Genomic DNA, 72,089 nt, shown 5'->3' with positions numbered 1-72,089 from the left:
TTTACAACTGTTTTCTTCGTACTTATTATCATGCTGGTAAAGTTCCTCCCAAAATATCGGAGCTTATGATAGAAGACAATATCCGTCCTGATGAAGAAACAGAGATTCTTCTCAAACAAACTGATGACACATGAGTGCTCGGATTTTGCAGGTATCTGCAGGCATGTGAACTATTAATGAACTGATAAGCTTCAGATATAAGTTGGTTCTTCTAACTTTCCGGGTTTTGCTGAAATAGTTGTGTATCCTGTAAATCACTAGGTGAAAGCAAAATGTGCTTTGGGAAAGCTTCACTTTCTATGCCTGTTTTAGAAGCATGCGTTTGAGTCTGAGCTTCAACCTAAGTTTACTTGCACCATAATTATGGTTGAACATGGAAAAAGTACGAAAAATCGGGTTGGAAAATTCTAACCCAGTTTGTGGAGACAGGAGTCAAATGACGCATTTGTAAGAAGGCCCTTTCAGTCACATCATTTAAGATCTGATGCAAGGAACAATTTATTTATGAGTGACCACTCATGATTTAGCCTTATGGACCTAGTAATTTATGCTAGGATATTATTGCCATTAGCAAATTGAAGTTTTCACTTTGTAAGTATCCTACTCAAGATGTGTAATGCCAAATGGAAGAGGATAAATATCAAAGTTGCATATTTTAAGTGAGAATGTTGAAATCTCGGTGTCACTCTACACCACAGCCATGTGGTTGTCACTCTACACAATAGCCATGTGGTAGTGTGGCAATGTTGACTGATGTGTCTGCCACTGTTATGCTACATAACACTTTGAAGTGAATCCAGACTGATGTATACAACATTAAAATTTTGGATAAAATGTGATGCCAAGTATAAATGTGAGAAATGCAAACATGGCAGCTCTATTCAATCGGAGTCAAATATTATATTTTTGGGTGGTATAATGGTAATGGAAGCAAATAGACAATCAAACCCAAATAAACGCGGAATACCAACCTTAGCAGAAAAATAGGGACAAATCGCTTATATTTATCTTCAGTTATGATTTGGAAGGTTCGCACTACAACTTTCACCTTTGTATTGGTCACAGAAAGTCTCAAATGAAAACTGATGAGTAGCTCTTTTACTATTTTCATGGCTTCAGTTGAAGAGCGCCCTTATTTTTGGGTTGATCTGTTTTCTCCTAGCTGAGTTTTATTTAATGTATTGAAAATCATTTAAAAATGGGAGAGTTCTGGTAGAGGTGTGAGGAGAAATACAGAGTTTTATTATACAGTTGACAGAGATTTAATTGAAAGTTTGCAGCTCTGTTTCATAAGATCCCTGTGGTAACAACTTAGCATTATGTTTTTCTCTGTTTTCATATGTTTCTTGTGATGTTTATTGTTTCATTCATAATCATTGCCTGTTGAATACTTTTAAGTGTGAAGGGAAAAATTCAGCGTGCTGCTCTGCCTTGGGAAAGTATTCGAGTTCTATGTTTTCCTCCGTCTGAAAAGGATTCATGAATCCATGCCCTCTTCAACATTCTCAAACATTCTTCACATTCCATATAAATTCAAATTGAATGTTTAAGCTTTTGCCTATCTTGCCTTATGTAATAATCTGCATCTTTCATTTAATTTCCCTGCTCACATTGTTCTTGATCCCATACAGTCCAGAAAACCCCGTCATCTATTAAAAACCTCATTCATATCTATTTACTAGCCTAAGTTCAACATTCACTCTAGGTCATCTCAGCCCCTTTGAAGACCTTTTGCCAAGATTGACTGGAGAGAGCCCTCTCCTATCCTCGTAGGGCTAGCTACGAGGCTGAGCGTGGTTTGATGTAGCCTTGAGTTTTACCTTATTTTAGCCTAAGGTAGATTCAAGCGCTAACATAGTGGTGACCATACTGGGGAAGATGGTTTGCTGTTGATGGGACATTTGACTTAAAGATTGTCTTGCCCCAATACATGAAATCAAGTTGCAGATATGATGCTGATGGTGTACAGCAGTCAGACACATATGAAGGCTGAAACATTCACCCGGCGACTCCAACTCGATCCAGACATTCCAGTGCTCACTGATCCACTCATGCAATGGTAGGGTATGTGGCAAACCCTGCACTGTGTGAAGCTGTAAAAGAAGTAAGAAATCAGTTCGCAGATTTTGAAATTAATGAAGATTTTTTCATTGCTATGTTTCAATGTTTGAAATCTCCAAAGTTCCCACTTGAAGCTAAAACTGGTTTCTGCGAGTTAGTTGTTGAAAAACTTGAGAAGGAGATTCAGTATTTGAATGAGCAGATCCAGTCATATGATTTCCGAGATCCCAACAAGTTCTTGGAAACTCTTCCTCCTTCAAAACAAGAAATAATAGAGTTGCCTACATATGTTTGCATTGACAGTGTGCAGCTGGAAGTATGTATTGTGGAGTTGGGGCAGCAAATAGAGTCTGGCTTTCGCGATCCTATTGCGATGTACATGGAAATGTTTTTCAGTTTGACTGACAAATCAAATTGTCTTTTACGTGATCAGGCTCATTACGTGCATGAAGGGCTGCCAGCAATTACATCTGTGTCCTGGTGGAAGCATTCTCAAGCGGCATCATTCTCAGGTTTACTTGAATGGTTGATCTGGCATTTCAGTATTACCTGATCTACTATTTTTACAGCAAAGTAGGGTAGATTTTGTAAATAAATAAGCAGCCAAAAGGCAGCATTTCGTTCTGAGTTTCATTACAGTTTTAGTGTGAAGTTTGCTGAGTCAGTTTTTCAGTCTTTTCAGTCAGTTTCAATTAATAAATGAGTCAAAATCTTGTGTGGTTGATTGAAATAATGACTCCATCGCCCAATGGACGGAGGTACTGTCTGCTCTCCCAAAGCTCTGCTGTTCTTGGCACGTCCAAAAAGCGGAAGCTACCATCCCCATTGGAGTCAATGTTAGACTCCGTCTTGTCAGCTCGCTGCAGTCAAATTCTCCAAAGTTCATTCCTTGTTATGTGCAGTCACTGATGTTACTGTGGTCCAGAAAAGAGTAATTTTAATTCTTGAGTCCAGGGATTTGTCTGCAGACTAGAGGAAGGCTCAGTAAGTTTTTATTTTTATGTCATTGTTAATAATGTGAAATTTATTCTTCTTCAAAACAATGTTTTGAAGAAGAAATCATCAGATATATCTTTTCACCATGTAGTTCCTCAGTTCTTGATGTTGGTTCTCCTTTCCAAAGTTCGATGTTAATTATCCCTGCAAGCAGACAACAAAGAAAACTCTTTTTCTTTAAAAACCAAGAGAAGTTGCAGAAACAGAAATTTGCCCTGTAATTGTAAAAGTACTGGGAATGAGCAGAATTTCCATTTGAGATTGTGCCAAAGCTCGCGAATATTAAAGTGGCTGGAGGCACCACTAAGGGATATGGCTGCCCTGGTCTATCTATTCTTGTGAGTGATCTTGCAATGACTGAACTTGCAAGGGTAGATGCTAGCTGTTCTACATTTATGATGGTGCATACTTGCTTGGCAACGCTCACAATTTCAATGTGTGGAAGGTAGTTGGAAGTTAGATGGCCAAAACCGATAGATCGGAAACAGTACCTTTGCAGACATACTTATAGTTTTTGCCAGGAATACAATCACAAATCAAAGGGTTTATTGTGAGAAAGAGTGCTCCTGAGCTGAGGGTAGCAAAAATGGAGAATAAAATTGGACTGAAGGTGCGCGCTACCCATACAGGAGGCGCGCTACCCGTATAAGGGGCGCTACGCATATAACGCCCACAGCCCGTGTTAAAAATCAAGTGTGCTACGCGTATGCCGTGCGCTACGCGTTGGGTAAACACGCTACGCACATAGTCTCAGAGCCCGAAAAATTTCTCTCATTCACCCAGAGCCGTGCCAGTTACAGTATCAGATTCAAGAGGTTACTTGCTCGATGAGGAAGGATTTGATTACGTGAAATTAAATCTTTTGAAGGAAATTAAAGTTCAACAACGAAGCTTAAGGGAGTATTTGACAACTTATATGAGAGCAAAGTACTTCGACGAGGTAAAGCCGTGGAGTGAGCGATGTGATGTTTCCATTCCCATGTGTTTCACAAAATAAATTGAACCATGCATATACTCGTGAATCAGTAGAGCTGTATTATTAGCCAAATGCAGCAGCTGATGGCAATACTTATGGAGTTTGTCATCAACAGAAGATGCCAGCACAACCAAAAAGTAATAAAACAACTCGGTGTCCTGAAATGGTTTCACAATTTACTGAATCCAATCAGAGATCTTTACCACCAGTTTATCCTGTTGCAGAAAGACCTTCTGATGATGTCTTTAAGTGGCGCAAGTATGGGCAGAAGCAAGGTGATGTTAAAAGTGCGGAGCAATTTTTCAAAATACTTAAGAGGGTTGAAATTTGTGAGCAAATAAATTTACAACTGTTTGCTTCGTACTTATGTGCATGCTGGTAAAGTTCCTCCCAAAATATCGGAGCTTATGATAGAAGACAATATTCGTCCTGATGAAGAAACAGAGATTCTTCTCAAACAAACTGATGACACATGAGTGCTCGGATTTTGCAGATATCTGCAGGCATGTGCACTATTAATGAACTGACAAGCTTCAGATATAAGTTGATTCTTCTAACTTTCCGGGTTTTGCTGAAATAGTTGTGTATCCTGTAAATCACTGGGTGAAAGGAAAATGTGCTTTGCGAAAGCTTCACTGTCTATGCCTGTTTTAGAAGCATGCATTTGAGTCTGAGCTTCAACCTAAGTTTACTTGCACCATAATTATGGTTGAACATGGAAAAAGTACGAAAATTCAGGTTGGCAAATTCTAACCCAGTTTGTGGAGACAGGAGTCAAATGACGCATTTGTAAGAAGGCCCTTTCAGTCACCACATTTAAGATCTGATGCAAGGAACAGTTTATTTATGAGTGACCACTCATGATTTAGCCTTATGGACCTGGTAATTTATGCTAGGATATTATTGCCATTAGCAAACTGGAGTTTTCACTTTGTAAGTATCCTACTCAAGATGTGTAACGCCAAATGGAAGAGGATAAATATCAAAGTTGCATATTTTAAGTGAGAATGTTGAAATCTCGGTGTCACTCTACACCACAGCCATGTGGTAGTGTAGCAATGTTGACCGATGTGTCTGCCACTGTTATGCTACATAACACTTTGAAGTGAATCCAGACCGATGTATACAACATTAAAATTTTGGATAAAATGTGATGTCAAGTATAAATGTGAGAAATGCAAACACAGCAGCTCTATTCAATCGGAGTCAAATATCATATTTTTGGGTGGTATAATGGTAATGGAAGTGAATAGACAGTCAAACCCAAATAAACGTGGAATACCAACCTTAGCAGAAAAATAGGGACAAATCGCTTATATTTGTCTTCAGTTATGATTTGGAAGGTTCGCACTACAACTTTCGCCTTTGTATTGGTCACAGAAAGTCTCAAATGAAAACTGATGAGTAGCTCTTTTACTATTTTCATGGCCTCAGTTGAAGAGCGCCCTTATTTTTGGGTTGATCTGTTTTCTCCTAGCTGAGTTTTATTTAATGTATTGAAAATCATTTAAAAATGGGAGAGTTCTGGTAGAGGTGTGAGGAGAAATACAGAGTTTTATTATACAGTTGACAGAGATTTAATTGAAAGTTTGCAGCTCTGTTTCATAAGATCCCTGTGGTAACAACTTAGCATTATGTTTTTCTCTGTTTTCATATGTTTCTTGTGATGTTTATTGTTTCATTCATAATCATTGCCTGTTGAATACTTTTAAGTGTGAAGGGCAAAATTCAGCGTGCTGCTCTGCCTTGGGAAAGTATTCGAGTTCTATGTTTTCCTCCGTCTGAAAAGGATTCATGAATCCATGCCCTCTTCAACATTCTCAAACATTCTTCACATTCCATATAAATTCAAATTGAATGTTTAAGCTTTTGCCTATCTTGCCTTATGTAATAATCTGCATCTTTCATTTAATTTCCCTGCTCACACTGTTCTTGATCCCATACAGTCCAGAAAACCCCGTCATCTATTAAAAACCTCATTCATATCTATTTACTAGCCTAAGTTCAACATTCACTCTAGGTCATCTCAGCCCCTTTGAAGACCTTTTGCCAAGATTGACTGGAGAGAGCCCTCTCCTATCCTCGTAGGGCTAGCTACGAGGCTGAGCGTGGTTTGATGTAGCCTTGAGTTTTACCTTATTTTAGCCTAAGGTAGATTCAAGCGCTAACATAGTGGCGACCATACTGGGGAAGATGGTTTGCTGTTGATGGGACATTCGACTTAAAGATTGTCTTGCCCCAATACATGAAATCAAGTTGCAGATATGATGCTAATGGTGGACAGCAGTCAGACACATATGAAGGCTGAAACATTCACCCGGTGACTCCAACTCGATCCAGACATTCCAGTGCTCACTGATCCACTCATGCAATGGTAGGGTATGTGGCAAACCCTGCACTGTGTGAAGCTGTAAAAGAAGTAAGAAATCAGTTCACAGATTTTGAAATTAATGAAGATTTTTTCATTGCTATGTTTCAATGTTTGAAATCTCCAAAGTTCCCTCTTGAAGCTAAAACTGGTTTCTGCGAGTTAGTTGTTGAAAAACTTGAGAAGGAGATTCAGTATTTGAATGAGCAGATCTAGTCATATGATTTCCGAGATCCCAACAAGTTCTTGGAAACTCTTCCTCCTTCAAAACAAGAAATAATAGAGTTGCCTACATATGTTTGCATTGACAGTGTGCAGCTGGAAGTATGTATTGTGGAGTTGGGGCAGCAAATAGAGTCTGGCTTTCGCGATCCTATTGCGATGTACATGGAAATGTTTTTCAGTTTGACTGACAAATCAAATTGTCTTTTACGTGACCAGGCTCATTACGGGCATGAAGGGCTGCCAGCAATTACATCTGTGTCCTGGTGGAAGCATTCTCAAGTGGCATCATTCTCAGGTTTACTTGAATGGTTGATCTAGCATTTCAGTATTACCTGATCTCCTGTTTTTACAGCAAAGTAGGGTAGATTTTGTAAATAAATAAGCAGCCAAAAGGCAGCATTTCGTTCTGAGTTTCATTACTGTTTTAGTGTGAAGTTTGCTGAGTTAGTTTTTCAGTCTTTTCAGTGAGTTTCAATTAATAAATGAGTCAAAATCTTGTGTGGTTGATTGAAATAATGACTCCATCGCCCAATGGACGGAGGTACTGTCTGCTCTCCCAAAGCTCTGCTGTTCTTGGCACGTCCAAAAAGCGGCAGCTACCATCCCCATTGGAGTCAATGTTAGACTCCGTCTTGTCAGCCCGCTGCAGTCAAATTCTCCAAAGTTCATTCCTTGTTATGCGCAGTCACTGATGTTACTGTGGTCCAGAAAAGAGTCATTTTAATTCTTGAGTCCAGGGTTTTGTCTGCAGACTAGAGGAAGGCTCAGTAAGTTTTTATTTTTATGTCATTGTTAATAATGTGAAATTTATTCTTCTTCAAAACAATGTTTTGAAGAAGAAATCATCAGATGTATCTTTTCACCATGTAGTTCCTCAGTTGTTGATGTTGGTTCTCCTTTCCAAAGTTTGATGTTAATTATCCCTGCAAGCAGACAACAAAGAAAACTCTTTTTCTTTAAAAACCAAGAGAAGTTGCAGAAACAGAAATTTCCCCTGTAATTGTAAAAGTACTGGGAATGAGCAGAATTTCCATTTGAGATTGTGCCAAAGCTCGCGAATATTAAAGTGGCTGGAGGCACCACTAAGGGATATGGCTGCCCTGGTCTATCTATTCTTGGGAGTGCTCTTGCAATGACTGAACTTGCAAGGGTAGATGCTAGTTGTTCTACATTTATGATGGTGCATACTTGCTTGGCAACGCTCAAAATTTCAATGTGTGGAAGGTAGTTGGAAGTTAGATGGCCAAAAACGATAGATCGGAAACAGTACCTTTGCAGACATACTTATAGTTTTTGCCAGGAATACAATCACAAATCAAAGGGTTTATTGTGAGAAAGAGTGCTCCTGAGCTGAGGGTAGCGAAAATGGAGAATAAAATTGGACTGAAGGTGCGCGCTACCCATACAGGAGGCGTGTTACCCGTATAAGGGGCGCTACGCATATAACGCCCACAGCCCGTGTTAAAAATCAAGTGCGCTACGCGTATGTCGTGCGCTACGCGTTGGGTAAACACGCTACGCACATAGTCTCAGAGCCCGAAAAATTTCTCTCATTCACCCAGAGCCGTGCCAGTTACAGTATCAGATTCAAGAGGTTACTTGCTCGATGAGGAAGGATTTGATTATGTGAAGTTAAATCTTTTGAAGGAAATTAAAGTTCAACAACGAAGCTTAAGGGAGTATTTGAAAACTTATACGAGAGCAAAGTACTTCGACGAGGTAAAGTCGTGGAGTGAGCGATGTGATGTTGCCATTCCCATGTGTTTCACAAAATAAATTGAACCATGCATATACTCGTGAATCAGTAGAGCTGTATTATCAGCCAAATGCAGGAGCTGATGGCAATACTTATGGAGTTTCTCGTCAACAGAAGATGCCAGCACAACCAGAAAGTAATAAAACAACTCGGTGTCCTGAAATGGTTTCACAATCTACTGAATCCAATCAGAGATCTTTACCACCGGTTTATCCTGTTGCAGAAAGACCTTCTGATGATGGCTTTAATTGGCGCAAGTATGGGCAGAAGCAAGGTGATGTTAAAAGTGCGGAGGAATTTTTCAAAATACTTAAGAGGGTTGAAATTTGTGAGCACAGAAATTTACAACTGTTTGCTTCGTACTTATGTGCATGCTGGTAAAGTTCCTCCCAAAATATCGGAGCTTATGATAGAAGACAATATCCGTCCTGATGAAGAAACAAAGATTCTTCTCAAACAAACTGATGACACATGAGTGCTCGGATTTTGCAGATATCTGCAGGCATGTGCACTATTAATGAACTGACAAGCTTTAGATATAAGTTGATTCTTCTAACTTTCCGGGTTTTGCTGAAATAGTTGTGTATCCTGTAAATCACCGGGTGAAAGGAAAATGTTCTTTGTGAAAGCTTCACTGTCTATGCCTGTTTTAGAAGCATGCGTTTGAGTCTGAGCTTCAACCTAAGTTTACTTGCACCATAATTATGGTTGAACATGGAAAAAGTACGAAAATTCGGGTTGGAAAATTCTAACCCAGTTTGTGGAGACAGGAGTCAAATGACGCATTTGTAAGAAGGCCCTTTCAGTCACCACATTTAAGATCTGATGCAAGGAACAGTTTATTTATGAGTGACCACTCATGAATTAGCCTTATGGACCTGGTAATTTATGCTAGGATATTATTGCCATTAGCAAATTGGAGTTTTCACTTTGTAAGTATCCTACTCAAGATGTGTAACGCCAAATGGAAGAGGATAAATATCAAAGTTGCATATTTTAAGTGAGAATGTTGAAATCTCGGTGTCACTCTACACCACAGCCATGTGGTAGTGTAGCAATGTTGACCGATGTGTCTGCCACTGTTATGCTACATAACACTTTGAAGTGAATCCAGACCGATGTATACAACATTAAAATTTTGGATAAAATGTGATGCCAAGTATAAATGTGAGAAATGCAAACACGGCAGCTCTATTCAATCGGAGTCAAATATCATATTTTTGGGTGGTATAATGGTAATGGAAGCGAATAGACAGTCAAACCCAAATTAAACGCGGAATACCAACCTTAGCAAAAAAATAGGGACAAATCACTTATATTTGTCTTCAGTTATGATTTGGAAGGTTCACACTACAGCTTCCGCCTTTGTATTGGTCACAGAAAGTCTCAAATGAAAACTGATGAGTAGCTCTTTTACTATTTTCATGGCTTCAGTTGAAACATTGCCCTTATTTTTGGGTCAATCTGTTTTCTCCTAGCTGAGCTTTATTTAATGTATTGAAAATCATTTGAAAAGGGGAGTGTTCTGGCAGAGGTGTGAGGAGAAATACTGAGTTTTATTGTACAGTTGACAGAGATTTAATTGAAAGTTTGCAGCTCTGTTTCATAAGATCCCTGTGGTAACAACTTAGCATTATTTTTTTCTCTGTTTTCATATGTTTCTTGTGATGTTTATTGTTTCATTCATAATCATTGCCTGTTGAATACTTTTAAGTGTGAAGGGCAGAAATCAGCGTGCTGCTCTGCCTTGGGAAAGTATTCGAGTTCTATGTTTTCCTCCGTCTGAAAAGGATTCATGAATCCATGCCCTTTTCAACATTCTCAAACATTCTTCACATTCCATATAAATTCAAATTAAATGTTTAAGCTTTTTCCTATCTTGCATTATGTAATAATATGCATCTTTCATTTAATTTTCCTGTTCACGCTGTTCTTGATCCCATACAGTCCAGAAAACCCTGTCATTTATTAAAAACCTCATTCATATCTATTTACTAGCCTAAGTTCAACATTCACTATAGGTCATCTCAGCCCCTTTGAAGACCTTTTGCTGAGATTGACTTGAGAGAGCCCTCTCCTGTCCTCGTAGGGCTAGCTATGAGGTTGAGCATGGTTTGATGTAGCCTTTAGTTTTACCTTATTTTAGCCTAAGGTAGATTCGAGCGCTAACATGCCCTAATCTGTCGGCTCAATGGTTTTTGGCCGCGGCTGACATCTCTCCACAATTGGATCTCAGAGGTATGGAAGCCTATCATTTCTGATGAAATTAATATCTACCCATGTGCTAAGGGTTTCTTTATAGTAGATTTTGAAAATCCTGAAAGCAGACAATGTATTCTAGATTCCGGCCCTTGGTTTTGGGAAAAATCAGGGCTATTCATGAAGCCATGGAACCCATCATTCGATCCCTCTGCAACAGTCATAACCTTAGCACCACTTTGGGTGAGATTGACAATCCTACCCTTGCATCTTTGGAATCTCTCCTCGCTAAAAGCCATTGGAAATGCAATTGGAAAATTTTACTGCAAGTTCCTAGAAACAGAGGAATATGCCAGAACCACCTATGCACGCATTTGTGCGGAAATGGACTTCAGTGCCAGATTCCCAGCAGAAATAAACCTAACAAGTAAAGACTATGTGTGGAACCAGAAACTTGATCATGAAAGTGTCCTCTTCGAATATCGATCTTGCTTTGAGACAGGCCATTTAGCCAAAAATTGCCCAAAAGCCTCCCAGAAAAATTTTGCTAGAAAAAACCACCACAGATCTACATGGTGGGAAGGAGTACAAAAAGAACACTACATTGTCATCAAAGAATAATACTCTAGAGAAAACTCTGAATCATAAGAATTTGGGCAAGAAAGAAACAACTCTCAAGACAAGCAGGGAGAAAGCCCCGCCCAACAAATCAACAGCTATGAGGATTCGAATACCGCACAAAATAAATTTTCATTTAATAGCAAAGCAGATCTCATAGACCAAACTTCTTCTCCAACTATCTTCAAAAGGTCGAACACAATAGATCGTGAAGCTAAGACACCAGTGTCCCAAGAACAAGAAGAGAAGAAGGAGATGCAAGATAAAGGAAGTTGGAAGACCGTAGAGAAAAAAAATAAAGCTACAACAACAATCTCGCCAAGAAAGATGAGGAGCCAGATAATTAAAAACTAAGAAAATTGTAGGTCTGATAGACCAATTTGGTCTCAGTGGACGTTAACCACCACCATCATCATCATCAAAAATAAATTTATCAAGGGTATTAGAAACTCCCTCATAGTTCTTGTACATGAGCATTTAGGGACTATTTAATCAATGTGATTCTTAAAAAAGAAAGGGTTGATAAGATCTGGATAGGACTCAGATAATAAGTAATCAAAGAGAGGAGAATATACCTATGATCATGAAAAAATAGTATGCACCTATAAGAAGTAGCTAAAAGACTCTCCTTGAATAATTGTAGTTAGTAAGTATCCAATTAATCATTAATATAATTGATTTAGAGATAAATACTTATATAAAAGGGAATTCCTTCCTTCTGCATCAAATAGAAGAGGTGTCTCCTTACATGTCTTTCTTCAATTTCAGGATTCAACTTTCCCTCAAGTGGACTCCTTGATACATTCAATCCAATTTACTACGATAAATTAGAGCATGTATTTTACTTATCAATCTGGGTTGGTAGACTTAGAATCAAACTGAATTTTATGGAATCTCAGATTAAAAAAGTGTAGGAAGTAGTTGTTTAGATGAAAATAATGGAAATGCATATTAAAAATATAAAATCTAATTGTAAAAAAAGCATAAAAACTTGATTTACAAGCATATATAAGAAAATAATGATTTTAACTAAATTATAATCAACTCAAAAGAGGCTCTAAATCTAGAGAACTTCGTTTTCCTTCGCTGATTTCTTTTTCAACTAAAACCAAACAGACCATAAAGCATAATGCTTGATTTAAGAAAGAAAGAAAAGATGAGTGCAGAGAAAGAGATTTCAGTCCAATTCTTAGTTCACAAGGAAGAGGATCCAACTTAGAGACCTGGGTTGTCCTTGCTTACTCAAACTAGTCACTGAAAAGAGATCGATTCCAAAATCTAAATGGCATTAAAATATTTCCAAGAGATTATACAAAAAACTAAAATGCTAACTATCAATTATACACATGAATTCACAAAATAGTATACTTATCTTAGCATGGGGACCCTCCACCTTTGCTTTGTACACCTCTAAAACAATTAGCTACAATAATCCACCATTCAAATCCCATAACAATAAAGCATAAGAAAAACAAAGCAGGTCTTCAAATGTATTCCAAAAGAGAGTAATCACAATGATAATAACATATGTTCATAATTTTTTAGTTGTTGTGCTTAAATAGGCTAAACGTATAACTAAATTGGCTATAATGGTTGTAGCCACCAATGAGATTCCTATTACACCTACTAGGGTCAAATCCATCCCTTTGTTTCACAAGATATGGGAAGTTTCCACAAAATCACAAAACTGCCCCTAAATAAGGGGATTTCTTGAATGATTAGTCAAGTTTGACCAACTTTGACCAGACTTGTTCTAACTCATTTGGAGTGTTGCAATAGGGGTTTTTTCATCCTTGGTTCCTTTACCTATCAAATCTATCTTCGGTTTTTTCCCAGGTGTCCTACACATACAACTTCAATGGAGCTATTATGAGAAATTTTGTTTCTGCCATAAATAATTTTTAATAACCAATTTTTACTAAAAATTGTAAAAATTAAAAGACATAATTATTTTACCTTAATGTGTAGAAATAGGCCAAAATATGAAAAATATGATCACGATATGAAGGTGAATGGTGGAATGTGCACGGTGAAAAAGGTAAAAATTAGGGGCCAACATCTCCCCCTTGCGAACCTACAAAGCATGTTCTCATGCTTGTCTTTGCCTTTTGGATCTCCTGCCTTTGCATCGTGATCTCCCTGATGTTCTGCCTGTAGACCTACCTTCTGATGTAGATGCATGTAAGAGGAATTCAATGCCTTCTTTCTCCCTTTCCTTTGTTTTGTAGATTACACTCTTCACCTTCTTCTTTTCACATTTGTAGTGCCATTGTTTTTATTTCTTTTAGCCACCTGTATGCTTGTTTTGAAATTAGAATATTTTTTGTTTCCAATTTATTTATTGTCTTCTTCAACCTCTTGTTTTCTTTTACAACCTTATTTTCGTTCTCTTTATACATTTCATTTTCCTTTTTGAGATTTATTTCCATAATTTCATTTACTTAGAGCTTTGTAGTTAATTCGTTTATCTTTTTGGCATGTTCTTCATCATGATTCTTTTCGGAAACCCCATTGATTTCTTTTGCATAAGAGTGAGATGATGATACTCCAATCCATGTGTCTTCATAGCAAGAATCTCTTTCCAGTTCTCTAAGATTTTTTTGCTTTTCTTGTGCCTCCCTCTCTAGTTTTTCAATGATTTCATGATGTGATTGTTGATTTTTACTAAGAGGCATTCCTTCTAGGATATCCACATCAATGTCTTGGTCTTTTTTTCATAAGTTTCTTATATTACCTTCTTCCTTGGCTTCCTTGGGATATATATGAAGGGTCTCTCATTCTCAATAACTATGCCCTCTTGCTTCTTATTGAATCTAGTTCTTGGATATAATGGTGATTGCATAATATCTATAAAAAGATGCAATTGTCCAAGTGCTTCCTTGTTTCCAACTGGTTCTTCCTCCCTTTGAAATTCTGTAAAATGATTCTTGTCCAAGAAGTTTTCTCATGTGTCTCCTCTACTTTTCAATTCAAATTCAATCAGAATCTTGATTAACTCTTGGTGATAGTAGCTGGCCTCTTTGTTTTATGTTTTTCTTTTCACTCGTTTAGTCATCTTCATTAAACTATTGGAAAGGAAATACGGAAGGTAAAATATAGGTGTACTATACTATACCTTCCATCAAAGGTAAAGTATTTCTAAAAAATGAAAGCTAGTTTTTCCCATGGCTCTCTAATCCAATCCCTTGGAATCCTCTTAGATTGGTTAAAATGTACCCTTCCTTGGATTCTCTAGAAAATAATTCCATCCCTTTTCTTTGAAGTGTTTTCCCTTATGGTATTTTTCTCTTATCATTGGAAAGTTTGTAGCTTGAGAAAAATGCTCCTATGTGATAGGGATCGTAATATCTCCTACAATTATCCTTTCATTATCAAAATTCAATACAAACATTTCTGAAAATTTATTATTGTAACCACTAAATTGCATAACAAAATCTAAAAACCCTATTTGATAAAGTTTCTCTATGGTTTCTTTGTTCCATTTCTCAATTTGGAATCCCTTAGGCTCTATTCTTCGTTCCATTTCCAAGTTTCGGTGACTCTGTTTGTGTTATTTCTATGTTCTATAACATGGCAAGTATCCTTCAACAGTAAATAATCACATGGATAAATAATCACTATGTTCATGAAAATAATTGCTTGCAGACTATGTCCATATAACGGAAATTATATTGGTGATATGAATATGAGAGAAGAGAAAACAGATCGCACATGTTTATTTCTTACCAGGAGTTTGCAATGTATATCCAAAATTTCCGAACGAGACTATTTGATTTGAACCATTGGTTGATACCCAAAAGAATCAAGGAGAAATTTCTGAATTGAAATGTCAAATTCTGGACTGATATGCAAAATAAGGAGCAATTCTTGAACTTGTAATGTCAAATTTCTGGGCTGAGATACTACCTCTATTTCTACTAATTAAGATGGGGAAAAGGCACTATCTTTACACCTCAGAAATCGATTTTCTAGAAAATGAGAGGCAACCTACAGCCTTTAGATTCTTCTTGTGCAATCACAACTCTGTTTTTGGAATATTACCTACAATTCATGGACTCATCAATTACTTGTGCCCTATCTTTATGATCACTTAACACCACCATGCACAATCTTTGTTCTGGAGGTTTGTGTAAATAGTTATGTAACTCGGGTCTTCGACTTAAATTTTTTGATGCCAGTCTTACACATAGAGCTTGGACTTGTGCCTACACTGCCACTAAATAGTTGTTAACTTATACATGAACTAAGTTCCCACCAAACATATGTTAACTCAGACTTGAAATACATTGTCAATCTTATATCCGGAGTTCATAGCTAAGCCTACGCTGCCATCGTTTAAATGCTAACTCAGACTTAGGATCTCACCAATAAAAATGGATTGTCTATCTTTAATTCCTAACCAAACTCAAACTTGTAATCTCCAGGCAATTCACAGGATCTGTTTGGAGACTTCAACATTTAGTTTACAAATTTTTGTTTGTGAAAACTCAGCGTTTTCTCTGGCTTTTGTTGAGATCTTCTCACCATTCGAATCCATGCATACCTTATACTTTCAACAACTCATTTCTTAATCAATTTTATCTCTGTCTCCATTTCAAAATCAATTTCTAACTTTCTGGATTGTGTTTCCTACCTGAATTCTCAGTTGGGGTCTTGTGCTTCATTCTCCAGTTTTGAGCCTCCGTTCCTCTTTGAGCTTCTACATTGGGTGTTGTAGTTTTTGAACTGAGTTATGTTTTCTTTTGAACTGATATGTTTGCTTTGTTTTCGTGTAGGTGCGTTTTCAAGCCCTTTTTGCCAAGTATTTAAAAAAAATATGACCTCACTTTCCTTACTTCTTCAACAGCTGTAGTGGAATCCTTTGACAAGCATTTTCTTGATGAGTTTTTGTTTATACCGCCCTCTTTGTAATTGCATATGTCCTCGATGAATTTTTCATGCCATTTGTATGATTTCTTTTTTTTTAACAAGATTCATTATGATTGCATATACCATCTATATTTAATGATTTTTTGCATGCTAAAATGAGTGTTTTATCATGTATCATTCTTATTGTATTTCTAGTGATTTCAATGATCCTTTCAAAGTCCTTTTGGAATGATATATCATATCTCCATGTCTTCTACTTCTTCATGATGTAATCCATATGCTATTTTTAATTATTATTTTTTAAGTGGCTTTTGAAAAGACCACTTCAAGGTCATTTCAAAACCAAAAGAAATAGAATAATGCACCCAGATTTCATAGTCTTTCATAGAATTATAGGTTCTTATCTTAATCGTATCTTGGTCCATTTTCTGTGACTCTAATCCATGGTTTTTAATGTGACCTGTTTTGCATAAAAGACTTTATTTTATAGGGAAAGAGACCTTGATTTGAATAAATGGTAGGGTAAAGATCCATCTTAACCCGAGGGAACAGGAGGAAAAAAAGGTATAGCTAGGTTTTTTGAGAGTTTCAGTGCTTGCTCCCAATGGAGGGACGGAAAAGAGGGAGCTCCACTCCCTCCTACAAGGAGGCCATAGCCAGCAGGGGCAAGTCCCCACTGGGTAATATTAGAGGTTCTGTGGAAAAGGAAAAAATAATAATGAAAAGGAGACAGATGGGGTTAGGCCCAAGGAAAATGTCAGCACTAAAGATAAGGAGGAATAAGGAAAAAGCCAGAGAACAAGGGACAATATACAAAAGGGACCATGCAGACCCAGAACGGAGACTACTCCTAGAGTAGTGCTAAATGATCCTGCACTGCAAGCACACAAGGAACATATGGGGACTTACGCTATAATCTGCAAATTCATGGGACTATGGCCCACGGAAAAAGCTTTATAGATATGGATCAAGTACCACTGGAAACCCAAAGGAAGCATTGATCTGCATCTTGGGTCAAAGGAATTCAACAAGCGTCGAAGACAAAGACACAATATTCGAAGGAGGACCCTACTTTTATGCAACAGCTAGCCTCTATATGTGGCCTTGGGTGATGAACTTTGTTCTAGAGCGAGAAACTTTCACTTTGGTACCTATCTGGGTAAGGCTCTATTCTCTACCTCTTGATTACTGGTAAACTTAATCGCTTGCTACCATTGGCAATAAACTAGGTCTTTTTGTCAAAACTTAGGAAGCCACAAGAAGGGGCAAATACACTTTCTATGCAAGAATCTATGTAGAAATGGATCTATCAGGAGCCCTTCCAGATCAAGTCATCCTGGAAGTTTTTGATGAGGATTGGGTGTAAAAAGTGGACTATGAGCATATCCCGTTCAGATGTCATAATTGCCACGAACATGGGCACTTGTTCAGAGAATGCCCTCTTAGTAGAGAAGACAACAGGAGCAAACAAAATGCAATGAAGGACACAGAAAGCTTTCAGAAAGTGGCAAGTAGAGGAAAAGGAGGTAAAAAGGGACCAAAGAATCTTCGTAATGAGGATCATAAGGCCAGTCAAAATAGGTGTCAAGCACTGGAAGAGAATCAAGAAATGGAAAATGAAGACCAATCTATGGAGGAAGGTCCTAATGAAAAGGAAAAGGAAGAAAACTGCAACCCAACACAGGATATTGGTAATAAGAAGGAAACTATGCTGAGTGAAACAAAACTAGAGATGGATCAGGAAATGACCCAGAGTGAAACAGATTTGGAGGATCATGAACTTCAAGGAATTTTAGATAAGGAACACCTAGATCTGGAAGGGTTCTTGATGCATGGAACCTCGGGAGTGATAGATTCACTACCCCAAGAAGATTGCAACAGAATTCAATAGTTGTTTTTATGGAAAACAATTAAATCAACTCCAAGATTAGCTACCAGAAATGCAAGAAAGAAAAGGGGTAGGAAAAAGCAGAAGGACCTCTTGATAGAGTGTGGAAAGTTAATGATAGACTCAGGTAAGATGAAAGACCTAAGTAGTTACTCCTTTACAAATCTTGAATTATGAAGTTCACATCCTAGAATATTAGAGGTCTAGGTAGTAAAAGAAAACAAAGAATGCTAAGTTATAGAATGAAACAAGAAATGTTGGATATGATCTTCATCTAGGGAACCAAATGTTCCATTCAAAAAATAAACCAAATTCATAGCAAATGGCTCAATAGATTTGAATTTCTAGAGATTAAAAATGAAAGCACAGTAGGGGGCATTCTAACTCTTTGGAATCCCTAGAAAATCAACATAATACATCCTAAAGCATCTAGAAATTACTTATTAGTGGTCATGCAACTAGTGGGAATTTATGAAACCTTCCTGGTCACAGATGATTATGGTCCTCAAAAAATAGATGAAAAACTCAAATTGCTAGAATCCCTAACAGATCTCAGGAACAAACAGGCTGGGATTCCTTGGATCATGGGAGGTGATTTCAATATGATCAAGTTTCTTTTGGAAAAAAAAAGACAAAGCAGAGTGCTAACCAAAGACTCTTTAGCATTCCAATCATTTACAGATGATATGAAATTGGTTGATTCAGAATTAAGCAATGGCATTTTTACATGGAACAACAAAAGAGGAGGTGAGGCATAGGTAGCCTCTAAATTAGATAGGTTCATGATTTTAGAGGAGCTGATGATTATAGATAAAGAAATAACAGCAAGGGTCCTTCACTTTGGAGGGTCCGATCACTGGTCGGTTCAATTGGAAATCAAGGCTATGGTTTCTCCCAGAAATACGCCCTTCAGATTCGAGAATATTTGGCTCTCCCACCCGGATTTCATCAATAACATTGAAAAATGGTGGTGAGAAGACTTGCAATTACAAGGATCACAAATGTACCTCCTTCATAAAAGACTAAAGCATGTCAAGTTTAGGCTCAAAGAATGGAACAAGAAGGATTTTGGAAACATTTTCGTGAACAAAAAAACATTGGAAATCAAAATTCAGGAACTCAACCAAGCATTGATCCAAGACGGCTTTGACAAAGTCAAAAGTGAGCAGGCTGACAAACATCATCAAGAATGGGAAAATTTATGCAAACAAGAGGAAATATTTTGGAGGAAAAAGTCTAGAGTTCAACGGCTCAAGGAAGGAGAGAGGAATACAAGATTTTTCCATAGATCCACCATAAATAATAGAGCATACAACAAAATCTCTATGATAAAGAATGATAATGGAGAGCTTCAGATCACTCATAAGAATATTGAAGCTATGCTTGTTAAGCATTTCCGAAACATCACTCAGGAAAACAATCCAGATAGGGAACAATCCATCAGGGAAATTATAAGGCATATCCCTAAGTTGGTGTCTAGAGAGGACAATTTTAACCTTGATAGCCTTGTTACTGAAGAGGAAGTAAGCGAGGTTCTCAAAGACATGCAGAATTGCAAAGCACCAGGCCTAGATAGTTTTAACGTGGATTTTTTTAAAGCTTGTTGGCACATTGTCAAATAGGATATTCTGAATGTGGTGGAGGATTCCAGGTGTAGAAAAACCATCCTGAAGGCCCTCAACACCTCTTTCATCTCCATGATCCCCAAATGGGATTCAGCTCAAATTGTAGATAAGTTTAGACCCATAGCTTTGTGTAATGTAGTATACAAGATAATATCCAAGGTTGTTGCTAATAGACTAAGACCTCTCCTTCCTCACTTAGTGTCAGAGGAACAGGCAGGTTATGTGGAGGGCAGACAAATTTTAAATAACATTATTCAAGCACATGAAGTGGTTCAGACGCTCACTAGTAAAAATCAGGCAGGGATGATCATGCAATTGGATATTGCCAAAGCTTATGACAAGGTGAATTGCACTGCTTTTGGTTTCGATCACAATTGGGTCAGATGGGTCATGGCCCTGGTGACTTCATCCAGCTTTTCAATTTTGGTGAATGGCTCTCCCTCAGAGATTTTCATTCCTTCTAGTGGCCTCAAGCAGGGAGACCCACTCTCTCCCTTTCTTTTTATTCTCATGATGGAAGGACTTGGCAGATCCATTAAGCATGCCAAGGATACGGGTAAAATCAAAGGTCTTAAATTATCTGAGAATGGTCAAGCTTTGACTCACCAACAATTTGTTGATGACACCATGCTGCAAGGAATCCCCACAGTCAAAGAAGCTTCAACCTACAATCAAATCCTGAAGGAATTTTCCATGGCTACAGGTATTGAAGTCAATCTCTCTAAGCCAAAAATCTTCTTCTTAAACACTAACATTGCTATTCAGAGAAATATTTCAAGAATTCTTGGCTTCCAAAGGGATTCCCTCTCCACAAAGTATTTGGGAATTCCTCTCACAGCCAAACCTATGCACAAGAGTATCTGGGAACCGGAGATTAACAAGTTGTAGGACAGAGTAAAAAATTGGACCTTTAGAGTCTTGAACCTGGCAGGCAGGTTGGTTCTGACAAAGGCGATTTTGCAATCTATCCCGGTTTTTATGTTATCAGCCCTCCCAGCTCCCAAAGGGGTTTTAGAGCAATTCAGGAATATACAAAGAGATTTCCTCTGGGGTAAGGAATAAACAAAGAAGAAATGGGCCTTGTTCTCTTGGGATAAAATCTGTAAACCCAAGAGTCATGGGGGTCTAGGCTTGGATGATCAGGAGATTCTTAGTAAAGTGCTAGGAGCCAAGCTTTTGTGGCGATGGGTTCAAGAGCCAATAGCCCATTGGGCAAGGATCTTGAAAGAGAAATATGCCATCTCTTGGCACACTAATGATCTCATAAGAATGTCTGGAAATTTAAAAGGATCTCACATTTGGAATAGAGCCTGGGAAAATAGAAGCCTAGTTCAAAAAAACAGTTTTTGGGAAATCAGAGTAGGAGATCTTCCACTCTTTTGGGAGGACAAATGGCAACAAGAACCAACGCTATTAATAGAGGATTTTTTAAGCCTCAAGCAGGAAACTGATTCCCAAGGGTTAAACAAAATCAAGGATTTCTGGGATCCTACTCAGAACTCAGGAAAGTGGATAAGCTGGAGAAAAATTGACTGCAGAGATGATAGTCCCATTAAAATCAAAGTAGAGGCTCTTGGGTGCTTTCTTAAACAAAGAATGATCTTAGTTACATAGGGGCAGGATTAGTTAAGATGGGGCAATAACAATAAAGGCACCTTTAATATTAAGGAAGCTAAAGGTATTCTCCTTGAGCTTGATTCCAGTGTTCCAGAAAATACGTGGCAAAACCTCTGGAAGCACCAAGGTTAGATGAAGATCAAGATTTTCATGTGGCTGTTTCATCATAAGAAAATTTTAACTTGGGACAACATTAGGAAAAGGGTGGCTATGGGGCCTTCCAGATGCCAGCGCTATGAAGAGCAGGAGGTGACCATGGAGCACATTCTTAACAGCTTCTCTTACACCACCTGGTTGTGGGATTCTTTCTCTACCATTTTCCAAAAGTCAGAAAGGGATAGAAGTAGTATCATAAATACCCTAAACAATTAAATAGGAAACTACTCAGAGAATGAGTTCCTTAATTTGGCTTGGGCCTTCACACTAGGCTTCATTATCTGGAATGTTTGGAAAGAAATAAATAAAAGAATTTTTAAGACTAAAAAGGTTATTCCTCGTAAACTATTTGATCTGATCCTAAAACAGCTCACGGAGACAGTTAGTATCACAGTTAGAAATCTCCCTAAAAATCTCCCCTCTGAGACTGAGCTGAGAATTCTTAGACAATTGGGAATGAAAGGGATTATTCCCCAAGGACTGATCAGGAAGGACATAACTATGGATACAAAGAAGGATTTCTGGCAACCACCACCGAAAGGCTATCTGAAATACAACATTGATGGGGCTTTAAAAGGCAACCCAAGAACAACTAGTTTTGGAGGAGTTTTAAGAGATGAAAATGGCAGTATTATCTTTATCTTCCACTGCCATTTGGGAAGAGCCACAAATAATAAGGCATAATTAATGGCTTTGGAACAATGTCTAGAGTTTATGATCCAGAACCATGGCTCAAATGTCATTGTAGAAGCGGACTCAAAGATTACCATTAACTCTGTGAAAAGAATTAACTGCGGTACTCGGCCGGAGAAAGTCTCTACTCACTAGAAACTAATCCAGGTCTACCAAAGAATCCATGTTCACCTCCAGGAGCTTCGAACGGTTACTTTCAACCATGTTTGACGATCTACCAATAAACTAGCGGACCTTCTGGCCAACGAAGGGGTGAACAATGTTGATGGCGAAATGGCAAAAAAGTGGTAGGAGATACCACAGAACAGTTTAAAGGTTCTCTGTGAAGATCAAGCCGCAGAACACAGAGAAGTGTTTAAATATCGAGCTAGGTTGACAAGAAAGAATTGATTTTTCCGGCAAGAACTTTGACAACCTATCAGTATGTACTTGGTGGAAAGGTAACCTAAAGCATGTCTTATTTTATCCCGGAGTCAATTGAACGAGGTTCTCAGTTCATCGAAAGACAAGTTGTTGGGTCTTTTCCCAAACAAGCACAGTATTGGATTCCGGTTCCGTAGCAGGAATAAACAGAACGCGTGGTTAGTTTTTCCGGCAGCCAGAATTTTCCCCCTTTCTGCTTTCGGGCTTGAAAACCATGGCATGGTCGGTTTTCCGGTGATCACGTGATTCATGAACGGTTTATGGTTTTGCAGTTTCGGGAGCGATCCCATAGAGATTGTAACATGTGGCAGGTTGGTTGACTTTGAAACCACCTTCGATCACACACTATCTCTCAGTCATGTTAGGTTATTCGATATGATTTCTGACCATTGGATCTAGCAGCCAGGATCAACGGTTGGGATAGAACGTGTTGTTTTTGTGGGGCCAAGTGGGCTCTATCCATTCATCTGGTTTGGTGCATTTTTTCCCTCTTTCATGGTGTGTGGTTTTTGCACAGTCGGGGGTGTCTATGGTCGTATGTTTGCTCTAGGAAGTGTGTTTTATCCAGAACTTCCCTAGTGGGTGGGGGCTCTTGTAGCCTTTCCATGTTTATTTCTCATAAGTTTGGTGATCAATGTAGTAGCTTGGGGGGTCTTGGTCATGGGCAGGGATTCCTTTTTCCTGATTTCCTGTAAAGGATCGAGTTTTATGTACAATATGTATTTTTTCTTTTGAATTAATGAATTAGAAGGACCAGTGCTTTCTTCAGCAAAAAGAATAGATGGTAGGGTAAAAGTTTTATGAATAAAGAGAGATTTTAGTATGTATAGGGGATGAAGGTCTTACACTTTTATGCACCAAGGTTTAATTAGTCTCATAATTTAAGAATTCCTTTCAAAACCCAAAGGCATTAAAAATATATTTGTAACTTAAAGTACTTCCTTTGGTTGATGCTTTTAAAAACATTAGCTCCCTTAGTTCATTGATGAACTTGATTAGTGAACTGATTTTTCTTTGATTGAATTTTATTTATATAGAGGTCCCTTCTGACAAATTTTACATGTTGATTGTCAAGTACCTTTAAGAAATAGTCTTTGACTCAAATATGTTTAGGTCCCTCTGTGATGTTGATGCGTATCATGTTCAAGTCCATTTTTGATGTGATGTTGCTCATGTTTAGGTCCCTTTTCAATGTGACACTACTCTTGTTCATGTCCCTTTCATTCTGAGTTTCTTCCATATCGATTTGAACAATATGTTGAGATTCTTCAACTATTAAAAACAAATGCACTTTTTTTATTCTATCTTCCCCCTTGCTTATTTTGAGAATTGTCCTAAAGTCTAGAATTTGGAGAAGATATTCTACAAAAAGTTAATGAAATCACTTTGAAAATATAAAAGAAAGTAGACTTCATATTAGTCAAATAAATTGGCTTTCTATTATGAATTAAGGTTTGTACTGTGCCAGGAATTTGGATTTTCATAGCCAAACATTTTTTTTTCTTATTTTTTTATTTATTTATTTTCTCAAAGTAATGAAGGCATATGTTTTTTCTCTTTCAAAACTTCCATGTCTTATTTTGCTGATATTTTCTTCAGAAAATCTTCTTTATTCACAACCTTTTTGTATATTTTCAATTTGTGTCCATTGAAGATAAATGATGTCGCTCCTTCATCTATTGTCTTGATTTTCACTCATCCATTATTGATTTTCTTGTTTCTCTTTATTTTCCTATAGAATATGTTTCTTCTTTTGTTTGATTTCTATTTACTTCATAGGGAAACAAAGTTTATCGTTCAACAAGAATTAAGCTTTTCCCTGAATGTTGTTTTTCATATAACTCTTCCAAAGTTGGTTTTCTAGAAATTGGTGTAGTTAGTTCAAACGTAGATGTTCATTTTCCCATGAATGGTTTAGTAGTTGGGGGGTTTTGTTTTGTATATATACCCTTTTAATCTCTTTTTCTAGGCATAAATTACCAAAATGAGAAATCCTAAAACATTTTTATCTTTTTGATGTTTTTGTTTTTGTTTTTATGTTTTCTAAACAATCTTCCTAATTAGTTATATCTAACTATGCTTCCCCGAAAACAACGCCAAAAATGTCACTCTAATTTACTAAGATAAATTAGATCATATATTTTACTTATCAATCTGGGTTGATAGACTTAGATGCAAACCAAATTTTATGGAATCTTATATTAAATTAGTGTAGAAAGTAGTTGTCTAGATGAAAATAATGGACATGCATATTACAAATATAAAATCTAACTGTAAAGAAAGCATAAAAACTTGATCTACAAGCATGAATAAGAAAATAATGATTTTAACTTAATACGAACCAACATAGAAGAGGCTCTAATTATAGAGATCCTAGTTGTCCTTCATTTGATTTCTTTTTCAACTAAAACCAAACACACCATAAAGCATAACACTTGATTTAAGAAAGAAAGAAAAAATGAATGCATAGAAAGAGATTTCAATCCAATTCTTAGTTCACAAGGAAGAGGCTCCAACTTGGAGACGTGTGTTCTCTTTCCTTACTCAAACTAGTCACTGAAAAGATATCAATTGCAAAATCTAAATGGGCATGAAATTATTAACAAGAGATTATACAGAAAACTAAAATGATAACTATTCACAATTATGCACATTAATTCAAAAAATAGTTTACTTAGCTTAGCATGGGGGCCTTTCACCTTTTCTTGGTACACCTCTAAAACAATTAGCTACAACAATTCACCATTCAAATCCCATAACAATGAAGCATAAGAAAAATAGAGGAAGTCTTCAAATGTATTCCCAAAGAGAGTAATCACAATGATAATAATATATGTTCATAATTGTTTAGTTGTTGTGCTTAAATATGCTAAAAGTATAACTAAATTGGCTATAATAGTTGTAACCCCCAATGAAAGTCATTCCACCTACTAGAGTCGAATCCATCTTTTTGTTGCACAAATTATGGGAATTTTCCACAAAATCACACCACTGTCTCTAAATCACGAGATTTTCGGAATGAGTTGTCGAGTTTGACTAGGCCTGTTCTGATTGATTTGGAGTGTACCAATAGGAGTCTCTTCATCCTTGGTTCTTGTACTTATCTAATATATCTTCAGTTTTTTCCCAAGTGTCCTACACATACGACTTCAATGGAGCCATTACGGGAAATTTTGTTTTTGTCAAAAATAATTTTTAGTACCCAATTTTTACTAAAAATTCTATAAATTAAAAGACATAATTATTTTACCTTAATGTTCGAAAGGAGGCCAAAATATGACAAATATGCTCATTGTATGAAGGTAAGTGATGATAGAATGGTGGAATGTGCATGGTGAAAAAGGTCAAAATTAGGGGCCAATAGATACTACATGGTTGGGAGCTATTCAATCAATGAAAGATTAAAGAGAAGGAAGCGTTAAGAAGATCTTTATAAAACTCAAAAAATAAGTAAGCCAAGTTGATACCAATGGTAAGGAGACCAATTATTGGTAGACATATATAATGTGAAGTATCAAGAATGTACAGTGTCATTCTCATTTGGTTTGCCTAGAATAGAACTTAACTATGTGTAGTATTAATCTCAATTGAATGAATTGCAATAGAACATAACTACTAACATGACTAGTGTCTAAATTTGAGAACTTGTTAATAAAATTGCTAATTACAATTTTTTTTTAAATTAGCTTGTTAAATTAAACAAATTGGTAAATTAAATAATAAAGTAAAATAACATAAATCTAAAACAATCAGAAATCAAATTTACAAAACTTATTAAATAAAAAATAAAATTTGAAAATAAATCCAATTGAACTGGAATTTCATTTCACTTTTGGATATCACTACAAATTTGGAAAGTAGTATTATAGAGAATAAATAATATAAAAATCAACATACATGGACTATGTGATTAAAATATAACAATTTGGATGGAATGGACGCATAATTCAAAATGAAAGCATATCCACTAATACCTAACAAATTGACACTCATGATACAATAGCTCAATTAATACTTAGTATGTTAATTTAATCGTGGGAATCACAAATATATCAAGCTTTGAGACATGTAGTTGTGAAAGGTTTTCCATTCTAATTATCATTTATGTTTGATAACGATGGACACATAAAACTAAAACGAGATCCAACATGTCTCGCTATGATAGGGTTTTCCATGTTTAAGTCACATAAGTTAATGCCTAAGGCTGATCAACTAAAAGATGGTGAGACAAATAATGAGCTCATGGAGGAGATGGTTATTTCTCTACTAGCTAGTGGATTATTATATCAATAATTGGATATATATTTGGATTCGCCGGGAGATTCCAAATTGAATAGTTGTAATATTTTCAATCATCACCGCCTATTTTATTCTCGATTATCTAATATTAGATTCACATGAGGATTAAAGGCTTGTCAATTTCTATGTCAAAATAACTTTGTATTACAACAATTTCTCATTTTATCCATTACATATTGGTCAAATCCTAAAGAATTGACCTCTTAGTTAAATTCCAATAATAAATCATTTGAGTCCTCTACGAAGCAAATGCTTGATTGCGTACCAATTGAATTTTTTTTGGGATAACTGTCAGATCTCATCATCATGGAATGATTGGATTCTATGTTGATGAAAGTGACAACATTTTTAGAAGAAAGTCTCTCACTCAGTTGTATTAACGAGGTTATGTGACCTTGAACTAAATATGGAATAACCAAAACATAGGGAATCATAGTTAACAATATATAACAATCATCTCTTGGATTGTGAAATTAGAATAGAGGATGTTGCATTCACCACTCTCTTTGATGATATTTTGAAAAAAATATTTTAAAAAGGACTAGAGAAAAAGTCTCTCACAAAATATTGGATGATTTAGAAAGAATACATATCGACAATGTTGTTCTATACTGCAAGTTTTTCCTAGTTTGTAATTTCATAACATTATTCAAATGAATAGCAAAAGCATGATTTAGCATGCTTTTAGTAATGGAATGATATATGGCATTCATAAGTGTTTTCATATATTTTTTCTTCTTGTCGAGGTATCATGTCTTCTTGTAATGGAATGATATATGGAAACACTTATGAAGAGCTTAATTATATAAATATATATAGAAAATTGTATTTTGTAAAGAGTCATTGGTTTATGAGAAAATTTGGATAGGTGTATTTATAAATATGTAATAGAATAATATATGGGAACACTTATGAAGAGCTTAATTATATAGATATATATAGAAAATTGTATTTTGTAAAGAGACATTGTTTTATGAAAAAATTTTAATAGGTGTATCTATAAATATTTATAGATATTTATTCTATATGGTTATATTTCTAAATTTTTGTAAAAAATAATATTTACTTTTATTAAAAAGAGACAAATGGAGTACAGAAGGAAATAAGAAATGTTTTTGCTAATGTGTAGCTGTACGCCAAGGATGCCATAGCCATCTATGCCTCTTATCATAATAAGATGTATATCAGTTTTCTTTCTCAATAATGTGATGTAGAATAATTTTTTTTTCCAATAATACGACAAAATAAAATTGGCAATTTCAAATAAATAAATAAATAAAAATATTGAAATTTCTATGGATAATACTTCGTCAATATATTCTTCTTCTTTCTCAAGAATACTAAAGCACGTTGAACATTCAAGCCAAAAAGATAAAGGGACCACTGAAATTTCCATGGATAATACTTCGTGAAGAAACATGGCATATTGATTTCTTAATTTTAATAACCCATACACGCATGGTTAGTTTTGCATTAATATATTCAATTGCATCAAATCATATCACAACTTAGTCCCCTTGTAACTTAGTCCCTTTATCGTATTTCTTCTACCAGGAATCTTTTACCAGTTCTGCCCGACTGCTTTGTTTTCCACTAGCAGTTGTTTGTTTTCCACGCGATATTTAGTGATATTGGCTCGTGCGGTTAATTGCAGTAGTTCTTCGTTGGTAGAACGGAAAATCTTCATCGGTAGGAAAGGTTAATAGCAGAGGTTCTACCTTTGTACAACACAAACTCTTCATCGGTAGCAAAGCTTAATTGCAATGGTTCTTCGTTGGTACAACGCAAAATCTTCATCGGTAGCAAAGTACATCCTCAGCTCATCCCTACGCACTTCATTGCAGGCCCTTGGCACTAGCCAACAGCTCTGGCGATCCTTTTCTCTTTTATTTCAACTGAATAATTGTTTTCACAACCGCCTGCATGACCTAAACGCAGATTAAATCTTCGCAGGAGGAAGAAATGGAGGAGGAACGAAGGGCCTCTTCCCAGAAACCTTTCAGATAGCCGCCCATCAGGAAGCGGAACAAATGACGGACGAGTAAAACAAGGGCATGTACAATCCCCCATTCAAAGGAATATATACGCGCAGGTTGATTTGAAGTATGATGAGGCCGAGGAAGACGTTTATGAACCAGGTAGGCAAATATGAGATCGGAAGAAATATTGGTGAAGGTACTTTTGTGAAGGTTAAATTTGTTGAAAATATATAAACTGGAGAGAGCTTGGCTATGAAGGTTTTCCACAAGTCGGGGTTTTCAAGCATAAAATGGTAGACCACTACATAAAAGCTCGAGAGGAGGGTTTGGTGGAAACAAATTAGTTGGGTGAAGTAAAAATTGCTTAAACATAGAAAGTAGGAAAGTGGATTTGGGTAATGGTAAAGTAGCATCAAGACATTTTAAGGTGTAGGCTTGCTTACCTTAAATGGGAAAAAAGAAGAAGAAAACTGTTCCAGAGAAGGAAAAAAAATAAGAGCAGCAAAAATAAAGAAGAATCAATCATTTATAGTCCCACATCTACACCTCTTATTTGGTCATTGGATCTCTATGTCCAAGCACTGATGAAGGCCAAGACAAGGCTCGAGATTTTAGAAGCCAAAGCACACGAAAGGGGCTGAAAAATTTTAGAGATCACAGTTGCAAATAGGTGTTTAATGGAAGGTAATAGAATTTTAAAAGAAGAACAATATTACAAGGGGCTCTAAAGACCAGAAAACAAGAATGGAAAGTCATGAAAACAAAGTAGAAAACCATGAAACAATCAATAGTAGCAAACAAGGATGTGAGGTGTTTAATGGAAGGTAATAGAATTTTAAAAGAAGAAGTAACAATATTACAAGGGGCTTTAAAGACCGGAAAACAAGAATGGAAATTCATGAAAACAAAGTGGAAAACCATGAAACAATCAATAGTAGCAAACAACAATGTGAAAATTGCTAAAGCAACTCAGGTGGATACACAAGTATCTCAGTAAACAGAGCTTCCAAAAGGCAAGGAAAAAAAACAATAGGAACTATGGTGCAACAAAAATAAAAGTTAGAGATGAAGACATTAATGGTTACATAAGGACAAAGGAAGAAGAAGATGCAAGCACTCGTAGATCACATGACAGAGAACACAAAGAAAGAAAGGAGAGGGAAACAAATATTATTATCAAGGGAATAAGATATAATAGGAAGAATGAAAGTACTCTCAATTTGACAAGAGACTTTCTGAAAGAGAAACTACATTGGAGGAGGAAAATTTGCCAAGAAGGGAGGGTGGGGAAGATATGTGAAGAGAGGCCTTGACCCATAAAGTCACCATGAAAAGCATGCAAGATAGACACCAACTCTTGGGCAATAAGAAACTCTTGAAAGGCTCACACTTCTTTCTAGATGAAGATTTAACCAGCAAACAACAAGAGGAGAGAAGGGAAGAAGTGGATAAAATAGAAGTAGCAAGAAATGAAGGGAAAAATGCATGGTTGTTGATCCGGATTTAAATAGGAACACAACAAATTACAGAGATAACCATATACACAAAGATGCAGCGGAAATAATACTTCATTTCATTAATGGAAAATACTGAAATATGCTTACAACCAGAAATGGAAATAAACCAGCTAGGTCGATGGTAGCTTATCTCTGAGAAGAGATGTGGTGGCTACATGCCTCTGAACTATCTTACAATGAGGCTCGAAGGCCTATTTATTGTTGAGAAACAATGGAAAACCCTTAGCATTCCAAAACCTAACCCTAGGAGATGAAACGCCAAACTGTGGGCCCCGTTTGGGTAAATTGGTACATCAACTTCCCGAGGTCGTAACTTTGGCATACGATCTCCATTTGACGCGTACAATAGCTCGTTAGAAAGATCTATCTGAGCACTACCACTTTGGGAAGGGAAACATTGGTCCATTGACCATGTTGCCCCCAGATTTCCCTAAAAACGTCGTTTAGGGCCCCAAAACGGCTCCAGAAGTTAAGGACCCGAAAAACTGCTAAAAATAGTAAGTTGTGCTACAATTAAAGAAACTGAAACTGCTGAGAGAAACAATGGTGGGGGTCCAGGTGGACTTGGCAGGTGGCCACCAATATCCACCTGGATCAGTTGTACAACGGTAAAGAAGTTATTACAGTTTTTGGGCCTCTAGGCAAAACATGGCAGCAAGCTAGGAGTAAAGAAAAATCAGAGAATTCGATGATACGGAGGAAAACAACAAGATCAACATGGATGAAAAGGGGTGAAGCCTCAAATTTGAGTCTTATGAGCCAAACTCCATAGCAGTCAAATCCTACCTAGGTCTGCCTAAGTTTAGATTTTTGGAATTGTTGAGGTTACCCTTGGAGGAGGGGACTTGGGTTAGGGCCTATTGCAGAAGGTAGAGACATAATTTGTCTCATGGAAACTCATGAACATGATGGTTGCAAAACTCTTATTTTGATAGTTATTTGAAGTTAGTAGTTTGGAACAAGGTAGCATAAAATGGCAAAGGGTATGGGGGAATACTATTTTTAGTGAAATAAAAAGAGGGTCGTCAAGTTCATTTAATTAAAGAAGATGCAGATAAGCAATATTTATGGCTCAAAATATAAGAGAATGAGAATCACATAAGAATTGCAGCGTGTTATTTTACTCCTCAAGTATCGAAAACTTACAAAAATAAGGGGCTAGACAACAAGGATCTGTATGCAGTGTTAAAGAAAGATATTTTCATGTACTCTCAGCAGGGAGAAGTTCTTTTAGTGGGAGATTTCAATGCTAGAACATCAAATCATCAAGCTTGTATTCTTTGTTGTAAAGAGGAACACAATCCTATTTGGCTCACTAAAGAGGAGAATCCCCAATGGGAGAGGTGTTCAGTAGAGGAAAAAGTTAGCAATGATTTTGAAGAGGAGTTGCTTACACTATGTTGGGCTTTCAACATAATTATTTGCAATGGTCTAGATATATGGAAAAGGTCTTGGAACTTCACTTGCAACACATACAATGGGGCAAGTGTCGTTGACTATGTGATGTGTTCACAAAGCTTGGTAGAAAATATATATGAAGTTGTGATTGGAGAGCATACTTGGGACATAAAATCACACCATAATCCAATTTATTTAAAGTTATGACGGTTAGAAGAAAGATAGAATGGGAGAAAAACACAATGCTCCCTGTAATCATTATCAAGGGGCAAAATTTTTCCAACACAAGAAAATTGTACTAGCTTCATGAAAATGTTAGAGAGATTAATTCAGAAGGCGAAAATTGGTTTCAAAAGTTTAGACAGTAATGAGTTAACAAATATAATCCAAAGTGCACTTGAGAAGTGAAAAAGAGAAAAAAAATAGGAAATCAGAATTAAATTGTTTTCTTGTAAATGCTTGGTTTGATGAGGAATTAAAAATGACAAGGAGAAGCTTAAAAAAGGTAGGAAAGGAGAAGAAGAATGTAAATTTATATAAGCAGATACTAAAAAGGAAAAAGGATGAGTTCATGCAAACAAGGCCAAAACAGTTAATATATCTAAGGAAGAATAACCCAAAGATTTTCTGGCAGGAACTTCAACCAAGGAAGAAGCAAATTGAAAATAATATTGCAACCCAACAATTATTTGAACATGAAAAGAAACTCTATGAGAAAGAATCAGAGGCAGAGCCTCCCTCCAGGATTAAGACAATTACAAAGCTCTTCACCTTACAGGAGGTGGAGAGTGGAATTAAGAAGTTGAAAACAGGAAAGGCAAAGGACTTGGTTGAGCCTCAAGCAGAGTATTTAAAATGGGGAATGAACACTCTTGCACCACACATCTTGGAAATATTTAACAACATCATTAAGCAAGGATTCTCAAGGGAATCAATAACTAGGCTAGCAATACTACTTTTTAAAAGTGGAGACATTAATAATCCTTCGAATTATAGAACCATTATGATCAATCCTTTTTTTTCAAGGCTTTTCAACAACATGGTAAAAAATAGAATAATTATGTGGGACGAATTAAAATAAAAGAGGGAAAGAGGACAAGTGGGTTTTAGGCCGAAGCATTCTACAGTGGATCATGGTATCACATTGAGACACATTGTTAAAATGGTTTGGGAGGACAAAGAAAAAGCATTCTATGGCTTTGTTGACTTCAAAAAGGCATTTGACACAATCCCTAGCGATAAGTTGTCACATAGAATGGAAGAACTTGAAATTCCCTTGTATTATAGAGCTATTGTCCATAGGCTTTATGACGAAGTGAAAATAAAAAATAGAACCTCAGCAGGTATTTTAGAAAGCTTTAAAAGTGACATTGGAAACAAGCAGAGTTTCCCTCTATCTCCTACTCTTTTTGGCTTATATATATAAATTGTAAAAGTGGATAAATATGCAAGGTGGAGATGGTGTCTAGTTGGGGGAGTTTGTGATAAATATTATTTTATATGTGGATGATCTTGTATCGATTTCTAAATCGGCCCATGGATTGCAAATGCACCTATATTCCCTTGAGAATTTTTGTAGAGAAGTGGAGATGCAAGTCAATACTAAGAAGACCAAAATAATGAATTTCTCTAATAAAAGGAAGCGGATATAACATACGTTCTTCTTTGAAGGAAAAATTATTGAACAAGTAAATGAGTAGAAGTACATTGGGATTGATTTCAACAACAAACTTAATTGGGAGGACTACAGAAAGAAGATAATTTAGGAGGGTGGAAAGCAATATATGTTATTCAAAAAAGATGTAGATAGGCAGAGTTATGGTATTGGAAAATGACTAAAACACTTTTTGGACTCCTAGTTTGTCGAGCGATGCTATATGGGTGTGAATTGTGGGCTAGCAGCACTGCTGTCTCAAAATGGAAACAAATTGAGAAAATCCAAAAACGCTTGATCATGAGCAAGTTCAAAATAAAAAATTTGATATCTTATGAGATAATGTTGAGTGAAACAAGAGCAACTCCCATCGAAGAAATTGTTATGGTGTGGCTCATAAGTTATCTAAAAAGAATTGAGAAAATCGGAGTAGGTAGATGACCTAATGTTATCTTCAATGAAGGCATGGGTGAAATAAAGAAAACATGGATGAAACAAAACTACATATGGATGCAAAAATGGAACATATACCTCATTTCCTGTCCCACAAATAGCAAGGAGATAAAGTATTTGTTATGGAGAAGTTTCATAAATGGGTATGGGGAAAAGATTTTGGTAGAAGGAAGAAGTACTACATTGAGGAATTCAATCCTACATTTGATCTACAACATAAAGAGTTCATTGGAGCTAGCATTCCATGGAGGGCAAAGGTTCTTATTTCTCAGTTAAAAACCAACTCGCATCAACTTTGATGTGAAACAGGATGGTGGAAAAGGCCTAAAGAAGCTTGGGAAGAATGGGTATGTGCATTTTGCACGTGTGGGGCAGTGGAATCGGAAAAAAATTTCATTTTGGAATGTGATGCATTTAAAGACATCAGAGAAAGTTATGGGAATATGCTAGCATCAGTTTCTTGGCATTGTCTTTTCATTGAGAGGATTGTTGGAAAGTTAGACTAGCTCATAATCAATTTTAACAAGAAAAGGATTGAATTGCAAAAGACGAAAATCATGGAGCTAATAGTCCCATAGACTATTTTTAGTCTTGTCAACATTAAAATATCTTTTCGTTCCATTTCAGTGTCTTTCTCTCTATCCTCCAAATATCTTACCCACAATCCCATTCTTGAAGGACACACCTTTTTTTCCATGTAAAGGTATGACCATCGACTGTGCATATCGAAAATACGGCTTACACAATTGGTATTATAAATATTATTATTTATATCTATGCCGAGTTGTCTCCGACCTACATACAGTCAATCAAAGTATCCTCAGTTCACATGTGTACATCTCCATCCCATTTTAAAGTGTAGAGGACACAAATACACCGAGTAGAAATAAAAATTTATTGGTGACATACGGGGTATTAGTAGCAAAATTTGTAATTTTATATCTTAATTTGTTCATGCTTGAATTTGTAATTTCAGACCGAGGTGATAAATATAGGAAGAAAATTGTAGAAGATGATGTTTTTTCTTTATCCTATTTCTTTTCCGCATGGAAAATGCCAAGAGCTCGCCAACAAATGTGAATTCTGAGCATGTCATACAATGCATATTTGTTATAATTATGTAAAGGAAAAATGTTTATCAAATCAAACCCATCCCAATGTAATGAATTCATGAGAACACTTTTTCTACGACCTTGCACTTGCATTGTGCAATAATGGATAGTGCATTGCACAACTTATGTCAATAGTCAATGCGCTCTTTTCATTCATAGTCTCCCTCACCTTGGTTGCAATTGTACTTGTATTTTAGTCGATTTTCCCAATATGTCTCTTTCACCAGTGTTAGTGTCGGTATCCTCATTCCTCCATCAAAGATCAAATTCTCTTGTTGCATTGCATATTAGGTGTCTCACTCAGTCAGGTGCATTCCATTAGGAGCATGGATCTTCTAACGGTAGTGGCTTGTTGTACATTTTCCCTCATGTCCTTTACCTCCTGGCCCATTTCCGTTCATCAAGATCATCTGCAGTCACTTTTTGTCTTTAAATTTGCAAGAGTCATTTCTAAGGTTTTAGTTTCATTAGGTCTACGGTTTCATAAAAAAGGTCTTCAAAATCTCCAATAACAATTAGCAGGCACATGAGGAGGCTGAATAAAGTTCCAGTGTCAATAAATTTCACTCGGAAATGTATTTTTCCTGAAAACTCTGTTTTGAGGAAAAACAGAGTATTTTAGGTTTTATTTGTATAAATTCATGTATTTTCAGTTCTTTCATATGTACATCACTTCAGTGGCAGCCCTGGTCACCTTGCCAAACTTTAGTAGCTCCGTCCCCTGCAAGGCAAACAAAAATCAGGAAAAATCAAGTCATTCAGTTCATCAAAGGGCTCAAATAAAAAAGAAAACAAAGTTGAAAAGTAAAGTCACAATGAAAACATTATTAAAGTGGGTCTTATGAAACAAAAATTAAAATCTCTTGTGTATAAATCATTCTTCTCAATTCAAAAGCTCATTTTCATTCAAAGAACAAAGTGTGAGCAAAGTGAAGGTCGTGTTGAGCAAAGGGAGTGAACTTGGAGAAAAACTATGTAAAATTGTGGGTGCAGCGCACTGGGTGAGAAGTGCGGCACATACAAGAGGCGTGATGCATAGGGCCACGATCTTCAGTGTTATTTTGTACTGACGTGGCACACACAGGAGGTGCGGTGCGTTGGGTTTGAGGCACATCACATAGAGCTGCCAAGCCCGTTTCTCTCAAAAACTCCCTCAAATTTGCTAAAATCGCTCAAAACGTCCAGTGTGCAAGTAAGTTAAGCCCTCTTCCTTGTTAGTGAAGGAGTTTTTCATACAATTTATGGTGGTTGTGTAAAAGAAAAATCAAACCCTACCTCCTTGTCATTTCTCAAAAGCCATTGCCTAGGGTTTATACTTGTCATTTTGCTCCCAAGTTTATTCTTCCACTCCTTCATTTTTTTCACTTCTCGAGTCATTTTCTCAGCTTATCCACCCATTCCCTAACTCCCATATTTAGTCATCCCTATCCCCAATTCCAATTTTCCCAAATCCTAACTATAAATCCCCAAACCCTAATTGTTGTCCCTAAAGCTTACATATCACTCCCTAATCCCCTGTTTCCCAAACAAAACCCTGTCTTAACAGTCCCAAAATCCCTCATATTCTCTCCCTCCATAGTCCCTCATATAGTTTTCCCTTGGTGGTAGAAAATGAAAAACACCATAAATCTCCTACTACTCATCAAGTAAACACACCCACTAGCGAAAATGGAGTCTGATCCTTCATATGACCATGAGGAAGAGACACACAGTGACTCTCCAATAGAAATACATGCACCAAGGAGACCTCATAAGGGTGGCAAACATATACGAGAGGAACCTAAAACACTTGTTGAGCTACAGGCCTACCCTCTCGCTATCACAATCTTCCAACACTAATCCTACTATGATTTCTGTGAGATGGTTGCTAGAGTCCAATATCATCATGCGTTGGCCCGGTTGTTTGTGCTTCATTTACATAATGGCCAAGCCACTCTAGCTAGTGTAACATTCACTTTAACACTAGAGTCTATTTCTCTAGCAACCAGCATTCCTAATATTGGAGAGCAATTGAATAAGAGGCAGCAAATTGACAAGGAACATTATGAACCATACATCAAGCCCAGTTATTTGAGACAACTCAGCAGAGTTTTTCCCTTTCGGTACCTGAAAGATTCATATGCTCCTTTAATGAAACTGATAATGAAGTATTTCAGCTGCGAGGGCCGGTTTTCTCGCCTATATGCCTATCATATCAGGTTGTTGATGCACTTTACTAGGGTGAGGATGATGAATATCCCCTACTTCATGTGCCGAAACATTGAGAAGATGACCACCCTAGTACAACAAAAGACTCCTCATCAGCAGTTCAATAGTACATATCGTTTTTCTCTCTTTAAGATTGTGGTCATGCATCAGCTTGGTTTGCAAGGCATCACATGGGAAGATTTCATTTCTCATGAGTTTTTCTCAGCTCCTCAGGTACCTCCAAAGACTTTTCATGAGACAGGTGGACCTTCTCATCAGCAAGAAGGTCATGAGACACGGACCACTAGTGTGCTAGTATTTGTCACCTATCAGAAGGGCACTAGACAGTTGTTTGCAGCAGCAAAGCAAGTATTATCTCCACCCGGGGTGGAAGAGGTCTCGCTTCCTTCATTAGCATAGCAAGTTCAAGACAAGGGAAAGATGCCATTACATGATGAGGGGCCTTCAAGTGAGCAAGAGACTAATTTTATTCTCATTCGGGACGATGACACGAATTTGGGCCCACAAAGCTCAAAGCTCAAGGAAGTCATCCAAGAGCAACAGGCGGACATCAATGCTTTGTCCCTCAACTTGGAAAGAGCCAAGTGGATAATAATGTACCTGAAACAAAGAAACAAGCAACTAGAGGATCAGCAAACCATAATGGAGCTTAGAAACATACGAGAAAACTGGCAAGCTACCAAACAGAGGAGAGTTAAGTTCACAACACTTGAGCAAGAAATCAATGCTGATTGTGAGTCTTGGTTGCAGAGGACTAATATGCACTTGGAGATGAGGTTAGAGAAAGCCATTAATGAGAATAATATGTTGAAAAACATGGCATATCATTATTTGTCAAGGAATATGGTGTGCCAAGCTGGAATTAGGAGCTTGAAGGCAAAATTGAAGAAGAGATCGAGGAGGCAAAAAGCGCAAGATAAACTTCAATTCTTGGCTAAGGCTTCCCTGGCCCAACACAACACTTGATGGAGAGCACTCAGCCCAAATTTCAAAAAATTTGGGACACTTTTTTCATTTTTGAAAATTTTGGGCTAAAACACAGAATTTTCTGCCCTATGTGTCGCGCCACCTGGTGCTTGCTTTTGATGGGAGCCTCCAAATGACAAAAACTTAGAATTTATGGATTTGGAATGAAAACATATGCTTGCCTACCAATGGCCAAGAAATTTTGACAGGTTTTTAGCCCTCAAAAAGGTCAAAAACACTCAAAAAATGACCTTACTGCCCCTATTTTGACACACAAGAAAAAGTGTTGGGAGAACTCAATTTCAGAGGGGCAAATGGAGGCCAAATTCAAAAATTCCACTTGGGTTGGAAAGTAGACAGGTAGACCTTTCCAAAACGCACACTTGGAGAAAATTTTGACATCGGGAAGGCCTCCAAAAGTGGCTGCAAACAGGCACTACGCATAGGGAAATCAACGCAGCACATAGGGGAAATTTTGCTCAGTTTGACCAAGTATACTCTATTTTTCGCCTAGTTCCTTGACAATTTGACTTTTCTCTTTCTTAATGTCAAAATTATGATGTAAGTCAATGTAATTTGATGGATCTTGATGTAATTATGTCAAATTTTCACCCATGGAGGTAGATTCATCCATGAAAAGTTAGTTTGCAACTAAATGAATCAGTTTCCTAGTTTTTAGAGGCATGTTGTTCCACTGCCTAATTTGTAGTTCTCAGTTTAGAATTAGTTGGAAAAGCTCCTAAAATCATGAGCTCGACCCCTAGAGGCTAGGAAGAGTTGTTTTTTGCCTATATCTTATGTTTTTCTCATTCATTCCCATAGTTGGACTTTTGAGAAAGCTTGGAGCTTATTGTATATTCATTTCAGCAGTTTTAGCTAAGGAATAGACTAGTGGTTTGCAGCACTCTATGGGATTCATGTGGCATGTCTCTTTGATATTGTGTTTCCTTCTATAAATGTAAGTTTATATGTGTTTTATGTATGCCATTATCTCTCTTGCTTCTTCTTAACTAAAACAAACAAGGATAAAGGTAGAATCCATTGAAATTGCAGTGCTCTACCTAGGTTTTGCTTAGTTATTGATGTTTTCAACTGTTTGAAGAGGATCCTTGAGGTTTTCTTGCCCTCTTCAACTCCTCACCTATATAAATCTTTACATTTGATTCAATTTGAAGTATAAAATCACTTGCCTACCTTGCCCCATTGAGACCTCTGCAAAACTGAGCCTCATTCCCAAGACCCGAAAACCGCCTTTCCATTTGAGCCAACAAAACATCATCAAATTAAATTAGAATCTTTTTGCATAGATACCTAGCCTAAAATTATTCATTACATCAGTCATCACAAGATTTTATTGGCTATCTTTGCTAATATTGACAGGAGAGAGCCCCCTCTCGACCTGGTAGGGCTAGCTACCAGGTTAAGCATGGTTTAATGTTAGCTTAGATCCTACCTTTCTCAGCCTAAGGTAGATTTAGGCCCTAACAACTAGTGTCACTTTCATGTTAGCGAGTATCATTTTTTCTTAATTTCACTTTAATAAGTGTTTGTTTCATGTTATCTTTTCTCTCGCATGTGTTTCTTTCAATTTCTTTCGCATTTGCAAGTGTCATTTTCATGTTTTCTTCTTGTTACAGGTGTCCCTTTTGTTATCTCCACTTTTGTATGTGTCACACCTTCGCACATCATTAGAGTTAGTTCTAGTGTACTCATCTACATTATGTGGTCGTACAATTTAGCACACCTTTTGGTCACATTGGTCACTTCTGTCACAACTTGTTTTCAAAGTGTCGTAATGTGTTGCTTCAACTGTCGCACTTAGAAATAATTGTTTCTTTGTTGTTGTTTCAAGGTGAGACTATTGTTCATGTGTCTTGTGTGTTCTCCTAACTTATATTGATGACAATGATGTCTGTGATCCATGTTTGAGTCATGTTCGGATGAATTTCCCTCTCTTACTTATTGATCCCACACTTTTCCATTTTTGAGCTCTTCTTGATCCTCCTGCTCAATGCAAGTTGTGAAAGCATTATCCCTCTTACTAGGTGACGAGCTTAACCTTTTCATAAGTCTCAATGATCCAACCTTTCTCATCAAGTCTTGTGAATTAAGTTCTTCCCAAGGTCATATGAAATCAATGCACATTAAGAATCTTCCAGGGATGGTCTCCTAACTGTTATGGCTCCTACTTACTCACAATACTGAGTTGTGATCACCTCTTCCTTACGTAGAACATAAAGCACTCCAAGATGATAGCAAGGACCCTTTCCATTCCATTACAAAATAAAACTATGCAATCCAAAGGCCCTCCTCTCATAGTTCAGTGAAATTCCTCATAGGCTAATTGACTTACTCCCTATGGCTTCCCTCAGTGAAAATCACACTCGAGATAAACAATGAACTACTGTTGGGACAAGCTATGCTAGTATAGAAGGAAAAGTGAAATTTGAATGAATAATGAACCCTTATTGAAGAAAAACGCATTTTCATAAACGCCACCCCTTAAGCTCAATCCATGGCGTAGTAACAAGGCTAAATCTTGCTTCTCTTGATCATTGTTGTCCCTATCCATGGTCAAGCCTTTTCCTATGAAGCCCCCCTCAGTGCATTGCATAGTCTCAAGAGATAGTGAACCCTTGTTGAGAAAAAATGTGCTTTTCTTAAGGCCTCCTCTTCCTTCTAGCCCATACTGCAATCTCAAGCAAAAATCCTTCATCCTTTTCCTTTCTCTTCCCCTCTATGCTAAACATTTTCTCAAGCCTCTATTGCTCAAAACTCAACATAGTAAAAAGGATTTGTTAGGCCTCCTCTTAGTCCTTACCCAGTCAAACAACGATTTCCTACTATTCCTTTGTTTCTTTCTTTGTGCATGGCGCAACATTAAAAAACAAGCTCATAAATCTTGTCCCTTATGCCTCACTGCGCTAGATGAAGGATAGCTCCTTCCTCATAGCATATGGCATAGTAACAATGAAAAATGGTGCTCCCCTCAACCACTATTGAGTTCAATTGCTCCTTCCTGATCAAGCGTTGCTCTTTCAACCCTCACACATGTAGAAGTTCCTTGTAGATTCAAAATGCTAATTGTAATTTATTAAAACAATAGACTTGAATCTACTCTACTCATCAACAAAAATAATTAAATGATCATGAAAACACAAAGCATACAAGAGAAAGAATTCAATCAACACATTATACAATTATTTCCTGGGGAAAGCCGCAACTAAAAACCCATTCTATCTGTATATTCCATTAGTTAGAAAATATGAGAAGATTACAATTCTTTGCTCAATCTCGAGAAACCTTTGCACTATCTCTATTTGTATCACTTCTTCCTAGACAAGCCTTGGAAAACATTTAGCCAATTGCCTAGCCTTCCAAGCTTCTACTTCTTTGCAATGTTTCCTTGGGAGTTAGCCCCCTATTAATTAGGAAAATTCCTCAATATGAATTTCACAATCCTCATAGGCCTTCCTCTGACTTCATGCACCATCTCTACAATTTAGATTATTATACAACTAAGAGTACATTGTCCCTAAACTCCAATATCAACTGTGTAACTCTTATATCTCACATGCATGAGTATTTATGGTTGAATAATTAGTTAATTGGTTGAACATACGAAGAAACACCCCACTATTAGACCTCCTACTAGTTCATCCAATAGTTGGAACTAGTTTAACTCACTTTAACTTAGTAATTAATTACAACTCAAAATAAACTCAACTAGGGGTGCTCTAATTTAGGAAACACTCTACATGACTCTAGTTAGATCCTTAACTTGAATTAACTAAGCTAACTAAGTCAATTTAACTTAGCGGACTCGTACAAGTTGTATTGTGATGTGGAATTAGAATTTTATTCCTAATTTAGTTCAAGGACAAATTAAATTAGAATATTTCTTGGTGCCATTTTCAACATCTCTTGTTGCCATTTACAACACTCCCTCTAACCAATAAATGGATTCACTTCTATCCCAATGCATTACCTTTGGAATGTTTTGCATGAAACACTTCTCACTATTGTTATCTCTATTGTAACATATGTCGTTGAAAGGAATCCAAAAAAATAAAATAAGTTGAATCAACTATGTCTGCAACGATCTACTAGGAAAATTGTGTTGTTGTTGACTTTGATACAAAGCCTCCAGCTTTGTTTTCAACTCTTCTCTACACTCCTTAGTATCTAACTAGCGTTGAACCTCCTTATACTGAATACTATGGGCCCCTGTAGAAAGGTAATGATCCCTGAGATAAAAACACCTCAATGGACCCTGCCCAATTTTTGGCAACTTTTCGGACGATTACTTCACATCACCCCACCTCTCATCTAGAGTATGGATGTATTTGCTCATTTAGAGGTATGTATGTATTTTCTCCCCATTACATAGAATTTTGTCACTGTCCCTATACTCCCCATTCCTTGATCCTAGAGGACCTATATAGTGAACCCCGCATGCTTTGCCTTCATGAAGAAACTCCCACTGTGTCCCTCTTCATGAGCATATCATTTTCCTTTTGCACCATTTCCCCTAAAACTTGTGTTTTACACAGTTTACAAGACTGGCACTAACGGACTTTATCTTCCCTGTGCTAACATGCATAGATTAGCACTACTCCTTGCACCAACCGGAGTTTCTTAGCTGTGTTTTAGTTGCGCCGGTCCTGTTATGGATTTTTTTTTAAATTAGAGCTGAAGCTTCCAGCTCTAGAAGCTCCATAATGGAAGTCTGGTAAATGGTTTGGCCGGATGGGGTCGAGGATGACAATTTGGGCTTCTTTCCCCTATAATGATGGAACTACCTCAAGGGATAACTCCTTCTCCCATGAGAAGAGGATCCATATCCCATCCATATTTTCTATATAAACCTCCCTTCATCCCAAGCACAAGCTAGTGTGAGTGTTATAGTTTCATATTTTTGGTTGAGTGTTGATGCTATTTTGGTTTGGAGTTGACAACCAATCTATTACTAGTTGAGGCTATCTAGTTGTGTGAGGAAGAAGTATGTTTTGGTTTGGAGAGAAGCCTAAAGGGAAGAGCTTTAAAACTATTGTTATTTGAAGCCATCATGGAATGCTAGCAGAAGTGCATGGGAACCTGGTCTTGTCAGAGGAAGACTACAATGTCAGGATGAACGATTGTAATCTCTCTTTGATATTAATATATTCAACTACCGATTGATTTCCTACATGTTTTGTAATATTACATATTCATGGATTAATGTTTCTTGACTTGTTAAGTAGGTTGAATTGCAATTTGTCTATTATTATGTTTGTTGTCTGTTGTTGTTTACTTGTTTCAAGAGCAAGAGATAGCTCGAGTGAGCAAGAGAGGACATCATCAAACAAGATAAGTGACCAAGAGGTAGGCCCTCTTGATTGATTCTAACCTAAGGAAATCTTGCATAGAATGTATCTGTTGTTGCTAGATGAATTATCGGGCTAGAGGAATTTTTTCATGTTCGCACTTATAATTTTACTTCACCACAAATTTGCAACTCCACTGAGGATCCAAATCCTTTTTTTGGTCTTGATTTCATGATTTTGTGAGAACTTTTCTAATTTCATGTTTTTCATTTGGTTTTGTTTCTTTTCTCCTATTTACTAGTCTGAGTCTAAAATTCCTAGTAGCAGATTTGATCTCTGTTTTCAATTTATTTTTATTTTTCCTTAGCTACCTCGATCATCACACTTAATTCACTGACAATCACGCTGACCAGTGCAAGTTGCTGAGAAACAATCATGTTGACCAGCCTTTGGCACTTGTTGTCAGTTAGGTAGTTGCGCCGATGCCTATAAGTGAAGATTAGGGCTTGACCCCAATCTTGGCCAGTGTGTTCTGCTCTTGTGTTTTTCACCCTGTAAGATTTTTAGACTGTTTTATCCCTGATCAGAAAGCTAATTTTCAATTGGTTTTGTTTGCTTGTTGGCTTGTCATCTTTATGTTTGATTGATTGAGTCATTGAGTGGCCACTGTGTTTAAGGGAAAATTAGTGTCAATTTGAACTGCTAGTCCCACTAAGGTGGGTAGCTATCTTAGAAACAAACAATGAAAGATTTTCAAGGGTTCCTTTAAGTGTGATAGATGGAAGAGAAGAAAAGAGGACCAACTTGGATCTTCCGCTTTGATCCTAGCTTGATTTCTCTTTTCCTTGATAGAATTTTCCACTCCTCTCCTACTTGTCCTGCTTCAAAGAGTACCTGTAGATTCAAAGTAAGAGAAAACTATCAAAGCATCTCTATCTAAAACATCATAAACAATGCAGAATTAGAAACACATTGTCCATACGATTGCATTTATAAACAATAAGATTCACAAATACGAGATCATATGGAGGAAAAATCAAAGAAATTTATTAATAGTAATGTAAGAGAGGATTAAAACCCAATTGTCTGATCCAGCATCACCCTCCCAGTTGTAGAAGCCCTCTTCACCTCATGAACAAGAAAATCACCCAACAATGCAATTTCTCTTCTCACCAACAAACTAACAACACTTCCTTACAAAATACCAAATTCCAGCCTCTAGATGTGTCAGATGAGGGATCCATTTATAAATTTCTTGCAAGGGTATGAGTCAGCTCTTGGTTTTTGATTAGTGTCATTCCACTGATAGTTCTTGGTTCCACTTGGAGATTTCATGATCTCTTACTCATCCCTAGGCGAATTCAGAGAGGCAAGTGTCACAGGAGAAGTTTTTAGAAGATTCCATGATCATCCATCTTGAAAAATGTCTCTGCCATTTGTCTATTCTCACTTATCGCACCTGGGCTGTTAGGAAGTTAGTATGCATCACACCTTGCCCATGGAGCAGTCTGTATTGTCCAGTTTTGGCCAGTTCTGAGTAGTTTTTTCAGGTGGAATTTCTGGGAAATGATATAATCAGTTGAACATGATCCTTTAGCGTGTGAGACAACACTTTTAGGGACTTAAGGAGCCCTTAGTTTATGGACATATGAGTTTGGGGTTGCAGTGCCCAAATATGTCTATAACAACTGCCCCCTAAAGCATGAGGTCGTAAATCTTCTGATGTCGGGTGAAATGCTTTATTCATGAGGATCCGAGGTATTTGAACTAGAAGGTGAGCTGTATAAGATACAATACAACACATCATCATCATATTATTTTCATGATCTAGGCGAGGCGGGCATTTCCATGCTCAGTGTTATAAATTCATTTTCATGTACATAGGACAGACAATCGTCTGCTGTTGCAGACTAGTGATTATTCACATGAAGAGTCATCTTCCTTGGCTTAGATGACTTTTGGTGCAGCTTCTCTATACAATGGATGTATTTATTTTCCTGAATATATCGTAGCCCGGATGGATGAAACTAGATTCAGGGTCTTAAAAACTCATCCAATCTTTGTCCTATGTACAAGTTGATCCATGTGAAAAGATGTTCTAAAATCGAACATGGAAAGACATCGCCTGATTACCAGCTAATGATGTAAGTTGTTAACAAACGCGAGAGGAGTCACTGATAATGATGATGACCGTCAAGGTACTATAGTACAATTCACGTGGTGTGAATATATGAGCTGATGTCGAACACCATGCAAAGTCTTTCAGTTGAAGGTCATTGATGTAAACCCGTCGCCGGAAGTGAGAAACTTGGCATGGAGGCATGCAAGCTTCAAAGTACTGAAAGGGTTGTTTCTAAGTCAACTTCTTGGATAATGAGCTGATGTCAACAAGAATTGACCTACTGTAGGAGGGCCTTAATGTATCCCACATCTACGACACGAAACAGAGCAAATGATTTTTGTGGAGGTGAAAATGATCTAATGATATGAGGTTCAGGAATGGCGGTCATGAAAAATGAAGCATGGATGTAATGCAATGGATGAGGCATTTTCTGGATGGTAAATTCTTTGAATGACTTCTCTTGAACATATTGGCGACACTGGTATGCACTAGTAGCATTAACCCCATGGATGGCACAGTGGACCAATGGTGACGGTGAATGGAAAAACCCAACCCAACTCAATCACGGTGATGGAGAGTGAAAGTGTCATGTTCAAGAGTGACTTGCTACCAATAGAGTTCTTCAAGTTTTCTTCCCATTTTTCCCCAGTCATTGCTGACTAGTACCTCTTTATTTTTGACAAGCTTGAGGAGAATAACATATACTTGGTCTATAATTTGCCCTTCGGGAAAACCTATCGCTTTGTGTTTAGCGAGCCTAGCGTCAATGAGACTTGTTCTTGTCTGGGTGGAAAAGTTTGTCGCTATTGTTTTAACGAGTTTAATGACAAAGATAACTCAATTCTCTTCATGTTTAGAGACTTTGAAAATGGATGAAAAGGAGACTCCAATAGTCCTTTTTCGTGGCATAATCCTTTAAGTCGAAAAAAGTGTAAAATAATATGAAAGGGATCACTTTTTGATAGTTTTAACAAGCTGACAAAGACAATCACTCGATCTTTTTGCTTAATAATCGCTCAAGTCCAAAAATATTAAAATATGTCAGAGGGATAGCATTTCCTTTACTTTAACGAGTTGGGAAGGCCAATAGCTTGAAAATCTTTTTATATATAATGAGTCTAAAAAGAGTTCAAAAGAGGCTCGTTTTGTAGGAATGAGTGATATTTCTAGGTAGCATCTGGTTCCAAGTAGGTTTGGAACTTCTCAAAACATGGCAGTGTGAAGAGGGTGGCAATAAGAATCACTCGTCATAGATATTCCTCAAAAGGGTAAATAATCAAGTGGAAGCATATGGTTGGCCAAATGAAATGGAGGTGACAGAGGGAACACAACCAAAGTTCACAGAGGGCCGATAGCAAAGCAATCACAAAGGTTTTTTACAAAAGGTGGGTTTATTTTTTAATGAGCTTGGACCTTGTGCCAACATGTGCTTAGTGCAGGTTGATTTTTTAATGAGCTTGAAGCTTGTGGGAACATTGCTCTTACTAGTCTTTTGATAATGTCTCTTGGTAGATTTATTTTTTAATGAGTTTGATCACTACTATAACATGTGCTCATGACCTTTTTATGTAAGCTAGAAGCGACTGAACTATGAGGTTAAAGGGTTAAGAACCTACAAACTAAGAAAATCAAAGGTCACTTTTCACTTGCATGCAAAGTTTGCATGCCCCTAGGTCTTTCAGTAAAAGGAAAGTTTCCAGGTTATCAAATGGAAGTCCTTGTGGTTAGGTAGGATCGTTTCTATTGGGAGACAAAAACTCTTCCTTTTGCGATGTCCATCAAAATAGATAAAGGTGATTGTTGTGAGCTTCCAATCACATAATGTACAAAGGTGAATGCTTTAAGCTTCACAATCGTACAAAGGAAATAATTGCATCAAACTGATCACATAACCTATACGGGAATGTTATTTGGTCCAAGTATTATGACTTTTCAAGGAAATCTCTCTTTTCCTTTGGGTTCGCCTACCGAAGGAGACTAGGGTGCATGCCCCCTAGTCTTCATCACACTCACCAAACTACTCGCAGTAATTAGGTGGATGGGATGAAGATGGAAGAGACATTGTTGATGTGAAGAGACCATTTAGGGATGATGGTTGATTTATAGTTGTGTTTGAACCAAGAAATGAAAGCTGGTCGACAAGTTGCACCAGTCTTCCTTCACGTAGAAAACACATCACTCGAAAGAATGTGGAAACAATGGCTTCCATGCTATATATATAATCACGTCCAAGGAGTAGATTGTAATCTAGTGGACCTTGGACTACCATCACGTTCAAATAAGTGGTTTTCTTTCTTAAAGTTATCGGTAACTTTGGAAGGATCCCTAATGGTCGACTGGTTCCTTTGTTGAAGCCCGACAAATTTTGTTTTTCAGGAAAAAGTGATGGTGAACCAAGCGCTTTCCAAGTAGTTGAGGAAAGGATACTCACCGAAGCCCCTTCATATATTATTGTGCCAGACATGATCATTTTGTAAACTTGTATTATGATTCAGAATGGTACATTAAATGGAAGGCAAGGTTTTGCTAGTTGATTCCAATCAAAGAAAATGACTAGACTGCTCAAAGGAGGTACCGGATAAATGTGCGAATAAGTTTTATGAACTTGGGGGGTCTCTTCCTATTGTGAAGGAATGGGTGGATTGCCCCTAAGTTCATTAGACTCTATATCGACAAAAAGAATTTGAATGGTGTTGTTCTCATCCTCTTTGGAAACTATATCATCTGAAGGTGGATTTTCTGAAGGCAAGACTGGGTCGACTGCTATCTCGACCAGTTGAATTTCATCCCGTATGGACTCAGAAGGTTCACTTTCAATGATAGGTGATTCGATCAACAATTGAGTTATGTCAATCGAGTTTTCAACTAGTGAAGGACTTGGTAAGAGTTTCTTGTATCCAGGTGGAAGTTGCTTCGGTGAAGCAGGACGGTTATCCAAAATGCTTTTGGCTTTGTCCAGAAAAGGACAACTATGAAGAGTATGATCACCTTCACATAATCTACATGGAACTCTAACTTTTCCTTTTTGTCTGTTGACTTCATTCTCACTAGTTGATGGTGTGCTGTCAACTTGATTGTCAGGGGTTGATGACACCAAATGGCGCAACTGGGGAGACCATTCCCTCAAGATCTGTGGGATGGAAGGGAAATCTCGATGGTAATGTCTCTCCTTGCAGATTAAGCATGGAGTTTTTGGTTTGGAAACTTTAGTGTGTGGATTTTTGCCAGACAATGCATTGGTGTTCCCTTGTTTAGCTGGCTTCTACTTCTTCTCCTTCCCTTTCTTTTTCTTCTCAACTACTTGGTTTTTAGTGTCGCTAGTTTCACCAAGAAAACAGGAGGAAGGGGAAGGAGAAACAAATGAAGTAGAAGCCGAAGGGGTAACTTCAGTATCATCTGGTTTCTAATTAGATTGTTGAGGAATTGTGGTGTTTTGAATGACAGAGGTTGATAAAAGCCATATTAGCAGGCTGATTGTGATTCCTGGAAGGGACAATGTAGCCATATATGGAGAACCATTATCTCCCCAGGAGGAGAAAGGACTAGGATTCCCTCCAAGGGGGATTCCTTGATTGGTAGACTCCATTATCTCAACCTCAGATCAACGTAGGAACAAAGATGTTATTCCGTTTAAAATAAATTTTAAGACACTTTGACACAACTTGCTTTTTCAATTCTTAAGATTCGAGAAAAAGCTAAAGGTGACTCTAGTCGCCTTTGATTTTTAATGAGTCTAAAGTGATAAGTGCTCAGATGGACCTTTTCTTTTAAGGAGTTGAAAAGGAACGAAATTGACTGCTCTGGAAGTCTAGATAGAGGGTTTACCAAATCGATCGTAAAATTGCAAAATACACCTTGGTGATAACTAATAGAGAAATTACCAAGGACTTTGTACGACAGTCAATCTTCTTGAATGTTGTGTTTAGTGCATTACGATCAATAGGGCGGCAGACATAGCTTCCTAAGGATAAAGGATATCAGCCTATTGTGGTCTCCCAATATATACTTGATGGTACAGAGAGCACAAGTCCATACTACCACTTATCGTATCAAAGAGGAGGAATCACCCAACCTTCAATGAAAACAATAGTTACCAGGTTTTACGATGTCGGAACACATCTCTAGCCTAGACTTCTAGATGTGTTGTGTGAGATTCCAAAGCGTTTTTATGTTCATTGAGGTTTATTTTAGAGTTGATATTGCTTAGAATTTTGTCTTTCAAGGTTCACCACATGATGTAGATGTGAAATTCCTAAATATGCAATCTAAAATGATAAACAGTCGTTTATGTTATTTTAACAATGAAAATCCTAGCTACAAAGGAAAGAAGATAATGATTTTCTTTCAGCAGAGAGCATAGAGCACACACTAAATGCACTTTCCTAGATCAAATTTTGCAAGCAGTCAAAATGAAAATGCACATGCATGTATTTGTTTTCCGCTTTCTTAATGTGTGAATGACAAAAAGAAAGCTAAGTACAGATCTGAACTATTTTCTTTCAAAGCGACAGTACAAACAATTTTTCTTTTGAAAACGAAAGGAAGACTAAGACGACACTTTTTTATTTCGAATTGAAAACTATTTTTGACACTTGAAATACTAATAATTTCAAAATCAAGTACAATTAAAAAAGTCCAATAAACTATCTAGAAGAGAAAGACTTTACAACACTCTTCTTTTGATTCAAAATGACAATTACGACACTTGCACCAAAAACAACAGTTCGATTAGGCTACTTTTGACAAAGGAAGATTGTAAATGATTGAAAAGTACACAAAAACATTTACAATTCCTAATTGATGGAGGCTGAAATAATGTGAAGGAAGATGGTTACAGCAAGAAGGTATTGATCATGAACAACAAAACTACTGAATAAAGCTGAAAACAGAGAGAAAAAAACTAAGTTTTAGAGGAGAAAAACAGTTCACTCAATCATCGCATCTGCAACACAGGGAAATAGGGATGCATCTCACCTGCAACACACGGGAGGTGCGATGCATCCTAGTTGCATAGTTACAGACAGTGTGATGGGCCAGGGAGCGGAACTGAGCTTGCTTTTTGCACAAAACTTGCAGCTAAGTTTAGTGATTTAAGCTGAGTAATGATGGACAGTAAACACAACGCATAAGGGTAGGATCTGATGAGGTTCCGAGCTACCACAAGGGCACTTAGGATGATTTTTAAGTTAGATGTTTAGTTCATAAACCAACCCAGAGATTGACTGAAGCAGTGTTTATCTACTTCGCAATTGCATCGCAAAGGCATTTCGAAGGCTAGTTGGCTAACTTCAGGCTTTGTCTGTAGTTTATAAAGCAAACAATAAACAAAAAAAACAAACTATTCATTCCCCAGTGGAGTCGCCATTTTGTTTCAGGGAAAACTAGCATCGATTCAAACTGCTATTCCCACTAAGATGGGTAGCTATCTTAGAAACAAACAACGAAAGCGTTTCAAGAGTTCCTTTAAGTGTGATAGATGGAAGGGAAGAAAAGAGGACCAACTTGGATCTTTTGCTTTGATCCTAGCTTGATTTCTCTTTTCCTTGATAGAATTTGCCACTCCTCTCCTACTTCTCCCACTTCAAAGAGTACCTATAGAGTCAAAGTAACAGCAAACTATCAAACAATATCTATCTAACACATCATAAACAATGCGGAATCAGAAACACATTGACCATACGATTGCATTTATAAACAATAAGATTCACAAATACGAGATCATATGGAGGAAATCCCAAAGAAATTTATTAATAGTAATGTAAGAGAGGATTACATCCCAGTTGTCTGATCCAACATCATCCTTCCAGTTGTGGAAGCCCTCTTCACCTCATGAACAAGCAAATCACCCAACAATGCAATGTCTCTTCTCACCAACAAACCAACAACACTTCCTTACAAAATACCAACTTCCAGTCTCCATATCTCAAAGATGAGGGATCCATTTATAAATGTCTTGCAAGGGTATGAGTCAACTTTGGGTTTTTTATTAGTGTCATTCTACTAATAGTTCTTGGTTCCACTTGGAGATTTTATGATCTCTTACTCATCCCTGGGCAAATTCAGAGAGGTAAGTGTCACAGGAGAAGTTTCTGGAAGATCCGATGATCATCCACCTTGCAAAATGTCTCTGCCATTTGTCTGTTCTCACTCATCTCACCCCACAAAAGGCCATTTGAGTATGCATAACACCTAGCCAGTTAGGCAGTCAGTATGCATCACACCTTGCCCATGGAGCAGTCTGTATGGTCCAGTTTTTGCCAGTTCTGAGTAGTTTTTTCAGGTGGAACTTCAGGGAAATGATATAACTAGTTGACCATGATCCTTTAGGGTGTGAGACAACACTTTTGGGGACTTAAGGAGCCCTTAGTTTATGGACATATGAGTTTCAGGTTGCAGTGCCCAAATATGTCTATAACACAGTGACACTAGGGCATATAGTTAACCGTCCATTCAATGGTTTGAGAACTCACTAAGTCAGGTTGTAGGTGTGTTTACTCTTTACATTTTTTTTGGTCCTTTTTACAACTTTGACCTCTTTTTGCACAAGTTTAAAAAAGTTTCGTTTACTTCCTTAAACATTTTTTTTCCGACATAGATTACATTGTCGGTCTTGTGTTCGGTAAAGTTAGTGTTTCATTGACCTGAACAAACTTCTCTTTTCGTTTTCATCCGCTTAGGGAGCTTATTGTCTCAAGAACTTTTTCACTAAAATATTGTATGCAAAAATATTGTTTCGTTTTTTCATGAAAAAGTATGAAATTCTAGCTTGTTGCATCATTATGTTATGATAATTTGCTTCCTTTTAAAGACTAGAATTGCATAGTCATTTGAAAAAGGAAGAGAATTTTTGCTTCTGAAAGGAGTAATAGATAAGTGCTTGTCAGGAAATTAGGAATTAGAATGCATTTTTCATTAGTTTACTTTTTGAAAAAGTAAAGTAGTGAAAGATCATTTCATTTTCAGTTGCCTGATTGTTTGCATTTGATTGAGTAGTTTCTACCCTCTCTAGTGTAAGAATTTCATCGAATTGAAAGGGTCTTGTCTCATTTAGTTGCATTTGAAGGTTTTTTGAGTAGCATTTATAAGACCTGAAAACTAAAATATAACTCAAGATCAAATTTAAAATGAATTCAATTAACATAAGGCACATTTTACATTAACAATCATATCTAGAAGGTCTAGGCTAGAGACATGCTCTGGCATCCTTAAACCTAGCAATTGTCATTAGCTGCAGCATTAGACAATGCTAGTATGGATTTGTGCTCCACGTACCATCGAGTATATAATGGGAGACCCCACTAGGCTGCAATCCTCTTATCCTTTGGAAGCCGAGTTGATTGCCTTGCAAGCGTGATACAATGAACATAACATTCAGGGAGATTGCCTGTTCGTACTTCTCGGTTCGTCAGGAGGTATTCTACAGTTCATGTTTGTGTGGTAATCATGCTTACCTAGATCATCCAGAGTAGTCATTTGATCTTTTTGACTCATTCAATTTAAAATATCATGCGAGCACTTGTCCTTTCGAGTTCATTTCTAATCAAAAGCGATAGAGTCATCTTTGTTTCTTTCTAGACTCTTAAAAAATGAAACAGCATTAGTCTTTTATGTGTCCTAATAATTAACCGCCCATGATCTAGAACATCCTGTTAGTCTTTTGACCAAATCGTGAGTTCCATAAAAAGGAAATTTTAAAGCCTTGAAGTTATTTTTTCCGTTGACTAAGACAAGGTCATCATGGTTGAACCATCTAGTTCACCCAATTCCTTTTCCTCTCCTCCATCTGAATGATTGTGTGAGGAGCCATTTCATGAGTTACCAAAGTCACTTGAGGACCAAAATGTTGAACTCATAATTGTTTTGAGTGTTAAACCATTGTCATCTTGTCCTCTGCCTACTTTCGATACATGGCCATCTGCTGACTTTGGCTCGGAATCTCTAGACAATCCCGTTCGAATTCCAGAGAACTCACCGACCATTGACGATCAACTTGGACTTGTTATCTATCCTCTAAACCCTCTATTTGACATTGTTGAGATATTACCACAGTATCCTTACAGTCCGTATTACCAGTTGGGTGTTCCTTTGCGACTATCCCCCAGTACACATTTGGCCATTCATCACTGTTTGTTTCAAACATGGAACCCAAAGGCGATGCTCCAGTCACTTCTATGGATGAGCAAAAAGTTTCTACTCCATAAATTGTTGAGGAGGAAGAATTGAAATTACAGTTTCCTCCTGAGGGTTTCCCTTTCTTAGAAGGTATTCCTGCCAATTTTCCACCCAACTATGTGTCTTTGGGGAACTTGGTTTTAGGCACACCTAGTGCCTCATCACTTTACCATAATCTTGTATGGGAATGAGGCATCAGGCCTATGTCAGGTCCATTCGTCATGAACACAACTTCCCAACAGGATGTTACTTCAATCCTGGTGCAACCCACCATTCCGAATACAATCGTATCATAAATCCTAGTTACACATCAGACATAATTGGTACTTTCAAAGATTGTCTATGTCAGTTCCTTTGTCCCACTAGTTAGTGGCCAGATTGTGCCACCTCCTTGGGGACAAAATCTGAATGTTTCTATGGTGTTAAGTGCCACTAATGTGAACAACTCGCAAGCTAACATGCTTGGTATAAACCAACCTTCTTCTGGTATTATTTATAACCCTGTTGATCCTAATGGATCAAGAAATGTCTAGTACCAACAAGTTTAGAATCTCATTGGTTCATCTAGATCGAGAAATATTCAGTGTCAGTAGCCCTATGGAACTCAGGTCCCATACAAAAATCCTTACGTTCCATATGGTTCACAAGCATTGGTTAATCAACCTTACACCCTCCAATCTAGGCAGTACATCCATCCTGGCTACAACAAGATTCAGTTCGGTAATTTCTCGGGCATTGTTCAAGTACCCTTGCAACAACAAGGACAACCTTTAAAACAACAAGAGCAACCTTAGTTACCGCAAGGGAAACCTTTGCTGCAGCAAGTGTTCTCTGCGCAATAGTAAGGGCAAATGATCCCACAACAAGGCCACCTCAAAAAGCTGCAAGGTCAATCCTCACAACAGTTGCAGCAAGCCACACAACAGTAGATGCAATGTGCTCTGCAGACCTCTCAATGCATACCCTCATAGGGCCAACCTCAACAACCTGAGGGACAAATTTTGCAACTACAAGGTCAACCCTTGCAGCAAAAAAACCAACTAGGGTAGCAAAAACCCTTGTAGGGACAGGATCAAGGTCAAGTCCTGTAGCAGCAGGCCAAAAACCCTCATGTCCTAGGTCAAGAAGTTTAGAATCCTACTGGCCAAGGGAACTAGGTACAAAATCCCTACGTCAAAGGGCAACAAGTGTATCAACCTTATGGCCAAGGACTACCGGTCCAAAATCCTCTTGTTCAGGGATAACATGTTCTTTAGTCGTATGCTCAAGGACAACAGGTCCCATATCCATATGTCCAAGGTCAACAGGCTCAACAGCCTTTTAACCCGTACATTGCTTATTAGCAACCTAAGCCTGGAAAGCTTCAAGGTATTCAAAGTAAAAATCTTCCCTATGGTCAAGGTAATCCATAATGGGGGCAACCTTAGATGCCATATGGCCAAAATCCCCCACTGTGGGGCCAAAATCCTTACCAGTAGGGATGGGATCCTCCCTACAGACCTGCTTATTGACCTCCCATGTCTTTTAACACTCAATTACCTTTCTTGGCTACACTTTAGTTGCCATACGTATCGCACCTTACAAATGATCTGATCCTTCATTCATGATACTGGACTTTGGTACCGTCCAAGATACCAAGTGATCTCCCAAAGTTCAATGGAAAACCTAAAGAAGATCCTTAGGCCCATGTGATGACATATCATCTCTCGTGCTCATCAAACTCATACATGGACCATTCCATTCGTCTTTGTCTCTTCCAACAAACCCTCACGGGTGCTGCAGCGAAATGGTACATTGAGCTACCTCGAAGTACTTACCATGAATTTAACTCTTTAGCCATGGCTTTCCTCGCACATTTTTAGTTTCTGGTTCGCTATGAAACTGGCACCTATTTTCTCACATCGCTTAAGCAAGATACTGTGACACACATCTCTGATCAAATCCATGAAAGGAGACATAGATGTCACCTGATCAAATTCAAGATTGCTGATCAGTTGATCACTAAATGGTTTACCAAATCATTAGTAGCCCAAATTTCTTGTGATATAGCTATGGATGGATGCATTACTGAAGAGCAGGCCATCGCTCGTCCCCAGTACTTAGATCTAGTTTACTCTCAGTCTGGCACATTATACAAGTTATTACCCAATTCTCTGCAGCCATCCTCTGACCCCACAACATTAAAGTCACCAGTGATTGCTCCTGTGGATGGAGTTATTAGTTCAGTATCCCATACCCCTACTAAAACTTCTTCCAAATAGAAGTGCGTCTCAATTTTTTTTCCTAATAGTTCATCTCAGAATCCATCCGGCCCTGGTAAAACCTCAAAGGTCCACATTGTCCAATATATTGCAGCAAAAAAAGCCTCAAAAGGAAAAAGGAAAGGCAAAGGCAAAGCTAAATCTAATGCCCCGCAAACAGGGTCCTCCAAAATCATTTGCTGGCGAATCTTCAAAACAAAAACCTCAATATCCCTGCCTCATTTCCAAGGAGGATCACTACACTAAGGATTGTCCTCGACGATCCAAAGTTAGTTGTCCGCTCAAAGGGACCCCTGCTATCCTCAAAGAGCCATTTCCATTTGAGCAGACCCAAATGGTACACTGACAATGATCTGCTTCCTCTGGATCTCAAGTGTTCATGAGGAGCATGCCCATTAATGTAGCTACCTGATCGAAAGACTATCAAAATCCAGCTCTGGCAGTTGGGAATGAGAAAGAAGCTACACGTTTGTCTTCTACCTTGAGTTTTGGCCCTTTGAAAATTGAGCGCCCTAACCCTGATTCCGCTATGTGGCCACCCTCTCGAGCTCTGCTACGGAAATCCTTGTATAATCCCAATGCTTGAGTTGCTCAGCACTACAGTATTGTTGAGGATTTGGCTCAGGCGCCATCAGCCATGTCATCTCTAGAGGTACTCCAAATCTTCCCATCACAACGGATATCTTTGCTGTCAACTATTGGGGGCATCGATCCCACCGATTCAAATTTGATATGTTTCAAACTAGAGAACCATGTTCCATGACTCCCTCATCAGATTGTCTTTCTTTTTCAGGTAATCAACAATGAGAAAACCATCCAATGCACTGTCATCGACAAAGGTGCTTCCACCTACATCATGTCAACTACATGTTGGAAGGATATTGGTTCCCCTGCACTAAACCAGTCTCTGAACACTTTGGAAGCTTTTGATGGGTGCGATTCATGACCCTTTGGTTTCTTACCTAACCTTGCCATCACCCTCGAAGGCAAGATAGTGCAAGTCGAAGTAGAAATTTTTTATGCCAATCTCAATTACAATCTTCTACTCAGCCGATGTTGGACTCATGCCATGCATGCCATGGTCTCCTCCTTGTTTTGCGTGATTCATTTTCCCCATTAAGGGAAAATTTTCACCGTCGATCAACTGTCTTTCTTTACATCTTCCTCCTCGGATGGAAATGTTTCGTACATCAAGTACTCTGGTTCTCCCTCTGAGAGTGTGGGGGCAAGTCTCTTCAAAGATCTTCCTTAATGGAAATTTTTCCACTCCCACCTCCTCATGATGCCTCTATCAACATGATCTTGGTCAAATCTGATCCCTTAGTCATACCTGCACTAGATCTTGTTGATACTTGGGGCGAGGATATGCTGCTTAGTCCCGCCAAAGTCGATTACGTGGAAATTGTTTCAGCTTCGAACTCTGCATCCTCAAATGAGATCCTTCCAAATGAAAAACTTGCGAATGAGACCTTTTCTTAATTAGCACCCTTGATCCATGGTACAGTGATATCATCGTGTATCTCCAAACGCCCACTTTTCGGTCCGTGTTGACCAAGGATGATCGTTGACGGATTCAACATCATTCCCAGCCCTACCGTATTATTGGCGATACTTTATACTGTGTCAGTGTCGATTCAGTTCTTCGCCAATGCATTATGATCAACGAAGCTGAAAGAGCTCTCAATGATTGCCACTCTAGGGCATGTGGTGGTCATATGTCTCACTACACTACAACTCAAAAAATCCTTCACGCTGGTTCTTTCTAGTCGTCTATCTTCAAGGAGTGCATTCTTACTGTCCATACGTGCCACAAATGCCAAAATTACCAATGCAAGATGCACGCCCCACTGACTAACCTACACCCCATCATTTTCATTGGTCCCTTTGGTAGATGGGGCATCGATTATATGACATGTAACCCTTGCTCGACTAGAGGGCATGGCGATATTATTGTTGATGTGGATTATTTCACCAAATGGGCCGAAGTGATGCCTACATATTCTACAGATGGTAATACGGTGGCTTAATTCCTTTTTAACCATGTTATTTCTAAGCTCAGCATACCCCAAGCCATTGTCATAGACCATGGTTCCCATTTTAGAGGTTACATGATGGTTGAGCTAACATCTGCATTGGGCTTGTGCCACGATGGCTTGACCACATATTACCCTCGGGCCAAAGGCCAAGTTGAAGTCGTGAACAAATTTTTGGTCAGAATGCTTCAGCGTACTATTCGGATACACAAGTGAAATTGGCATCTCATGCTCTTTTCAACTCTGTGGGCCTATCGAACCTCAACCAAAGACACAACTGGTTTCACACCATTCCACTTGGTCTATGGTTTGGAAGCAACATTGCTGATCCAATGCGAGATTCCTTCACTCAGGTTAGTTGTTGAACTCCTCCCCGAAACGTCACCTCAAGAGGAATGCCTCTTATATTTAGAATGACTGGATGAGACTCGTTGTCTCACTACCTTAGTCATCGAAGCACAAAATAAATAGGTCAAATCCCATTTCAATTAGTCGGTCTCCCCTTGCACATTCTCTGAGGGTGATTTGGTATTATTATATGACCAAACTAACGATAAGCTGGGGGCATGCAAGTTCGAACCTATGTGACATGGGCCCTATATTGTGAAACGTGTTTTGCATAAAGGAGCCTATGAGCTTATTTATTATGAAGGAAATCCTCTCGATAAGCTCCGAAATGGGCTTTACCTCAAAAAGTACTATGCTTAGGTCATCTTGCATGGTTACTTATGTACATTAGTGTGTGATTCATTTTTTTATAACATGGTTTTGTGTGATAGTTTTCAAACAACTTTCCTATTTACTATGCTTTTCTTGCTTTGTAGATGTTTGTGACTCCTCATGTTGGTTTCAAGAATGGTGCTCTTAGTAGTACCCAGAACCTATCATCTGTGACATGGGCTATCTATGACCCTAATGGTGAGTTGATTGATATTCAAGGTATTTTCCTATGTTGAATGTTATGGGCTAAATTTACCTTAGGTTGAGAAAGGAAGGATCTAAGGTAACATCAAACCATGCTTAACCTAGTAGCTAGCCCTCCCAGGTCGGGAGAGGGCTTTCTCCCGACCTGGTAGGGCTAGCTACGAAGTTAAGAATATTTTGATGTTACCCTAGATCCTGCCTTTCTCAGCTTGAGGTAGATTTAGGCCATAACATAGTGGCAACCATACTAGGGAGACGAAAAGTTTGTTGCTTTCTTTATAAACTACAGACTAAGCCTGAAGTTAGCTAGGTAGCTTTCGAACTGCTCTTGCTCTACAAGTGCATAGCAGATGAATGCTACTTCAGTCAATCTCCAGTTTAGTTTATGAAATGAACATCCGCTTTCCTCAACAAAAATGTAATCAAGTTCAGATTTGATTGTTGATGGTGAACAATGATCAAACATAGCAAGGTTGAAATCATTCACCTGGAGACTCTAAATCAATTTCGAGATTAGATCCAAGGACTCCACTGGAAGATGAACCTGACCAGCAGAAACATGAAAGAACAATATGGAAAGCTCAGGTATTCAAGTTGGAATTTCATCCAAGACATTTTGTTCTCTGTTACAATTTATTTCTTCTCTTTTCCCGAGAATGTCAAGAAGGCTTTGCAAACTATATTGTATTTGAGAAAAGATCCTTGTCCTGCATTTTATTCCTTCCCTTTGAAGATTGTGAATACCAAAGATTTGCATGCCTTTGAGCTTGATCAAGACCCTTTTTTTGAAGCTTGTGATGACTGTATTCAAAGTGATGAGCCTCAAGAGATCAAGAATGATTCTACACCTTCTGTACATACTCCTATGCCTTTTAAAATTCCATATCGATACAAGCCTCTGATTTTACCTCCAATATTCCATGCTTTCCCTAAAAATCATGACCTATATCTACCAAGATTTGATGGTGAATGTGACAACATCACTGCTGAGAGACATGTATTGAATTTCGAACCTTTTCTTGACCTTTTTGAAGTTGATAAAGAGGATGTCAGTATTAGGCTTTTTCCTCTTTCTTTGCAAGGAAAAGTCAAGAGTTGGTTCAAAACCCTGCCTGATGCGAGCATCTCAGATTTCCAGCAGTTCCTCAAAGTTTTCCTCGACAGGTGGATGATCAGAACAAACCCTTTCTTGATTATATAAGAGTATAACCAGCTAAAACGATTGCCAGGGGAGACAGTATAACAGTTTTCTGCCAAGTTTAACCAAGTCTATGATTTGATGCTGGTGAATATAAGACCTCCTCTTGGATTCGCTATGTTGCACTACCCGAGTGCCTTTCATCTGGAAATGGAGTTTCAGTTGAGAGAAAGGAACCTTGCAACACTTGAAGAGATGCAGAACAGTGCAGTAGATGTAGAGGCTAATCTACTGATCAAAAGGTCAATGTTGAAGGAAGAAGAGATGAAAAACATAGATCTGTAGGAATCAACATCTCTAGAGGTAAAGCTTGACATTTTGGTAAGTGCAGTGGAAGAGATGATGCAAAGGATCATAACAAGGAATGAGTATAATGTTCAAGCCCGTGGCTCGCTGATTGAAGAAGAACAAGTTGCTGATCCAAAACATCTTCTTTCTTATCCCTGTTGTCATAGATCTGATAATCATTGTTTTATAGATCATCTTAGAGAAGAGAGATCTATTGATATGACATGTATGCTTGATGATGTATTTTTTACTGACAATTTGCCTCAGTTTGATCAATATGATGATGATTATGTTCTCCAAACAGAAGCTAATCTTGTAGACAAATCAGCAGCTAGTTTGTGGAAGGAGGAAGTTCACTTTCTGCATCTTGAATACAATGTTCAGCCATCACATATCAACTATGGAAATGATGAGGAAAGTGCAGAAAATTTTGAAGTAAGTGAAGGATCTTTGCCCTTTTGTTTTGCTTCGTTTCAGTTCATCAGAGACAACTTTTATGAAATCAAAAATCAACTGTCAACAAGTCTTTATCCGAACCATCTTGAGAGCAATGAAAACCTTATTCAGTACTTCTCTTATCCAGAGTTGTAGCCTCTGAATGCCATCGATTATGAAGTTATAGATGAAGACTTGGAAACTGGGCTATATGATCAAATGATGCAAGATGATTCCGTACCTTTTTGTTTTGAATCATTTGAGTTTCTAAAGGGAAAATTGCATAATATATCTTCAAATGAGCAACCTGTAGGAAATCATGTAATCTCATCGGAACCAATAGAAAATGGGTTGTAGTAGTCATTTCAAGTTTTTCACGATCCAATAGCTGATGTGTTGGATGATGTTTGCAATAAAAGCCCTTCTCCATTGACTACATGTGAGCTTGAAACAAGTATTGATACAAACTTGATCCGACAGCCAGTTTCTTTGTCATTTTCAGTAGGAGTCTCGTCACAAAGCTCAGATGAAAGTTTGCATTCATGGTATGAGGAGAAGAAAGGTAATCGATTGGATGATCTAAGTCCCAGTGTCCATGAATTTTGAGATCCTTATGCCATGTTTTTGGAGTCAGATAGAGAATTCATATTATTCAACGGATCTGTTTACAAGTTTCCATGGGAGTTGCCTTTCAGTAGTTCTCTATTGTTGTTCATAAAAAAGCACTTGTGGAGAATGCAAATAGCAGCCAGAATGCTTACTTGGTTACATTGGTTGTTTCATTTCACTTGATCAGGTGATAAATGGAACAACTAGAGTAGGTTGTATTGTATAAGCTCCATTTTGAGCATATTTTCTAGTTTTTCAGTTGTGTTTTAGTCTTGAGTCATTTTTTGTTTCAGTTAGTTTAAAGATAGTTTCAACTGAGTGTCCAGTTTTCGCTTTTGATAGTCTTGTTTCAGTTTTGAATTAGTCAGTTCAACTATGAGTCTTGAGTCAAAGTTTCATAATAACTGGTTTTTGGGTATTTTGAAGTTATTGACTCCATTGCCTAATGGGTGAAGGCACTTGTCTTCTTTCCAAAGGTCTGTAGTTCTTGGCACCTCCAAGGAGCTACCATCCCCATTGGAGCCAATGTTAGTGTCGGTATCTTCAACCCTCCATCAATGATCAAATTCTCTTATTGCATTGCATGTTAGGTGTCTCATCCGATCAACTGCATTCCATTAGGGTTATGGATCATCTGATGGTAGTGGCATTTTATACATTGCCCCCATGTTCTTTACCCGCTGGCCCATTTTCATACATCTATATCATCTACAATCATTTTTCGTCTTTAAATCTGCAAAAGTCTTTTTTAGGGTTTTAGGTCTCATTAGGTCTAGGGTTTCATCAATAAGGTCTTGTCAATGCTAAATAATGGTTAGAAGGTTCATTAGGAGGTCAAATAAAGTCTCAGTAACAATAATTTCAATAATCACATGCTCAGTGATTGATTTTTCGTCAAAACCATGTTTTGAGGAAAAACAGAGTTTTTTATGTTTCATGTACAAAATCTCATGTAATTTCATTTTTTCTATATGTAATAAGTAAAGAGGCAGCCTTGGTCACCTTGCCAAGCCTTTGCAACTCCACCACCTGCAAAACAAACAAAAATTCAAAGCATTGAGTCCATCAAAGGCAAAACTAAAGCAAACTACCCAAAACAGAGTTTTAAAAAGCAAATAAATGTCAAACATTACCAAAGTGGGTTTTCTTGAGTGAAAAATTAAAGCCATTGCTATATAAAGTGTTTTCATGACAAAGAAGGCTCATTTGTGTCCCCAAGTGAAGGAGAGAAAGTGCATTTCCATTTTCAAAAGCCAAGAGAGCGATTTTGAGTTTAAAGGGTGAAAATCGCAGGCGTGATGCACCTGGGTTAAGGCGCAGTGCACAGAAGCAGCGCAATGCACACAGACCCCACTCCACATTTAAATTTTATACTGGCACAACGCACCAAGGCAGCATGGTGCACTTGTGAGGTGGCGTGACACATAGGTCTACAAGGCCCAAAATTGCTCACAGCTTCCTCCAAACTCTCAAAATCACTAATTCCTCATTGTCCAAGTAAGTTGACACTCCCTCATGGCCAATGAATGATGTTTGCTTAGTGTTCATGGTGATTCAATAGGAAAAATTAAAATCCTAGCTCCTTGCATTGCTTGTTGAAAAAAATTGCCTAGGGTTTACAATTTTTTGCTTTTGTTGCTAAATCCCACCCTTATCATTTTCACTCCCTCACTCCCTCACTTCATTTTCTCCCTCCATTTTCATTCATATTTACCCATTCCCTATTCCCCATATCCCTAAAACTACTAACCCTAATCCCTAATCCCACTATCCCAAACCCTAATCAAATATCCCTAAATCCTAAATATCATTCCCTAAACCCTTCTATTCCCCAAAAACCTATCAGCTGCATCCCCAACCCCTCATACATATTCCCTTCATAGTTCTATGATCAAATCCCTATCTTTTAGCAGCAAAAACCTATTGTCTCTCTAAAATCTCTTCATACTCATCTAAGAAAACTCAAGCATTGGCAAACATGGACTTAGATTCCTATGACAGAAATGAGGAAATAGTCAGTGACTCCTCTAGAGAAATTCATGCACCAAAGGAACCTCACAAGAGTGGAAAACATAACCGGGAGGTGCCTACTTCACTTGCCACGCTGTTGGCCTGTCCTCTTGCTGTGACATGCTTCCAACACCAATCCTGTTATCAATTTCATGAGATGGTGGAAAGAGTCATATACCAGCATGAGTTGGCCAGACTGTTTGTGCTTCATCTTCATAATAGCCAAGTCAATTTGGCAGGTGTGACATTCGCCTTGACACCTAAGACTATTGCTCAAGCGACTGGTATTCCAAATGTAGGTGAGCAGTGGAATAAGGGGCAGCTGGTAGACAGAGATCATTATGAGCTTTATATCAAGGCTAGTTTTTAGAGACATGTCAGTAGAGTTTTCCCATTCAAGTACCTACAGGACACATATGCTCCCTTGATGAAACTCATAACTAAATATTTCAGCTGTGAGGGCAGATTTTCTCGTCTATACACCTATCATATCAGATTGTTGATGCACTTTACTAAGGTGAGGATGATGAACCTCCCCTATTTCATTTTCCGGAATATTGAGAAGATAACCGCATTAGTGCAAAGGAAGCCTCCTAATCAACAATATAATATCATCTATCACTTTGCACTAATCAAAATTGTGGTTTTGCATCAGCTTAGTCTACTAAATGTTTCATGGGAGGATTTCATCTCACATGAGGTCTTCACTAGTCCTCAAGTTCCCCCATCAATTTTTCATGAGGCAGGAGAGCCTTCACATCAACAGGAGGCTCATGACACACAAACCACTAGTGTGCCAGTGTTTGTCACATACAAAAATGGCACCAGGAGATTGTTTGCAGCAGCAAAACGAGTACTACCTCCACCCAGGGTGGAAGGGGTCTTGTTTCCTGCATCAACAGAGTAGGTATAGGAAAAGGGTAAGAAGCCCTTTCATGATGAGGGTCCTTCAGGAGGTCAAGAGGCAGATTTCATTCTTATTCAGGATGATGACATTGATTTGAGCTCAAAGCTCAAAGAGATCATTCGGGAGCAGAAGGATGACATTCATCACTTTTCCCTCAACTTGGAAAGAGAAAAATGGATAATCAATTATTTGGAGTAGAGGAACAAATATCTAGAGGATCAGCAAACCATCATGGAGCTCAAAAACATAAAGGCAAACCGGCAAGCTGCCAAGAGGAGGAAAACCAAGTTGACAACACACGACCAAGAAATTCAAGCTGATCTTGAATCTTGGCTTGAGAGGACAAAGTTGCACTTGGAGAAGATGCTGGAGAAGGCCAACAGAGAGAAAAAGATGTTGAGGCACATGGCATACCACTACCTGGCGAGAAGCAAGGTGTGCAAAGCGAGAATCAGGATTTTGAAGGCTAAGTTGAAGAAAGCCATGAGGAAGAGAAAAGAGCAAGATAGACTCCAGATCTTGGCTGAGGCTTCCTTAGCCCAACACAACACCTAATGAAGAACACTCAGCCCAAATTTCAAGAAATTTGGGAAACATTTTGTAAATTTTGAATTTTTGGCCTAAAAAAAAGGTTTTTCTGCCTGGTGCGCCACGCCACTTGGCGCACGCTTTTTCTAGGGACCTCATTTTGAGGAAAACTTAGAAATTTTGGATTTTGCATGGAAAAATATGAATTCCCTCACATGGCCAAAAAATTTTGACAAGTTTTTAGCTTCCAGAAGGGTCAAAAACACCTCAAAAATGACCTTTCTACCCCTTTTTGGCCACACAGGAAGTAATGTTGGGAGAACTCATTTGTGGAGGGTAAAATGGAGACCAAATTTAGAAATTCCACTTGTTCAGGAAATTAGACAGGTAGGGATTTCCAGCAAGCCCACTTAGAGCAAATTTGGTGTATGGAAAGGCCTCCAAAATAAGCTCCAAAGTAGCACGGTGCACAGGGACAGGATCGCAGCGCACAGGATGAAATTTTCTCATTTTGGCCAAAAAACTCTGTTTTTCACCTAGTTTCTTCACAGCTTGACTTTTCTCCTTCTAACAGTCAAAATCATGATGTAATTTGATGTGACTTCATGGATTATGATGTAAATATGCTAAATTTTCACTCATAGAGGTAGACTCATCATGAAAAAGTAGTTTGCAACCGAATGAATCAGTTTCTTAGGTTTTAGAGGCATGTTGTTCCACTACCTACTTTTTAGTTCTTAGTTTAGATCTTGTTGAAACAGCTCCTAAACTCATGAATTCGACCCCTAAAGCCTAGCATGAGTTTTTTGATGCCTATATCTAGTAGTTTTTCAGTCATTTGTAAGGGTTAGACTCTTGTGAATGCTTTGAGCATTACTGTACACTCATTTCAGCAGTTTGGCAAAGGAATAGACAAGGGTTTGTAGCACTTTATGGGATTCTTGTGGAAATTTGATTTGGTATTGTGTTTCCTTCTATAATTGCAAGTTTACATGTGTTTTTATGTATGCCATTATCTCTCTTTTTTCATCTTAAATAAATGAAACAAGGATAAAGGTAGAATTCATTGAAGTCGCAGTGCTCTACCTAGGGTTTGTTTAGTTATTTATGTTTTCAGTTGTTTGAAGATGATCCCTGAGACTTTCATACCCTCTTCAACTTGTCACCAGTCTAAAATATCTCCATATCACTCAATTTGAAGTGCTAAACCATTTGCCTACCTCTCCCCATAGAGATCTCTGAAAGACTATGTCCATTCCCTAGACCCAAATATGCCTTTCACATTTGAGCTAGCAAACCAAAAGTAAATTCAATCAAACTCCTATGTGCACATACCTAGCCTAAAATCAGTCTTAATAGTAGTCATATCAAGTTTTATTGATCATATTCTTCTGAGTTTGATAAGGAGAGAGCCCTCTCCCGACCTGGTAAGGCTAGCTACTAGGTTAAGTGTGGTTTAATGTTACCCTAGATCCTGCCTTTCTTAGCCTAAGGTAGATTTAGGCCATAACATTGCATAACCAACAACATTGCTGAATACAGTGCGGTCATCGAACTGTTGTCAGAAGCCATTGCTCTAGGCATCACAGAATTAGTTGTCAACCTAGATTCACAACTTGTCATCCTTCAACTCAACAGGAAATATTCTATTAGGAATCCTCAAATATTGAGAATGTATCTTCATATCCATCTATTGGAAAGACATTTTGATTATATATATATATATATATATATGGTGAGAATTTTTGATACATCAGAACCCCAAAAATAATACGTATGTCTAAAATAACATCAGTGGCTCGCAGGCCTCATACATCCTTTGCATGCAAGCCTCATACATTCGTGGCACGCGGGCCTAAAAAAAAATGTAAGTGCTAGACCTAGGAACTAATCAGCATGGTGGTGATGGTAGCACAAGACAGCTCATGCAACATGACTCAGCAATTGGCGGATCCAATTTGAGACTCCCACCATGTGTCTCTGGTACCGACGGTGCATGTCTCGTATCTGAGCATACTCTAGGATACCATGAGTTAACCCCTCAAGGTTCCTTGCGGTCTCCTCCTTGTTGTTGCTTCCTTCCTAATAAGGGGCGATGGCATCAATAGGGCGAGGGACGTGCCTGGCTATCGAGGACAACCCAGCTGGCTGCTCTGTTCCAACATCTGCATAAATAAGAGAAATGTTATAAGCACATATATACCAAAAACAATTAAAAAATCTGAAAATTAAAAACTTGATTTTTTACCTTGGCCATTGAAGTCCTCTCCATATGGTAAGGGCATATCTAGATCTCCACGGAAATCAGTGCTGCTATATGGCCAGTCCTCCATGGTGATCTTCTGTTGTCATAGCCATGAAAAGAATGCAGGTCGGTATGACATATGCTAACCCCTAGTGATCCTGGGCATCAAACGACTCCAGCGGGCCATCCACAGATCACGTGGCATAGGAGGATCTACCTCATTTAGCTGATACTAGAACAGTGGTACTTTTTCTAGGAAGAGAGTCACAAGTATAGATTTGAAGCCAAATTGCTTCAAATTCCCCACCTTGGCCTTGGACAACTGGCGCTTTATGTTCATCTTCATGGCCTCTACCCAATTGATGATCGTAGGAGCTATGCAGTCAATAGCATAAAGGAACTTCGACTTGTTAGTCTCATGTTCCACCTGGGACCCCGCCACTCTATTGATAGTCAACGGAAGCACCCTTAGTGTCAAATCCCGCACACTGGAAATCTCTATCCTCCCACTCTTGGATTTCAGTGCCTCAGGGCAGTGTTCGGCAAGTAGGGAAGATATGCTTGCCCCACCCATACAAGTTCACTGGCTCACCTCTGTGAGATAGTTCAGTGATGAAGTAAATATCTGAAGTTGTCAATTCTAGCTCCTGGTCGCCAATCGTAAAAATATCTTGATTAGTGTCCTAAAGGCTTGTTAGGTATTGAAGCAACTCAGGCTGGGCCCACATCTCTAGTGTAAGGAAGAATTTGAGGAGCCCGCAAGCCCTCAATGCCTCGAGGCAATTTGGGTCATTCATTTCCTGGGTGTCAACATCTTCATGTTCCCGTTCCTTCCAATCCACCATTTTCAGTGATTCTCTCATAAAAAAGCCATTAATTTGAGTCAATAATCATCATTGGCACATTAAATTCAAATTTAAACTGTTAGTTTTTAAGAGCATAGGGTATTTCCCTATCCACAGTGTCAATGTGCCTATTTTAAAAATAGTTGTGCCGATCAGCACGTATGGCTTTCCTTATCATCCTCGGCTGGCGTGATTCTGTGCCTAGAAATCGTGCCGATTGAGGATGGAAAATATTTTCAGAAACCTCCCTAAAAATAAAAAAAAATGGCTAAAAGGGGGAAGAAATAGCATGGAAATGGAGCTCAGGGCTTCGACTATTACTTGGAACTGACAACTCATTGATTGACCTCCCGGATCTCCTGTAATATTCTCCGAAACAATTAGGGCAAAAGTGGCTAAAAAGTCTTCACAGCAAAGGTAAAACAGTAAATGGTAAAAATATATTTACTTTTCCCCTTTTTATTCATTTTTTCATGAAAATATCAAGTTTTTAAAATATTTTGACCTATTTTTTCCTCAAGGACTCGATAATACACTTTAACTTACTTGTGCAGTGACAGGTGATGGATGTTCGACGATGATGATGAGTCATGTTTTAGCTCTTTTCACCACTCATTAAACTCATATGAAAAGATTGCCGAGTATTTTTTCCCTTTTTGACTCGTTAAGGAGAATAAAAACGAGGGGTCCGCTTTTAGCTCTTTTCCAACCCTTTAAAAATGAAAAGATAGTCAAGCCCTTGTCGTTTTGAACTCGTTAATGGAAGCAAAACACTGTCTGCCCAGTATAAGTTTACACTTTTTTCAGGCTAGAAGGCACTATTTACGAAAAGGGTATTCGTTGACTGAAATGGTCAAGCGATTCTCTCAAGTATTGTTTTCTACCTTTTCAGGCTTGAGAGACAAAAATGTACAAAAAGGGGCCATGTGGAGTTTTCTTTTATGCATCTTTTTCAAACTCTCTAAACATGAAAAAGATGTCGAGTTACACATTTTTCAGATTCGTTAAAGAATTAAATGACATTGGATTCATCACCATGGGGAACATGACCTTCTCCTTACTAGGGCGTGTTAAACTCACTAGGTCGGATTTGTCCGAAGGATGAACTTACAGTGCAAGCATATGCTATCCCCTTCAAGTGTGCAAATAAAAAATAATTGGGGTACTTGCCAGAAATGGTGGGATAAAATTTGGAACTCTATCAGTTGTGTTGGTAGCTCAATATTAAACATGACACTCTTTGCTTTGTGTCGGGTTGGGACATCCTCCTTTGCATCATTGACCTTCTTGCGTTTGGGCCATTCATTTTTTCCTTTCATTTGATCTCTACCATGTCATCATGACCACCGATCCAATGGATCCAAAAATTGCCAAACTTCCAGTTGTGTCGTGGATATGTTCAAGAGTTGTCCTTCTTTAGTTACACTTACCTCTGTTTCTCTTTATCATCCAAAATAATTTTGCATCCTCTCGTCTCGCATCGATGATGTGGGATTCATTATGGCCCTACTTCGATATGATCGCTTTCTGTCGATTTCGTCTCATATTCCGAGAAGTTGACCGAAAGACTCCCTTCCAGTACCTTAGAGCTTGCATGCCCTAATGGAAAGTTCTTTGCACTGGACAATAAGTTTACATCATTGGCTTTCAATTGAGTGATTTCACAGGTGTTCGACTTCAGTTCAAAGTATTCTCATTCCACAGATTGTGCTAATAGTACCTTAAGGACCATTGTCATTATTGGTGGTTTATCTTGTGCTTGTTAATAGTTTACATAATTGACTGGTAACCAAGCGACTTTCTAGCATGTTCAATTTCAACACATCTATTCGCATGCTAGGATTTGTACTTTGATCGAGACATGTACGAGCGCAAGACGCTAGACTTAGATCACAAAATTCCAGGTTACAAAGTGGTGTGACATCGTTGTGATGATATGCATGTCTCTTTCAAATGGCTCGCTGCGACCAGACCATGAGTTATCATATGTGATCCTTCTCATTATTCGATGGTTGCGACTATACCTTGGTTTCATTATGATCCTCTTTGACAGATGGTTACACCCATACCTGGATCCATTTGCATGATCATTCTCTAGATGGCTATGTCCATGCCACGATTCATGTATCATTTGAAAGAGATCTTAGTTTATGTATATGTATCTGTACTTGCTTGCAGGTTTTCTAATGGAAGATCGGTTCCTCGCACTGATTTATAATGCATTTCATCCCTCACTCTGGTTTGACCTTCATGCTTTAGGGGGCATCTGTTACAACGCATTTTGTCACTATCCCTATACTCCTTGTTCCTTCATCTTGGTGGACCTCTACAGTGCACCTCGCATGTTTTTCCTTCATGAAGAAACTCCCATTGTGTCCCTCTTCACTAGCCGATCATTTCCCTTGAAACTTTTGTTTTGCCCAGTTTACAAGACTAGCGCTAATGGCCTTCATATTACCCATGCCAATGTGCAGAGATTAGCACTACATCTCGTGCTGACCAGAGTGACTGAGCTATGTTTTAGTCACGATGATCCTGTTATGGAAAGTTTTTTAAATTAGGGTCAAAGCTTCCAGCTCTAGAAGCTCCGTAACGGAAGTCTGGTAAATGGTTTGGCCCGATGGGATCAAGGATGATAGTTTGGGCTCCTTTCCCCTATAATGATGGAACTACCTCAAGGGATAAGTCCTTCTCCCATGAGAAGAGGATTCAACTCTCATCCATATTTCCTATGCGAGCTCTTGGGAAGGCTTAGAAGTGCTAGGGTGACCAAATCATCTTCAAAAACTATAAAACCAACACTTCGAAGCTCATCCTGACATTGTGTGAACTTGGTCAAGTACTTTGGTATTATGTCGCCCTTCTCCAGGTTTATTTTCCTAAGCTTATCCTTCAATTACAACTTGTTGTCATAATTGTTGTTCTGAAACATGTGTGGCAAGGCCTTCCACATTGCATATGGAGTCTCCTTCCTGTGGAGGTTTAATAAAATATGATCGCGAACTCCTAGTATGACCCTTCTCACCTTTGCAACACATTTACTCCACTCTGCTAAATCTTGAGCATCAGTTGCTAGAGGCTTAGGAATATCTTTGTCTATGAATTCCTCAGCCTGTTGTCTTCCAACACTGCCTCCATCCTATCCTTCCAAGAAATATATTTCGAGCTACCCTCAAGGGCATATTCAAGTCTCAATCCATAGAACGACACCCTACTAGATATGAAGAATGATATTGCAAATTCAATTTGACCTGTAGGAGACAAACTCATGTTCTCCTCTTCTATAGTGATTTCTTCTATGATATCATGTAGAAATTCCTTGTACATTCAAGCTAGCAATTATAATGTACTAAACCAATAGACTTGAATAGACTCTACTCATCAGCAAATAATTAAACAACCGTGAAATCACGAAGCATACAAGAGAATGAATTCAATCAACACATTACACAATGTTTTCATGGGGAAATCCATAGCTAAAACACCCTACTATCTATATATTTAATTAGTGAGAAAATATGATAATATTACAATAATTTTCTCAAGCCCGAGTAAGCTCTACAATATTTGTATCTCTCTCACTTCTTCCAAAACAAGTCTTGGACAATACTTAGCCAATTTTCTATCCTTCCAAGTTCTTACTTCCTTGCATTGTTTCCTTGGGAGTTAGGCCCCTATTAATTAGGGAAATTCCTCAATATGAATTACACAATCCACTTAGGGCTTCCTCTTACTTCATGCACGACGTGTACAATTCAAATTATTGTACAACTGATAGTACACTATCCCTGAACAACAATATCAACTCGGTAACTCTCAAATTTGACGTACATGAGTTATTTATGGCAGAATCATTAGTTAACTAGTTGAACATATGAAGTAGCACCCCATTGTTAGACATCCTACTAGCTTCTCCAATAGTTGGAACTAGTTTAACTAACTTTAACTCAGTTAATATGAATTAATTAAACTCAAAATAAACTCAATTAGTGCTCCTATAATGTAGGAGACACTCTACATGACTCCAGTTAGATCCTCAACTCAAATTAATTGAGACAACTAAGTCAATTAACTTATTTAACTCATACAAGTTGTCTTATGATGTGGAATTATAATTTGTTGGCTTGTATGGGCCTAACCCAGGTTCTAA

Source organism: Pinus tabuliformis, chromosome 3_2 (assembly GCF_031772625.1).
Source record: "Pinus tabuliformis cultivar Carrire ecotype Pingquan chromosome 3_2, CPIR1, whole genome shotgun sequence".
Taxonomy (NCBI): domain Eukaryota; kingdom Viridiplantae; phylum Streptophyta; class Pinopsida; order Pinales; family Pinaceae; genus Pinus; species Pinus tabuliformis.
The sequence above is the reverse complement of the archived record's forward strand: the minus strand, read 5'-3'. Positions refer to the sequence as shown.